Here is a 72,089-nt window from a genome sequence, read left to right on the forward strand (position 1 = left end):
AGATCCTCAAGATGCAAACCCTCCATCTCCTCCAATAGATCATTTTTTGTATTAAGTATCATAGAATCACAAAGTTCATTTTTTGCTCATTTGAGTATCCACATTACAAACTTATTACAAATACCAACTCCTTTCGAGCAAACTTATTACAAAATATACTAGCTCCTTTCGAGCACCAGACTAGAAACAACAATTGGAAGACCAAGGGTCACAACTTAGAAATCCACTTTAAACAACGTGACAAATACAACCAATGGAAGACCAAGAGTCACAACTTAGAATTCCACAAACGTGTCCCTCATGGGAGTTGAACTTGGGTCTCCACATTGAGAACTCAATGCTTTAACCAACTAAGCTCAACCCCTTGGACCCAATAGATCATTCACAAACAACATAGGAGGATTTGATAAATCAATTAACACAAAACACTACCAAAATAACTATATTCGTGAATAGATTGAAGACATCTAAGCATGTGCATCATGCATCCCTTGCCACAACCCCAGAACCAATGGCTAATAGTGCCAATGAAGTTTCCAAAAAAGTTACAAAATGGAGAAGCTATAGGGATCGATGTTGTTCTTTTTATGCTAGTGGGTTGTCCTATGACGAAGTGAAAAAAAATATAAGTAAAGCACAAATTTGTGCTCTTTTTAATGAACCCAAAACCAATGAGACCTTACCTCTTAATTCAAAGAGGTTTCCTATACACTGGTGTAACCATTAGGAGATTAAAAATGCTTTTCGGAATAGGTGGTGGATGGTCTTTGACCAACCACCTTGTAATAATTTTGAGGTTCCATTATATTTTTTGAGGAAACTACATTGCGAGTTTATCCTCCATTAGAGGCAAGACTATTTTGATATGAGAGACTTCCAAGGTAGAGGTGGAGGCTCTACTCGGGATAGAGCTAGAGCTCGACTTGTGAATGATATTTTATCATTGTGGTTCCCAAGTATACCACTGGTGTAACTTTCTCTTCTTGCTCCTTTGTTTGACCTTGGTAGTTTTGATCTTTATACAAATATGTGGGGACAACAGATATCATCTTCATGGTTTTTTCTCTGTATTCAAGGAATTTCATCATCTCCAACAAATTAACTGAAACTTTCATCTGTGATAATGCATTGGTGATGTCAAAAGATGAAGTGTTTGGCTCAGTCTTCTCGATGTGCTCATTCTTAAATAGTTTGACTAATTTAGTGCTGATTTCTTTTGTTCTTCCCATATTTCCATCTTGTAGTTTGGTTGTTGTTGTGGTTGATGATTTTTTTTTCATGTTGCTTTCTTTTATAAATAACCCTGCAAGTTTCCCCTAATTTGGATTCACAATTTTATTTCTTAGATTGTTATTCCTCCTTGCTTGAGCTACAACTGCAATGGTCAGTGTCTTTCGTTCTTTCTATGTAGGCTTTCTTAACCTTGGGACCTCCTCTTCATAATGATAGAACACTTGTTGCATGAAACACTGATTATTATACCTTCGATCATTTACATCATATTCATAATCCTCTTCAGATGAGTCATAATCATTTACTCTATTAAAAGACTAAAGTGATACTGTATTTATTGATTGACCAGTGTCATATTGATCATATTTTGTTTCTTCATTTTGCAAATTTTGAGCCACCACACATTGTAGTGGAGAATGTGGTAGATTACATGCGTTACAACAAGGATTGTCCTCTATCATGTGATTTCCTTTACTGAGTGGGTCAGGTAAATCCTTATTAGAGTTTTTTTTTGGAACCTCTGGTTTCCCATCCTTTCAATTTGTATTGTAAGGCATATCATGGAGTTTTGGTCTATCATGTCTATAAATTGTGGTCTATTAGGTTTACCTCCTTTCATATATAGATCTTTCAAGGCACTTAATACTTTATCAAACTTGTCTTCCTCCTTGTTCTGTTTAGGAGCTTTTGGGTTATACAACCTTGTGTCATCTCTCTTTCCAATTCTTCCAGCATCTTTTCTGTTATTTTCTATGGTGATTGCAATCTTGAGTGCCTCTTTAAGGTAGATGGGTTCTTTGATCTAATCTCATAATTAATCTTGCTATCAAATACATTTATATAATGGAGAATACTTACTTCATTTAGTGGCTTCATGTGTCATGGAATTTTGTTCAACACCTTATTGAACCTTTTGTTGAATTCAATTACTGATTCATCATGCCCCTTCTATATGGTCATAATTTCATGTAGAGTAAATTCAGGGCTATTTTGATCTCCATACTACTCCAATAAAACTTTTTTGAATTATGTCAGGCTATTGATTGAAGCATCCGGTAATGATATAAACCAATCCCTTCCATCCTCAATTAGTGACTACATGAAAAATATCATCTTGATATCCCCAGGTGGAAATCCAAAGTATTCTATCACGATATCAAATTCATTGCAATGCTCTTGTCCTGTTATAGCACCACTCCTTGTGAATTTTGGAATAGCAGTTCTTAAATAATTTGAGATAGGGTGTGGGTAACCTATGATTCCTGAGAAATCAAACTACTTGTACTGATTAGTGTTCACAAATCCACCCAAATAATTATATCCCAAGTTTGGCTAATATTGACCTCCATAATACTGGTCGTGGTTCATATTATTATGGGGATGGGTAAAAGGGGGTGCTTGATTATATTGTGGTTGAAAATGGGGATGCTGAGACAATTAATTATATGGAATATATTATTGTTCAGGGCAGGGATAGTTATACAAATTTGAGGAGGGTTTTGATTGTGGGCCAAATTACATAGCTTGTGATTTTGGTAGGGTCTTTGATATAAAGGGTTCTCATGTGCTCTGAAGTTCTGACCTCCACTATGTGTCCCCGGTACAAAATTTATTCCTTGAGGGGACCTTTGGGATTGAATTTCTCTTACACCCTCCATGTTATGTCTTCATAAATCATGGAGCAAGTCATCTTCATCGAGTTTTATGCCTAGCCTAGCACAAGAATTTAAGGCTTCTTGTGTCATTCCCTAATTTCTAATTTCAAGAGTTGTGTCCATAACATGTTTAATCAGTCCTTCAAATTGCCCTGGTAATCTATTCGGGTTTTTAGAACTTGTAGAATTCATTCTAGAATCTCTTGAGGATGAGCTAGAGGGTCCAGAAGAGAAACCAAGAGGAGTACTAAATCTTCCTTGTGAATGAACTTTATGCTTCTGTTTTCATGGTCTATCTACAATGGTCAAATCCATGTCTTCACCTCCCCTTCCCGTTGAAAATAGATCTTTTTGTGCATTGAAAGATGGATTTTGAATACATTCCTTCTCAGCATTATACCAATTGTATCATTCATCAAGGAATAGATTTTTAGGCCCCATTGGACTGTCTTGTGAGTTGTCTTTCTTCTGATCGGTTTTATTTCTTTTTTTGATTAAACTCCAATTGTATGACAAGATGTCATTGTCTCATAGACCTCCTACCGTACATTCAAATATATATTTTTTATATTAGAGTCGCCACCTCTCTTCAAGAGGAATATTTTGTTATTATTTTCTCTTGAGTTCTTTCCCACAATAAAGTTCCTTCTTTGTTTGTTGTCCCCACCAAATTCGCCAATCTATTGGTTCTCAAATCAATAGATTCAAAAATTCTATGAGTTCCATATCATTACTTCTACCACATTCTATGAGTATGGCTTACTCAACGATCAAATCCTCCAGTTGATTTGGCCAACTAATAGAGTGAACCTTTCAAGATTGTTGGCTCCCTCACTTCAAGCTCTACAAAACCTAGGCAGGTGTACCTACTCACCAATTGCTTTTCTTACTTGGTGTTTTTTATAGCAGATATGTATATTATACCTTCTCCCTATGTTGTTTGTCTCAAAGTGGCATATGTCTTTAGGATAAATTATGTCACTATTCTAATTATTTTAACTTATCCTACTTCTTGATTATCTTTTCTAACTGATTAACTTTGCTTTAATCAAACTCCTACTATCTTTACTTTGTGCTCCTAGTCTTTGTTCTCATCTCCTACTAACATGGAAATGGAACTAAAAAGGTATAAATAAATTATTTGATTAATATTGAATTGAAAATAGATCAGTGCCTTATTTCTTTAGGCAATAGAGTCATCCACCTGCAAACCCTATGTATAACTATGAAAGACAATTTTTAAACCTTCCTTTGGATGGATCCATCAACTAACCAACCTCCAATGTTATATAATTGTATGATGTTCTTCACAGTTAGTTTAATTGAATTTAACTTTCCTTATGAAAGACCAATTAAACAAGACACAACAGTTGAAATAATTCTTAGATGTATCATGATGTTCCAAATATGTAACAACATACAACTTCTCTACATGGTGACTTAGAGTAGTGATTATCAACCACATATAATTATAATAGAGAACCGATTTGAAAATGAAAGACTCCACAACACAATTTGCAAATAAGGAAACTGATTTCTTTTGTATTTCTTTGAAATAAAATCTTGTTCTTGAAATATTAAACTATTCGAAACTTAAAATTAAAAAAAAAAACTTGCTCTACTTCATGCCCCTTTGAATTTACATTTTGAACCCTATATATACAAAGAAGACACAACAGAGGTGTCTCTTCGATATGTTCATATCGCTTTTGGTTCATCGGAATTGTCTTAACTGTTGGCTTTGTAAAACACTGCTTCTTTGACTTTGGTGACTACTCCAATAGATGTCCATATGCCCTATTTGATATAGTTACACCGAAGTTGTGATATCGAGACAGTCTATTCCATCAGGATTACAAATAATTGTTGTTCCGCCTTTATTAATTATCCTGATAGGTAGTCAAGTCCTCATGTTCGACATCCAAAACATCTGGTTAAGCTCAGTTAATCACCACACAAATCATTTTGCCTATCGACATGCAAACATCTTCTTATTCATCGTCTGGTCAATTGGTCAATTATGGTTAACGCCTAGACATTATCCAGTCATCATCCACGTGGATCATTGATTCTATCTGCATACATTTGCAACATCAAAAGTCTTCTTATTCATCATCAGGTCAAACTTTGTTGACTGCCACTTGTCTTTTTGTATCTATCAGGTTGTTGAGATGTCGACTTGAACATCTCTAGTGGTCACAATGACCTTAAAATTCATCTCTGTGGAATAGAAGGTTCGATCTTTTCCTTTGTCTTTACTTATACCACACAAATTTTCTAGTCACCTTTTGGACCAGTGGGATAAGATTTTCCTTCGCGATCCTCAATCATCTTTCATCTCATGGGATTTTCATAGTGCTCTTGAACACTACGTGGGATAAGATTTTTTTGATTTTGCTTTGTTTCCTTATTCCACACCACCTAGGTGCACCTCTTTCACCATCGCAGGATAAGCCCTTTATATCTGGCTTTCATTAGCTTTTATTTCTTCTTATCCCGCACTATTTCTTTGGCATCTTGGAGACCTCAAGGGATAATAATTTCTCTACTTTACTGAGTTAATTCTTATCATGCGACCTTGGATCTGCATCCTTGAATCATTGTGGGATAAGTTTCTCTTCAATGTTCCTTATTTTTCCTTATCCCGCACTTCCCTTTTGTCACCACAAAGATGTTGCAGGATAAGGTTTTCTTTGTATTTTCGATCCCTTCTTATCCTACGGTTCTATTCTCATGCTTCAGATGTGTCATGGGATAAGCTTTCCCTTTGTGCAGTGCTCTCGTCTTATCCCGCATGACTAGGACTTGTTGTGAATACATTCACGGGATATGCTTTGCTCACACATTTTCTTTAGACCTTCTTATCCCGTGTAACTGTGATATCAAGGCCGACACTTAAGTGAATTATTTAGAGCATGTGGGGACCTTTATGGGTAAAGTGATCATGCGAGGGGGCCTCCTAAGGGATTTATGACCTAGACCTAGCCATCAAGGAATAAATAAAATCTTTGAGGCGATAAAGACCAAAAGTAACTGGCTCGATAAGAAGACCAAGCAAGTGGGTCTAGTAAACCTATGACAAAGAACCCTTCCAATTATGACTTAAGGTGATGAAATGGAAGACATAGGTCAACTGTAAAATATAACATGGGCCGAGAGAACAAAAGAGAGAACTACATCAAGACAAAAACCCTTACTAAACCCTAAACCCTAGGATTCCACACATAGGTAGGGCACAAAAAAACTAATTTTTGGAGTCCCAACACCAAGATTATGATTTATGAGTGCATTTTGGGGGCATTCGCTAGGTTTTCTTTCTTAGGGGGCCTTGAAATTTTGCCAAAATTTAGGGTTCCAATAGGTTGGATGATGGAAACACTTGTATGGTCATAAATGGGCCTCTTCAACATGACCCAAGGGTTGAAAAACTTAGTATTGAAGTTTTTAATGAAGTTGGAATCAATTTGGAATCATATGGTGTGCTAAGGGGTCATATGGTGTCATTAGGGGTCATGTGGAGTCTTGATGGGGCCACACATTTCTTAGAACACCATATGACCCCTAAGGACATCATATGGTCATAAGGGGTCATATGGTGTCATTAGGGATCATGTGGAGTCCTAAGGGGGCACACGTGTTAGAACACCATATAACCTCTTAGGACATCATATGATCCTAAGGGGTCATATGGTGTGCTATGGGGTCATATGGTGTCTTTAGGGGTCATCTGGGGTCCTAATGGGGCCACACGTGTGTTAGAACACCATATGACCCCTTACGACATCATATGGTCCTAAGGGAGAGAGATAGTGAGAGAGATAGAGAGAGGGAGGGAGGGAGGGAATACAATCTGCAAAGATATTGAGAGACCATATATATATTACTTACATATATGTACATATATACACACACACATTATATACATATACATACACATATTATAGACATATACATGTAGACATGTTATATACATATGTATACACATTATATAAATACATATTTATTTCTATATATTGATATGTTTTTATGTTAACATAACCCATATGTGTTTTTTGGGCTAGAGAACGTGATCGAGCTTTTATATTTAAAAAACTTATTTGCACTTTTATTTTCAAAAACCTGTTTATGTTTTATTGCATTTAGGCTTGTTCATAGCCTTGGATGACAAGGTTGAGGCTTGGGAGTTTGATTTCCCTCCATTTCACTCTTTCTTTACATGTTTTATTTTATCAATTTGGTTTGGCAGCTTCATCATCATCAGGTTTACACCTCATCAACTAGGTATTTGTAAAATTACCACAATAATTTCACACATCTTTTGATATTTCTAACCATATTATTTTTTTTATATTTGAACAACATTAAGATATTAAAGTTTGATTTTCTTTCGTAGTGTTTCCATAGTTCACAATCAATTTACATTTTCCATTGTGTGCATTTCAATTTAATACACACACAAACACACACACATATATATAAGCCTATGTATATGTAAACATATTGTACATTTTAATTTTTTGGCTGTATGATGTTTGCAATCTATAGAGTTATATATATATAAACATGTGCATACATATCTATCAATAGGTGCAGATATTACGTCAATAAAGAGCATGTATACAAACAAATGGTCCAATAGAAGAATACAAATGAATAGTAAATTATTTAGGAGATATTCATATGAAAGGCAAATAAGAATTTGTTGCTAAACTTGTAGGCAAGCACGGTCGTGCAAACAATAGAATTCAAACAAACATTGATATGTATAAGTTTCATGACAAATACAAAAGTTGAAAGAAAAAGATAGGCACAATGCTAAATAGAGACGAGAAGAGGAGAGGAATTTTAAATTGTGTTAGCTGTTGAAAATACAAAACAATGATTTACATCATATTCAAAATCAGAGAGGACACAAAACCTAATAAGCATGATGGGAACCACATTTTGTCAAATTTAGATTTTTTCAACCAATATTTCAATCCATATAAATCCATAGGAAAAGAAAAAAATAACTATGGAGTTGGCAATAAACAATAGTTAAACAATCTAAACAAATAAAAGCACCAAGTCATTTGTGTCAATGTCTTAAATCTCAAGGAAATGATGAAAACTATGAAAGCTAGAGAAGCACCATGTAGATCATGTCATTTGAGAAATCTTCATAAGAAACAACTCTGACTTAGCCTTGAAATCAACCTTCAAAGCTCTACTAATTGTCATTTTCAACCCATTTTCTGTGTTGTATGTTTCAGTTTTGACGATAAGGGTGAAGATATAACAATGCAAATGAACAACATTGATTATAGATAGGGCAGTTGTTGTAGTGTTAGTGTCATACTAAAGCATGTAAAGTTCTTTCTTAGGGTTTCCCAACATTTTTGTTCTGACTTCATCGAAAGCAACAACCCACATTCTACTAGAATGATCCCAAATCTTCACTTGCAACAAGTAGCAATAAGTGCACTTTGGTATTTGTACTTTACACCTAGGGAATAACCACTCGTTGCCATTTTCTTGAACATTTTTTTTCTTACATTATTTGCCATTCACTTTCAAAGGACATGCAGGGTAGCAAAACACATCAGGTTTGACAAACTTAATAGTCGCTCTAACCGTCGTTTCCACATTTTTTGTCATAACATTGAACCGGTCCAAAACAGAAGCTAGTGTCATTCTACTATGTGGTGGATTAAGTTGTCCAGGGGTTAAGGGAAATGGCATTCCATCAGGTGCTACTCCTCCTCTGGTCATAAGCACCTCTATTTTAGGAATGGAAGGATTGATATTCAATATCATTGCACCAGTGCTATTAATTAACAACCTTCCCATTAAAGTAATCCACACGACCATTTATGATAGAAACCACAACCAGATATCTTGAAGAATGTCTTCTTTCCAACTCTTCACCTATAGTTTGTCATGGATCACCCAATTAATTTACATGAATAGAAAAGTTTGAGATGTCATTAATATTTAAAGTTTTGCGCATAACTTGTGAACTATCTTTCCTTTGCACTATTGAAGTATTTCCAACATCAACTAAAATGCCAATTACGCTAACTAAAGTATAGTTATTATAATTTGTGATTTCATTTATTGGCACAAAGGTTGAAGCATTTTCATGAGGCGTGTTGGTGTCATCACAACGTTTTATTGCTAAAGATTGGTCCAACATTATTTCCAAGAGATTGTTTACTTTATTAAAATTTGTGTTGGCCTCTTTTACCAAGCCTTTAGAGACACGGTAGGATGCCCCGACCTCAACTCTATTGTGATGCAACTCTGTAACATCAATAAAGAGAGTAATTATGATATTAGTTCTTCCACTGTCAATCATATCAAATCTAAAAAATTTCCCATTACTGCTTTGTGTATTGAATTGACGTATTTTTTTTTTTTTTGTGACACGTCCTTTAATAGTTCACTTATTCTAGTAAGGTTAAGCCCCTTTATAGTGCTAATTGTTTTATATTTTACATATTGTCGGGGAGGCAAGTGTATTCCAAATTTGAGGAATCATTTAGATGGAGGCATGCTAGATCCCATCATTTGATCTTCCTGCTCTCTGAAAAGTTACTTAGGGCTTCCAAGTAATTGACATTGCAAAAGTCTATTATCAAGGCTGGAAATGATTATAGTCCCCTACCATTAGGGGGAAAAGAATGTTAAAAATATTGTTTTGTATGAGTGTAAATTTGCATAACCATCAAAGAAAGAAGCAAAGAGGATGTAGACTAAGCTACCTTGATCCCTGCACAACTCTACAAACAAAGCCTTAGTGATACTATTGAACCTACTTTGAGTGTATCTGAATTGAACAATTTTTTATAGTTGGGTGGTATTATACCCAATTGCATATACATACCATCAGAGAGAACAACTCTGTAATGCTCATCCTCATCTTGTTCATCATGAAATTTTGTGAATGAAAGAAGTTGAAGTACTGAGGATGAAACATGTGTAGTCAATTATGGTTGCATATGTACATCCTACATGGGTAGTAGAAAGGGCGAAACATTTTATTCCCATATAAAAATCTACAAAGTTCTGCAAGTATATATATGTGTTGTGCATTACTATATATACATATGGTAGTTTTTTTTTGAATTTGTATATCAACATAGCTATATGTACATATGTGTGAATGTCTATGCAAATGGACATGTTATACATCTGACAAAGACAGAGCATAGCAACTTTTTTTTTCTACACCCAAGAACATACATGACGCTATCCACATGGATGTGCATATGTCTCACATATAAAAACTTGTGTTGTTTTTTTCCAAGTTAACACATGCATGATTCTCTCTTACATTTACATGTTTATTTTTGGAAAATCAAATAGTAGTGGGTTTCATTGCAAACAGGGGGAAGCATTTTTTTTATTTTGTTTGCTATATTCACAAACATAAATGACCATCTGTATATCTATATGAACATTGCACACATAGGCAAATGTAGAAACACATATATGTATACCTGCAAATGTATACACACACATACAACTACACATATATGTATATACTTCCAAATGTCTATACATATATGTGTGTGTATGTGCAAAAATTCTCATACGAATATATCTATGCACATTGCACACATAAGCAAGTATACAAGCACATGTATGCATGCATGCAAATGTAAAAGCATGTGTGTGTGTGTGTGTGTGTGTGTGTGTGTGTGTGTGTGTGTGTGTGTGTGTGTGTGTGCATCCTCTTTGCTTCTTTCTTCAAAGGTTCTGCACTTTTACATTGATACAAAACAATATGTTCAACACATGCATGGATAGAATATATAAACATGAACACATGCACACATATATGTATATAGGATATAAAACCACACTAATAAATGTATGTTGAAAAACACATCTCCAAATATATTTATGCACATTGCAGACATAGGCACATATATAAATGTGTGCGCGCGCGCACGCACGCACACACACACACACACACACACACACACACACATGCACATGCACATGCACATGCACATGCACGCACACACACACACATGCAACGACTGAACTTCTGGCAATATACTTGATATGATTAAGTGTTGTCATTGATGTCAACACTGTATCTTGGTTAGTCTTGGTCATCATCTTGGCTTTGGCTGTGTTTTTAATCCGATATGATCAGATCTATAGAATCAGTTTTGGATGCTTCTTCGGTTGGTTATATGCTTGCTATATTTTGGTGTTTTCATGATTTCATCATCGCTTTTGGTATCTACCGGTACCGGCTTATTCCCGGCTTGCTTTTGGCTTTACCAGCTTTTAGTGTTCTCGATTAGCTTTACCAGTATGCATTATTTGGTGACTTCATCTATGGATTTTGGGTCTGACTTATGGAATCAGTTTCTATCATGTTGTTGGTACTTCTTGATCATATCCTGACTATTTGATGACTTTGCATTGGATGGTGTGTTGTTAAGGTGGTCCTATTTGGATCTGATTAATCTTTCACTGAGGGTTTCTACTAGCAAGTGAAGCATGTTGGATTTTGGTCTTGGCGGAATTCCCGATGGATTTAATTGTTTGGTTATTTGATTTAGGTCCATGCTATGCAATGCAAATCATAATATTGGTCTGGTGATATCGTGTGATGTAATTTTTGTAATTATGAGTTTATGGGTTTATGGTTTAGCCGACCTTGTTAATAAGGATGATGATCTATATTTATAGGTGACTTATTCATGGAATGGTATAGGATTGAATATGTGATGGTTGTGTTTGGTTAAGTCTGCATTATCAAAGGTTGGTTCATGAGCGAACAAGTCATATCATTTAGAAGAAGCTTTAAGGAAGGTCTTATTGTAGGGCAGACATTAGTACTTAACCAGAATTGTATCTAGCATTTGTAAATTCTACTTTCATAGTTCATTGTATTGTGGATTGTAGTTCAATGATTTTCTAAGTCAGTGAGACTTCCCTTTGTGATGAGAAGTGTGCTCTAGGTTGTTGGACTTCTTGCACGTGCAGACCCCATTGTAATAATTCACAATACTATTGTCGAGTATTAATTTGATTGTGGGTAGGGTTTCCCACCATGGTTTTTCCCTTTCTAGGTTTTCCACGTCAAAATATTTGTGTTATTTGTGTTGTGATTACATGTTATATTCTTCATTGAGTTGTGCTTTGGTTTAATGTTTATGATTGAATTGATTGCTTTTATTGTGAGTAAATTGATTCACCCCCCCTTGGTTTACTCTCGGTATCAGTGTTGTCTAACAATTGGTATCAAAGCTTGGTCCTCTCTGCGGAAGCTTAATTGCTTGAGGAGATCTAATGGCATTGACATCTAGTTCTACATTTAATCCTTACTGGAAGGAGAGTCCCAAATTTGATGGTACAAATTACAACATACGGAAGGAACAGATGAAGATTCATCTTAGATTTCTTGGAACATAAGTTTGGGAGATAGTGGAGAAATGGTATATACCTCATGATCCTAATTTTGGCGCACCGGCACCTACTGATGAACATGAGAGAGCTGAAAAAGATGTAAGAGAAAAAGAAGCTTTGTTGAGCATCCTATTTGATGAAAAACTATTGAATGTCATAGAATTGGAGAATGTTAAGTAGATCTGGTTGAAACTAGAAACTCTTTATGAAGGTGATCAGGCAGTAAAGATTGCTAAACTTGAAGGTTTCCATGTAAGATATGAAACTTTGAAGATGGAAGAGGATGAGAAGATAAGTTCTTTCATGGATAGAGTCAACGAGATTGTCATGGGTATCAAATGTTGTGGCGGATCAGTCAACGAAGATGAGATAGTGTCAAAAGTTCTAAGATTTCTTCCTTCAGCTTACCAGATGAAGGCTAATGCTATTAATGAACTCCAGACAATGTCAAGTACCCTTGTGACTAGAGATACATTACTTGGGAAATTGACTACTTTTGAACTTGAAGAACTTGGAGATCACAATGCTGCTAAAACTGAGACTACATTTAAAGAATCTGCATCCAATAAATAGAAGATAGATGGAAACATATGTATGGTAAGGATATGTAGGAAATTGAGAGATAAGAAAGAGAGATTGAAGAGATGGAAGCCTTGATTTCTAGAAGAATCCCTAAAGGACCAGCTGGAAGTAAGTATGAAGGAAAATTCCCCTTTAAATGTTTTTCATGAAATAAGATTGGTCATTTTGCTTCTACATGTCCGGAAAGAGCTTCTAGGAATCATGAAATATTTGTGAGGAATTATAAGCCTAACCCTAAATATCAAAGTAGACCTAGATTCAGAAGGAATAAAGATAAATCATGTTATTATGTTGGTAATGACGATTTTGGTATTTTTGATGATGATGATGGTGAACCTGTGAGTGGATCCAATAATGGATCTTCCTCCAACAAAGATTGGGTCTTTATTTCTATCAAGAATGATTCTCTAGAATTTGTCATTGAAGCTACACATATTGAGGAAAAGGATTTTGCTACTAAGATTGAAGAAAAAGATGAATGGGTTATAGACAGTGGATGCCCACATCACATGACTGGTGACAAGATAAAGTTTCTATCATTGCAAGACTTTGATGGGGGATTGGTCAAATTTGGAGATAACAAGGCATGTTGAATCAAAGGCAAAGGAACAATATCATTGGATGGTAAGACAAATACTAGTAATGTTTACTATGTTGAAGGCTTAAAGCATAATATTTTGAGTGTAGGCCAGATTGCAGATAAAGGATTTCATTTACAATTCAAAGATGGTAAATGCAAGATCATTAATAAATCTGGATTGGAGATTGCTTCCAGAACTCGGACTAAAGGTAATATCTTTCACTTGAACTCGAGTGAGAAGGCTTGCTTGATTGCTCAGATTGATGAAAGTTGGTTATGGCATAAGAAGATGTGTCATGCAAATTTTGATTGCATAGTGAAGATCAATTCAATACCGGTTGTCAGAGATTTGCCTAAAATTGTTAAAACTCATAATTCGGTATGTAGAGAATGTCAAATGGGTAAGCAAGTTAGAACTTCTTTCAGAAGTATACATGATAAATCTAATGAAGTTCTTGATCTTATTCATACTGATTTGTGTGGAGTGGCAAGGACTAAAAGTTTTCAAGGAGATAGATATTTTATGTTACTTATTGATGACTATTCTACAATGGTGTGGGTAGCATTTTGAAATAAAAATATGAAGCTTTTGAGAAATTCAAAATCCTTAAGGCTAAGGTTGAGACTAAGATATGATGTGAGGCCCTACCCCGATTCAGTTTGACATTTTCAGTTATTTGCCTATTGAGACTATTATGGTTGTTTTACTTTATGCATTATGGACTTAGAACTTATATGATCTCATGATTTGGATCACACTGACACTTGTTGATGTTTTATTTCATGCATGATAATTATGAAACTTTAGATATGATTTCTAGAATAGAATTATATTATGATGGTGAATGTCATTATTGGAAATTTGCAGGATTTTATTTTGATGAAAGAAAATGATGCTTATTTATGAATGGTTCAATTTTGGGAAATTATGTTGATTGTTTATGTGAAATTGAATGTGAAAACAAATGAGATATTGAATTATTGTTGCCTAATGTATGAGTGTTTGAATTGCAATGGAATCCATGTATTTGATTATGAATAATTGTGATTATTTGGAGTTACTAATGTGTTAATTGAGATGCGCAGGAAATTTATCCATGTGACCATGGAATTTATGGAGAACCAAGCCTAGACCGATGTGCGTTTGTTAAGCCAGGAGTTGTCTATTTGGAGAGACAACACCCCTCCCCTTGTAATGTATTTTATTTGTGATGTGTAAATAATGCTTGAGTGTAAAATTTGATTTATATGTAATTGTGTAATCCTTCAAGAGACCCATTTTCCATGTGTGATTTTTATATTGTAATCTTGTTGTGTCACTTGACACATGTGCTGATTAAGTGTCATTGATGTTGACTTATCTCTTGGAGGGAGTTTTGTTTCTACCAAAGCCATTCAAAAAACATGAGTGTGGTCCCAAATTTGTCTTGGGTAGAGAGTCATGGGAGTGGTCAACTCATGCTTGACCCGTAGGTAAACTTCAGTGGAGTTTCCAAAGGGTTTAATGGACTCCTAGGGTAAGTTTTTAGGCTTTTCCAAAGGTCCTAAGGGTATACCTATGGGTTAGGGGTGTTTTGCAACATGTGGCTTCTCCCATGTGACTATGAAGTCACTTCAAAAAGTGATAATACCAAGATGCACGAAAATTGAACTTAGAAAGTCCTCCCTAGGATAGAGAACCTTCCCTTTAGGAGTTAAACTCTCTTCCCCATCCTCTTCCACCTTTTTCCTTTCCAATTTTAGTAAAGTGCAAGAGTTTGGGAAGGGCAACCAATGGGAACTCACACCTCACCCAAGGGGTTGGGAAGTGTGTGAGAGGCCTTCTTAGGCAAGAATTTGCAAACTTAGTGAGTAATCACCCACTCTCCTCTCTTGGAGATTTTGCTTGTTTTGGAAAAAGTTAGTAGGAGTTGGCATTTTTAGTGGAATTTTGGGAGAAAAGATAGTGGAAATTGGGTAGCTCATCCCCAACTAAAGTTAGCAAACCTTTTGGCAGAATAAGGTTGGTTACTCCCTTCTTCCTCTTATTATGTTGTAAATGATAATTTGTGTTGTTTTGTCAAATGAAAGAGTTGTTTGTAAGATTGTGCTTATGAAGTTTTTGGTTGAAGTTATTATGTGTAGCTTTCCTTTCTATGTATTTGTTTGTGTTTCTTGTGGTTTTTTTTTGGGAGTGTCCAAGATCTCCTATCCTTGGGAGGGTAGGAAGATCTTGGGGTGGAAGGAGTTTGACAGCCATGGGTGAGAGGCTCTCCTTATGGAGAGTGTTCTCAAGGGAGTCCTTGGTGACCCTTGATGCATAGCCATGTGTATGCATTTGGGGGTCATAAGGGGAGCATATATGGCCTTGAGCCTTTTTGGGGGGCATAAGGTTGTGAAAGTATTTGGGTTGCATTTGTGTTGCCATGAGGTGGCTAATGTAGTATTGTTTTTTTTTGGCATGCATTCTCCCCATAGGTACTTGGTCCACTTCCACCCATGGAAGAGTCACCATGAAAGTGGTGAATGTGTAGCTTGGGAAGGGATATTTGATTGTAAATGTGTTTATTTTATGCTTGTTGTGGGGTTTGCATGTTTGTAACCCGTCTAGTGCTTGGTTCTCCAAGCTCGGGGGTGGCTTCTAGTAAGCCTAGGCTGGGAGGTGAGCTTCCCATGGTCAAGGTGTGTTGTTTTTTGCAGGTTGCATGGGAATGGGAAAAGAAGTGTTGAAAGACCATGTTGCTGTTTATGTTGCAGAAATTAGTTAAGAAGACATTTTATTCTCTTTTGGGAGTTGTAAATAGAAAGAAAGGAAAGGAGCTAGATTTTGTTATTCATAAGGAAAGAGGATTTTGTACTCCATGATTGCTTGTAAAAGAAAAGATAGGCCATGATGTATTTATTTTCCAAATAGAAAAGCAATGTATTGGAAAGGAAAAAAAAGTAAATGTGTATTTTTCCCAAATCTTTGTGTTCATCTTTACTAATAATAAGTTTCAAAAAAAAGGTATAATGCCCACACTCTAGTTAGTGTTACCTAGTAATGAAGGAATATAAATATTTTCTTATAGGTATTAAGTTTAAGTTAATGTTTACTTGCTGGACTGTATTATGACAGAAAGTTATTTTTGTGTACTAATAAGTTTTTGAAAAGAAATGAAAAAAATGTAGTGTTTTTTTTTGGTAATACATCATCAATTGTTATTGTTTAAATGCATATTAGGCAACATTGGTTGCAGCTGTAATAACACTAAAATCTGCTTGCCTTTTCATTTTGTAAATGTGGTTAGAAAATAAAGTTAGTTATATTTTCTTATTTTTAAAGGAATAGCAAAAAAAAAAGAGAGAGATAATATATCTATATATATACATTTGAATATATTTTACCCTCATGGATTACAGTCTGATATTCAGTTATATTCCAGCAAAGAAACAAAAAAAAAAGGGGGGGTTTTATTAAACCCATTTCCACATTTTAAATATATATAAAGATATATATATATATATATATATATATATATATATATATATATATATATATATATGTAGATATAAACATATATACATATATATATATATAAGATGAAAACTGAATCCATGTCTGATAAAAAAAGAGAAAACTCATTGCTCATAAACCTGTTACAGATAGAGATTCAATGATATACTCATGATATATATATATATATATATCCAAATAAAATCAGGTATATACATTGTAACTGCCAGGCCATATAAAACCACTGTTCCACAAATTTAAACAGAACACACACATATATATATATATATATATATATATATATATCGTTATAAATATTAAAGAAAAAAAAAAAGATAATACTAAACAATGATTAATCCGTTCTTTTTTTTTTTTTTTTAAAAAGGGAAAACAACTTCATTGCGGAGGGTTGTAGAGGTCACCACGGCAGCGCCAAGTGTGCCGGCCGTGGCCCTCACGGGGGTAGCGGCGCTGCGCAGGCCGCGACCCACACAGTGGGCCGCACCACTGTGCGGGCCGCGACCTGCACAGCGGGTTGTGCCCACTGTGCGGGCCGCAGCCCACGCAGTGGAGAGACCCACTGGTGGCGCCGCCCAGAAACCTCTCCCGCTTCCTTGCTTCGGCCGCTGCGTGCCCTCGGATCGCCTCCTCCTCTCCCGGTTCCCTTCGCACCGTTCCCCCCTGCACAAGCCCGCAAAACACACACCAATGAAAAAAGAAGAAAATAACAAAGCTCAGCAAGTTAGGGTTAGGGAAGTAGGAAGTGCGAAAAGAAATTTAGAGTTAAATTTTAAGTAAAACAAACATATGTGGGTATGACGTGTTTCGCCCTAACCCTAATTTCGGGTTAGGGCAACACTCATAAAGTTTAAAATATGAGAGGGGGGGGAAAATGGCGTTTAAAGGGATAAGTATTAGTATAAAGAAATAAGTGCATGTATGGGTAATTACGTAGATATATATATATATGTATATATATATATATATATTCAAATATATATATATGTATATATATATATATATATTCAAATATATATATATATATATATATATATATATACGTATATATATATATTTATATATTTAGGTATATATGAAATTAGTAGGATTAAAATTGGTAATTAATTGGTATTAAAGTTGATAGATGTGAAGATAAATTTTGAACACTTGTGATAATAAGAAGAAGGAACATTATAAAATGATTTAAGTACCTAGGTGAGTTAGTGTTAAAAAAATATATTAGGGGTGTAATTATTAAGATTTAGTAGGGCCAAATAGGGCCAAATTTAGTACATGAATGCAACGTAATTTTAACTCATGGAGGTCCGAATTTAAATAAGGTGTTTTAAGACACGATGAATATTAAATAAAAAAAATTCTAGAGGATAAGAAAGTAAGATAAAATTTGAGAAGCTTAAATTTGAAATTAATCGTTACACTTGAACTTTAAATTATTTATCAATGAAGCTTAGTGAATTTCCTTTTTGGAGAAAATCTAGCGCATGGAATAACCTAGTCATCCTTATTACTAAATTGGACTTAACTACCAGAATGATACTAACGTAGTTGAGGCCGAACCAAAGATGCATTATTTAGTTAAGTTAATCGCACTAAGTTGCATTATTTTAATTTAGTTAGTCAATAATTAGTTAAGTATTTTAAAAAAAAAAAATTTCGTTCGTGCCCAAAAGTTGGGCATGACATATGATTGAAGATAAAATGCTTAAGATCAGACCATGACGACGACTTTACATCTGGTTAGTTCAACTTTTGTGAAAGGAATGGTGTTAGAAGATATTTTTCTGCACCCATGACTCCACAACATAACAGATTGGTGGAAAGGAAGAACAAAACAATCTTGGATGTTTCAAGGACTATGATGACTGAAGCTAAATTACTTGATATCTATTGGAGAGAAGCTGTCAATACAACTGCATACGCTTTCAACAGAGTACACATCAAAAGCGATACCAGTAAGACTCCTTATGAATTATGGTTTGGTCATACTCATACTATCAGATATTTCAAAATCTTTGAAAGTAAATGTTACATTAGAAGAGATGATGCATTAGGAAAGTTTGATCCTAGAAGTGATGAAGGAATATTTTTGGGTTATTCTACTAATAGAAAAGTATATAGATCTTATAACAAAATATTGAATAGTATAATGGAAAGCATAAATATCAATGTGGATGAGCATGGCAGTAATCAGATCAGAGCTTATGATTATGAACCGAAAGATGAATTTATTAGACCTGAACCAGTAATGCAAGAACTAGTTCAGAACAGTGAAACTGTGATTCCGATAACATCATAAAATTCAACAGTGACAGAGGAACAACAAAATGAGTTAGAAAAACAAGAAAATTCAAAGACTCCCAGGTATGTAAAGCTAAATCATTGTGAAGATCAGATCATTGGAGATAAAAGGAAAGGTGTGATGACTAGGAGAAGGCTAGCTACATAAGAGGTATGTTTAATTTATCAAATTGAACCAGAATCTTTTATTGAGGCAAGTAAGGATGAAAATTAGATAAAAGAAATGGAAGGAGAATTAGATCAGATTGAAAACAATAAGACATGAGAACTTGTACCTAGACCTAAAGACAAGAACATTATTGGAACTAAATGGGTTTTTAGGAATAAATTGAATGAGGAAGGTAAAGTGGTAAGGAACAAGGCTAGATTGGTTTTCAAAGTCTATTCTTAGGAAGAAGGTGTTGATTATGGAGAGACTTATGATCCAGTTGCTAGAATTGAAGCAATAAGACTTTTTCTTGCTTATGCTACACACAAGAACTACAAAGTATATCAGATGGATGTTAAATGTGCCTTTCTAAATGGAGATCTTAAAGAAGAAGTTTACATTGAGCAACCTGATGGATTTTCTTTATCAGAAGACAAGGACATGGTTTGCAGGCTAAAGAAAGCTTTATATGGAGTGAAACAGGCCCCTAGAGCATGGTATGCTAGACTGGATAAGTACCTTTCAAAAATTGGCTTCAATAAGGGTAATGCTGACAGTAACTTTTATTATAAAATTGAGCATGATGACATATTAATTATTGAAGTCTTTGTGGATGATATCATTTTTGGAGTAGAAGAAGGTTTATGCATGAAATTTGTTGATGATATGAAGAATGAATTTGAAATGTCTATGATTGGTGAGATGAAATTTTTCTTAGGCTTACAGATTACTCAGACTAATAAAGGTATTTTCATTTGTCAAACTAAGTATGTGAAGGAGTTACTTAAGAAATTTGGACTGGATAATTCTAAACCTGTCGATACTCCTATGATAACCTTTTGCAAATTGTCAAAGGACAGTGAATCGCCTAAAGTGAATCCGAGTAGATATAAATCAATGATTGGAGGTTTGTTGTACCTAACTTAGTCTAGACCTAATATAATGAATGTTGTTTGTATTGCTTCTATATTTCAGTCAGATCCTAGAGAAACTCATGATATTGTTGTCAAGAGGATATTCAGATATTTGGCTAGTACAACAGACTTTGGGCTATGGTATCATAAGGATGACGACTTCACATTATGTGAATATACAAATTTTGATTGGGCAGGAGATGTGGATGACCGGAAGAGCGCTACTGGTGGTGCATTCTTTCTTGGGAAGAAGTTTGTTTCATGGCTTAGTAAGAAACAATCATGCACTTCATTGTCTACTGCTGAAGCGGAATATGTTGCAGCTGGTACCAATTGTACTCAGATTTTATTGATGAAATAGATGTTAAAGGATATAAAGGTGAGTTATGATGAGCCTATTATTATTCACTATGATAATATTGTTGCTATTGATATGTCAAAGAATCTGGTATTTCATTCCAAATGAAAACATATTTCTATAAGGTATAATTTCTTGAAGATTGAAGCAAAGGAAGTCAAATTGGTTTGTGTCTACTAAGGAATAGATTGTAGATATTATAACTAAACCATTACCTAAAGACACTTTTGAATATCTCATAGATTAGTTGGGGGTTACCAGCCATCCAAAAGAGACTTAGAGATGCAGGGATGCATTAATCTTGTGAGCTTATTAGACACACTTTTTTGATCCAGGTTGATGAATTTGGTGCTACTACTCAGGGGGGGTAGTCAGCTGTTTGGTTTAGTATTCTTGGTTTGGTGTCCATCCTTTGTCATTGATTTCAAAGGGGGAGAGGTATCCATGTGAAAAACTATCAGATATTTTAGGGAGAGGTATTCATGTTCTACATTTTGGAGATTGTTGGCATTCCTTAGCACTTGGATGTTTTTCACATTCAGTGTTTCCATCAATGCCAAAGGGGTATATTATTGGCAATATGCTTGATATGGTTAAGTGTTGTCATTGATGTCAACATTGTATCCTGGTTGGAGACTATCCTGGTTAGTCTTAGTGATCATCTTGGCTTTGGTTGTGTTTTTGATCCAGTATGATTAGATCCCTGGAATCAGTTTTGGATGCTTATTCTATTGGTTATATGCTTTCTATATTCTGGTGGTTTCATGATTTGGTCATCGCTTTTGGTATCTACCAATAACCGGTTTGTTTTCGGCTTGATTTTGGCTTTATCAGTTTCTGGCGTTCCCAACTAGTTTTACTAGTATGCATTACTTGGTGACTTCATCTATGGATTTTGGGTTTGACTTCTGGAATTGGTTTCTATCATGTTGTTGGTTCTTCTTGATCATATCTCGAGTGTTTGATGGCTTTGCATTGGATAACATGTTATTAAGGTGGTCCTATTTGGATTCGGTTAATCTTTCACTGAGGGTTTCTACTAGCAAGTGAAGTGTGTTGGATTTTGGTCATGGTGGAATTCTTGATGGATTTAGTTATTTGGTTATTTGATTTAGGTACATGCTATGCAATGTAAATCATAATATTGGTCTGGTGATATTGTGTGATGTAATTTTTGTAATTATGGGTTTAGGGTTTAGCTGATCTTGTTAATAAGGTTGATGATCTATATTTATAGGTGACTTATTCATGGAATGGTATAGGATTGGATATGCGATGGTTATGGTTGGTTAAGTCTGAATTATCAGAGTTGGTTCATGAGCGAACAAGTCATATCATTCAGAAGAATGTTTAAGGAAGTGTTTATTGTAGGGAAGACATCAATGCTTAACCTGAACTGTATCTGGCATTTGTAGATGCTACTTTCATAGTTCATTGTATTTCGGATTGTAGTTTGATGATTTTGTAAGTCAGTTAGACTTCCCTTTGTGATGAGTAGTGCACTATAGGTTGTTGGCCTTTTGGCATGTGCAAACCCCATTGTAATCATTCACAATACTACTGCAGAGTATTCATCTGATTGTGGGTAGGGTTTCCCACCGTGGTTTTTCCTTTTTTGGGTTTTCCACGTCAAAATATTGGTGCTATGTGTGTTGTGCTTACATGTTATATTCTTCATTGAGTTGTGCTCTGGTCTAAGGTTTATAATTGAATTGATTGTTGTTATTGTGAGTAAACTGATTCACCCCCCCCCCCCTCTCAATTTACTCTCGGTGTCAGTGTTGTCTAACGTGAACAACATTTGCATGGTGAAACCAATATACACGTAAAACACATAGGAATTTTTTTATCAATTTATCAAACACCAAAATTTGCCAAGTGCCATAATAATCGAGGATAAATAACCCACAGGCTAATAGAGACACATAATGAAAATGCATACAATGGAATCCTGAATTGACAAACAAATAACCAAAAAACACATGTAAAACAACAATGATTAAACCCTAAAAAACTTGAGAACCTAAAATTAAATTTCATTAACTGCTAGAGCAATGGAGAGACACAATAAAAACACAAACAATCATACCCAATAATATATTCTTAAAGCACAAACATAGATATGTAAAACATGAAGAACAAATTATCTCAATTTTTAAAAACCCAAAATATATTAAGCGCCACGGCAACCAAGGAAAAATAAGCCACAAGCGAACTAAGGCATGTAATGAAAAATGCACAAAATGGAACCCTAACTAGATCAACAGATAACCGAAAAAAATGCAAAATAATGACAATGAAACCCTAAAAATGCACAAAACTTTAAACACACTTTTATTAACTACCAAACCAATGGAGAGATGCAACCAAAACACAGACATTTGAGTTGGATGATAGATTCTTAAAACGCAAACACATGCAAATACATATATTAAACTCTAAATTTAGCTTAGCAATCAACAGACCAACATAGAGAATGCACAGTAATGGAGACAAAGAATGAAAAACTGCACAGAATAAAACCCTAAATCAATCAACTAAAGATGTAGAAAACTTCAAACATAATTTTATTGCTAGAGTAATGGAGATCAAAATGCATATTTAGATGTACTTGAAGTGTTCAATTGAAAGACAAGAGATACATTTACCTCGCTTCTCAACAATCCAATACTTCAACCAAATGTAGTGAAGAAGGCGACAACAAGCACATATGCAAAACCACTGCTTCAATCGACGCAATGAAGAAACCCACAAGAAGGGTAGATATAATGAAAACTCAAAACTAATTGTGAACTTCACTAGCAACCACAATAATAAAAATGAGGAGAATGAAAACCCAAAATTAATTATGAGCTCCAGTTGTTGATGGTTGAAGTGACAGACACACTGGCCAAGGACATGAAACACGCTTTAGAGTAGCCAAATCTTCAACCTCATTAAATGCAAGATCTTCGCATCATTGTTAGAGACATCTATAGAGGGCATGCTGGGTGGTGTATCACGTCACTGCCACGTGACACTCAAACACATCAATAGAGGATGTGGTTCAACCTATCTTGTCGTCTACCAGGAAACAAAGCTTAGTCAGAATTTTTTTGGAAAACTGATCATCATCGAAAGGTTGACACTTTGACAAGCAAAAGCCAACACAAGGAGCCCATTGGCTAATTAAATATAGTAGAATGTTTTTTATTTGTTATGTTTCAACTACAACCAAATTGGGCACAAGAGTTGGGAATGCTCCAAGTCTTCTTAAGGAGGGCATATGAAGTTTGAAAGGAGTAATCAAATTATTCATTCTGATCAAGAAAGTGTGGGGTCACCTATTCATCACAAGGAGGAACTAGAATTGGGAAATTCATTATTGTTGAAGAGGGTAATGTTGAAGCCCAAAAAGAAAACCAAGAACTTGTTCTAAGGAGAGCCTTATTCAAAACCAGATGTAAGTCCAAACGTAAATGTTGTAGACTGATTATTGACAGTAGTAGTATGTATAATATTGTTGCAGTTGAGATGGTAGATAAGTTAGACCTTAAAAGAATCAATCATCCATCATTGTATAAGGTATCATGGTTGCATAAAGGTCATCAATTGCTAGTAAGTGAACAAGCTTGTGTTGATTTTTAGATTGGTAGTTACAAAGATAATGTATTGTGTGATATCGTGCCTATGGATAGGTGCCATGTATTGCTTGGAAGACCATGGCAATTTGACAAGAAAGCGGTGCATAATGGAAGGGAGAACACGTATACTATAGAAAAGGATGGAGTCAAGCATACCTTTATGCCTCTCCAAGAGCAAGAAGTAGACAACAATGGTTGTAGCAAATGTAAGGTAATGTTGGTAAGTGGTAAAGAATTCATCTATGAAATGAAGAATGAATTAGGATTTGCTTTGGTTCTTAAACCTAGGCATGTGTTTACCACCATAAGACTTGATGATTTTCCTCTTAAAGTATAATGTATTTCGGATGAACATTTGGATTGTTGCATCTGATTTTCCTAGTGAGTTGCCACTTGTGAGAAGCATTAGCCACCCTATGGATTTGATTCCAAGAGCTAGCCTTGCAAATAAGGCTTCCTATAGGTTGACACTTATGGAAAATAAAGAGATAAGGAAGCAAGTGGAGGACCTTTACACAAGGGTTTGATAATCGAGAGCCTAAGTCCTTACGATGTTCCCGCAGTGCTAATATCAAATAATAGAAGATTTACTGCTTAAGTGGTTCTATGTATTTTTCTAAGATAGACTTGAAAAGTGGTCACCACCAAATAAGAATCAAACCAAGTGATGAATGGAAGACAACTTTTAATACTAGTAATGGTTTGTATGAATGGTTGGTTATGCCTTTTGGATTGTCTAATGCACCCAACACTTTTATGAGACTAACAAATGAAGTTTTGAAACCATTCCTTGGTCAATTTGTGATTGTATGCTTGGATGACATTTTGGTGTTTAGCAAGTCTAAAGAGGAGCATATAGAGCATATGAGCTACGTAATGAGGAGGCTACATGAAGAGAAGTTGCAGATCAATCTCAAGAAGTGTGTCTTGTTGCAGACCGAATTGATTTACTTGGGCTTTGTGGTGTCCAAGACTGAGCTAAAGATGGACACGGAAAAGTTCAAGCCACACTTGATTGGACCATGCCAATAAGTGTAATGGAGGTAAGGAGTATTCATGGGTTAGCAAGTTTTTGCAAAAAGTTATAAGGTATTTCAGTCATGTTGTTGCTCCTATCCTTGAGACTATTAAGGGCAAGGAAATAAGAGACATTTTGAATGGACTAGGAAGGTTGAAGACAGTTTTAAATTTCTTAAACAAAGGGTAAGTGAGCAGCCTATTCTTGATTTGCCTAATTTTGACAAATTGTTTCAAGTGGAGTGGGATGCAATTGGATTGGCTATTGGGGTAGTGCTAAGTCAAAAAGGTAAAATATTAGCATACTTTAGTGAGAAATTAAATGAGGCTAAAAGGAAATATTCTTCTTATGATTTGAAATTTTATGCGATGGTTCAATCCATAAAGAAATGGAGACATTATTTGCTTCCAAAATAATTTATTGTGTATATAGATAATCATGCTCTACAATTTATAAATAGCCAACACAAGTTGAATCAAAGACATGACAAGTGGGTTGAGTGTTTTCAAAGTTTTAACTTTGTTTTGATACATAAAAATGGGCAAATGAATAAAGTTGCTAATGCTTTAAGTAGAAAGAATTTTTCATTGTGTGAAATACAAACTAACGGTGTGGGTTTTGAAAGTTTGAAAGAGTTGTATGCAGAGGATGCAAATTTTAAGGAAGCCTTTGAAGTTTTTAGTGATCTTATTTGCAGGAATAGAGAACCATGGGTGGAGTATATGATTTAAGAGGGTTTGGTGTACAAGGCAAATAAGTCGTGCATTCCTAAAGGATCCATGCGAGACAATTTGTTGAAGGAGAAACATTGTGGTAGTCTTGTTGGTCACTTTGGATACGATAACACTTATTTGTAGTTGAGCACTCATTATTATTGGCCCAAGATACAAGCAGATGTGAGAAGATAGGTGGAGAGGTGTAACATTTGTCAACATGCCAAAGGGAGAAACCAAAATATTGAGCTATATCAGCCACTTCCAATTCCAACTCAGCCTTAGGACTCAATGAGTGTGCACTTTGTGTTGGGTTTGTCTTGCACCCAAAGAGGCAATGACTCTATTCTTGTTGTGGTAGATAGATTTTCTAAAATGGTGCATTTCATACCCTGCAAGAAAACTAGTCAAGCTACTACTATTGCAAATTTCTTCTTTGAAGAAGTAGTGAGATTGCATGGCATTCCCAAAAGTATCATTTTTGATAGGGATACTAAGTTTTGGGGCCATTTTTGGAGGACCTTATGGAAGAAATTAGGGACAAATATGTGTTTTAGTTCTACTTACCACCCCCAAACGGATGGTCAAATAAAGGTTGTTAATTCAAGTCTTGGTAACATGTTGAGATGTATTGTTGGCAAAACACTAGGTACTTGGGATCTAGCTTTTCCTCAAGCTGAGTTTGCATTTAATGATTCTCCCAATCGAAGTATTGGATTTAGTTCATTCTATGTTGTATATGGTATGCATCCAAGGGGGGTGTTTGAATTGAGAGATCTTGATAATTCATAAAGGCATAGTGCAACACGTGAAGATTTTGCTAAACTCATACATGATCACCATGAAGAGGTCAAGATGAACATTAAATCTATCAATCAGTATTATAAACAACATGCTAATAAGAAGTGGAGGGAACTTCATGTTTAGGTAGGAGACCTTGTCTTGGCTCATCTTAGAAAGGAGAGGTTTCCTACTACTGTTTACGATAAACTTCAGATGAAGAAAGTGGGTCCTTGTAAATTTCTTAGAAAATTCTCTACCAATGCATATGAAATAGCCTTGCCTTCATATTTGGGCATCTCTCCTATCTTCAATGTGGTGGATCTTTATCCATACAAGGGCAGTGGATAAGAAGATGTAGTTGAGACAAAGATACCAGTCAATTTGAAACATCAAGGAACTATTTCCACTCTATCAGTAATAAAATGCATTCTTGATACACAATTGTTGAAGGAAGAAGACTTGTGGCAAAAAATATTTCAAATTTCTGGTTAAGTGGTAGCATCAATCAGTAGAGGATTCTTCTTGGCTCACTGAACCGAAAATCACTATGTTGGGTCATACTGTAACAGATCTCATGAGCAAGAGCTCACGATTCTTTCTTTGCCTAGGAAGTCTGATGCAAGGGCATCCCCTTTTCTTTCATGGTTTTTGGTGTTTAGTTTTCTTTTATTTTTTTGTTTTGGTTGAGTTTATTTATGTTATGTTCCTATCACAGTTTCTTCATGTTCCTATTGTAGGTTTATTTGAGTTGGACCATGTTCATGTTCTTCTCTTAACTGTGACAAGATGTGTTCACTACTGAAGTCAATGACCCAAACAATGACTAACAATTGCACATGTTGGCAGTCGATTACCAAGGCCATGTTGGCAATCGTTAACCAACCGAGTGGGTTGGTCAGGTTAGAGAAGAATTGGTCAAAGAGTGGGGTAATGCAATGAGAATGGACTAATTGTATGTCATTGGTGTGAATGGATGATTAGACCAATAACGGAATAGGTCATATCAACATGTATAAGTTTTGTGACTGTAATGTTTGTGGGATCAAAAAGCTATGTAAGGACTGATGAATTAAACATGAATAAAGTTTAGAGGAGTTATGTTGATACCTTAGTTTGATGTTATATAAACGAACTCTATTTCTTGTCATAACTGGCACAAATTGTTGTTGTTTTGGCTCACTGATTAGTTCTTGAACTTCCTATCATTATTGCCTTGTCAATTATTTGTAAGTTCATGTGTGTGATTGATTAGTTTTGTGATAAACAAAGCATGCCATGAGAGAGGAAAATGGATAAGAAGGAAGAAGTGAGAAGAGGAGAATGAGGAGAGGAAGACGAAGAAGGATAGGGAGGGAGGATAGAGAGGAAAGAGGAGAAGCAAGAAGAAGAAGAAGAGGAAAGATGTTGAGAGGGAGGAAGAAGAAGGGCAAAGAGGTAGAAAGGAAGATACCCACAATCGTCACCTGGGGAGGTGTTAGTGCCTCAACCTATTCTTGGGGGTGGGGTTCCCCATTATGGCTCCATTGGTCTGTAGCTTCAAACAAAAGAGTTTACAAGTCTAAAACAATATTAAAAAATAATGAAATGGTAGATTTTTTAAAATATATTTATTTTTATTTAATATTTATGAATATGTCTAAAACTTATAATTTTGATGAGGGCATATCTTTTTTTATTTAAATAAAAAACCATTACAATCACAACTATGATGACATAATTTGTTTTTATATAGTGTGTATTATGAAAATATTATATTTATAATTAATATAAATATTTTGACATGTAACTAGTTGTAAAATTTAGCTAAAAGGTAAGAGTTTTCATTAAGATGGCCACCTTAACATATGTCATTACAACTTTACCCCTTTTTTTGCAATCTACAAACACCTAATTTGCTCAAGCTTCAAATAATATATTTCACTCTTCTTACATTATCATATAATAATTTTTCCAATACAAAGATGCTACAACAATAACAACTTGCAACAATAACAATATAAAACTAAAATAGCAATAACAAAGACAATATCTAGAAACCCACTTGCAAACTTTCACCACTAACAGTGCAAGAACACAACGAATCTTCAACATTCAACTCACAAACTTTAGAAATTCTTTTATAGGTGAAATATAACTTATTGCATGTAAATAAGTTGTTATAGCAGCAACAGACCCCAACATAAACAACATAAACAACAATAAATTTAGAAATTACCAATATGAAATATCCACCCAAAAACGGTAACTTCAACAAGAAACAAACTTCTACAATAGCAAACACACTCCAATAGTAGCAACCATAGCTCATGCAATACTAAAAGAGAAACAATTAGCAACTATTCATTCCTACACCTAAACCTAAAATGAGTATAAACAATGGTGGTCTTGGTAATGCTTCTTAGGTCATTGGCAATGAACCAATTATCAATGGCAGTTTAGGAGGCCCCATTTTGACGGGAGCTTATTAAACCTTGTTCTCCTAGTGTATCTAGCAAGGCGGCTACCTCTTATAGATCAAACCTAGATATGTGCCTTAAGCAGTGTGAGCAACATAGGGATAGTCATTATATTGTTGCACCAATGAAAGTGATGAATTTGACTAATCAGGTACCAAGATTGCCTTTGAACCTTATTCTAACAAATGCTTTTAGCCCCCTAATTGGTGATTTGGAGAAGACTAAAGTCAATCCTATCACCTCTAGTTGCTTAGGAATTAAAACTATCAATCCCTCTTAGTTACCCCAAAACCCTCAGAGGTAACCATTCTCCACCTTGGATGTGGAAACCAATGAAACATTGTTTAAAAAAATGCACAATAACTAGTCATAAATGAAATTAGTTAGAGTATTACCCTAAATAGTAACAATCCAATTAAAACCAATAAGGGGAATATAGTGGAGCTAAGGAGATTGAAATAATTCCTTTAGATAAAGATCTAAACAATAATGTTAACTGAAACCAACAAATCAAGAATAGTGCACCTTTTGTGGTAAAAAGTATTGTCTCTGAATTTGAAATGAAAAACATCAAATTATTAGTAGCCTGCAAAGTACCAATTGTAGGTTAGTTTCAAACACCTTTGAAGAAGAGGATAATAAGAATTTGTGCATCAATTTATTTCCCAAGCCTCATTGTTGTCAAATTGAGAGTAAGGGGTTCGAAGTAAGTTGTGAATATGCTTTACCTCCATCAAATCAGAGGACCTTCTCGATTATTAGGGAAGCCTGTAAGTTGTTGCATACTCCCACTATTTGTATGCAAAATGTTGAAAATTAAAAAAAAAAATCAAGTGGATTGATAGCACACCTCTTTATAATTTGAAAACTAAGATGGTTTTAAATCTATATCTAGTACTAATTCCATTATTGAATTTGTTAATAGATCGAATTTAAACTTAGAGGATAACAACGACAAAAAATCTTTAAAGTTTTACAGTCTAAAATCCTTGATTCCAAAAAGGCTTGCTTTAAGTGGTTATTCATAGTGCAAATATTATCATACAAAATAAATTCTTCTAAAGTTGAAATGTGTAACATATACAGGAAACTTGAATCAATAAAATATATTTTTCTTAATGCTTTTAAGCTAAAAAATTTGGAAAATGTTTTGAGATGGTTTAAATAATTGGGGGGATATAAAAGACATTAATTAGAATGAAATTCTTACTAATACTGTGAATAATTTGAGTAAATATAATTTGTTGTCATCGTGTTTTTCAATTGAGATATTGTGGAATATATGGAAAGCAAGGAATAATGAAAAGTTTAAAGGGTTTAAAAGGACACTAAGTTTGCAAAAAGACTCATATTCTTCAATGTTTTTGTGCAAGTAACCTTAACGATGGAGGTTTCCACAAGAAATTTTTTGAAGCTGCTCAAAAAGAATACCATGGAGGGGAAGAATAAAAAATCAAACATGGTCAAATGTGGCCATTCTACAAAACTAAGAACACCCCATTTCTATAAAGCTACCTGAAATTCCAAATGAAATATAATGACAAAGTGGCCAAAAAAACACTAAATAAGGACTTGAGTTTGCTAAGGAAGGCTCAATTTCATATTAAATAGGGTGATGACTTTGCAATTGTTGCATGACTGCTGGGATGGATGACTACATCAATAGCAACAATTGTTAATAAACTATGCAACAATTGTTTTAGTGATAAATATTTTGTTTAGTAATATATCTATTGTGTAAAAGTAGACAATCTTGAGTATATTGTACTCAATTTTGTATACTTGTAACTTGAATGTGACAATCCTATATATTTGCAACATGCATATCTGACTCCCCATGGTCTTATACAATCCTGCAAAACTCGTTAGATGTATATAATGTTAAACTATCTATAATACAAAAAACTCTCCACTCCAACACTAACTATGAATCAAACAATGCAATTCTTTCTACTCCAATACAATTTTTTATTGAAAATTTTTATAAAAACCAAAGGGTTTCCATCCCCTAATCTTGACTATCAATGGGTTTTCATCTACTCATTGTAGTGTTTAATGAGTTTTGGTCCATGGAAGATGTGTAGAACACAAGTGCTCTAGAGAAGATTTTTATATGATATTGAATAATCCAAATGAAAAAAATTCTTCCTTTATATGTTGGTTGCTCGAATTGGTCACCCAAAATCCCACACAAAGATTTGAGAGAAAAAACAATTTGAATTTAGAATTTGGTCTCGCTTTGTAACTGTCAACCAAATATCATAAAAAGATAATATCATAAAGATGCTCTAGAGAATGTCAATTAAATTTGAGAGATTCCCAATGCCTCTTTCAATTGGAGACAATAAATTTAATATTTAATTATCTTATGAAATTAAAAAATTCAAGACAGTTATGAATATTAAAATTATTATTTTCCCTTCAAAATTTATAATAAACCATGGAAAATTAAAAATGGGTTAATTCACCAATTCAACTTGCTATTTAATTAATCTCAAAAAAATTAAATTCGATAATATCAAATTTATAGCCCTCTTCATTAAAGTTATTTTAATTAACATTTCCTTTGGACTCAATCCCAACAATATTTTTTGTTAGAGTTTTGAAAACAATATATTAATTTATTTATTTTGGAATGTATTATTTTTGGATGAAGAACCTTTACTTAAAAAGGGGACATGACATGATTCAAAAGCCAAAGAAAAAGAAAAAAGGAAGAATGATTTTATATTGGAATTCACTTGTATGAAACTCCTACTTGGTTTCAATGTAACTGTTGTCACTGCTAACATGTAAGATATACATATGCAATTGACACGATCACATTCTTATACAACTAGCACTTGTACCAAAAGCAGGTGCAATAGTTACTCTGATAGTAAAATATACAATGAAACAATTAATTTATGAAATAGATTACAAAAAGATAATTCCTTTTACTCCTCTTCGACATCAGTAAGTAAACTTATAAAATCTAGAAAACTTTCATCCACTTCATTTCTCAAAGCAGTGTTTCCAACTTTGCAAATCTGTTGTTTCTATGGATATGACATGTCTCCTTAAAAAAAGCATATACTATTTTATGGCTTTCGATCCAACTACATCCAAGGGATCTTTTTAATTCCTCTATCTTTCATCAATCTTCTTATCATTTGGACCTCATCCCATCTACCCATTTTTGTATAGATGTTCAAAGAACATAAGTTGCAATATTTGCTTGGTCAAGGAGGTGCGATTATTTTTGGTTATTGGTTTTATCTTTATTATTCTATTTAGATAAATCAAAACAATAATTGTGATATCATACCTCAACATCACACAAATCTATATTTCATGATACTTTTGCCTCCCAAATATCTGTTTCTCTAATTGAACATGGTCCTATTGAATATATGTTCCAAGTGTTTTTGCATTTCATGATCATTTAGAAAACTTATATGAAAAATAATGACAAAAAAAAAATTAAAAATCCCTCACCTATATAGACAAGAAAAATGTCTCTGATTCAACGTTGTGTTGCAATTATTATTGCAATTGCCTCATTTAAATCATATTTCAAAATTGATGAATGGTATTTTGAATTTCTCTTTTTTATGTGCATTATATGCACATGCTATATGTCAAGATATGTTCCAGAATGCTTCGTTAATTCAAAGATTTTGAAAGCATCCTTCAATTATCCATTTGAGCATATCTTGCAATCATTGCCTACCATGAGATGGCATCTCTTCGAGGCATTCTGTCAAACAGTTTGCATGCCTTTTCTATGTTTCCAAATTTTGAATACATGTCTACCAGAGCATTTCCAACTCTAATGCTTGAATAAAATCACCCAACCATTATGCTTTGATGGATATCCACACCCTATGTCAATGCTCCCATTTTGGCACAAGTGTGAAGAATGCTGGCAAAGGTTGTGGAATTTGGTTTTACACCTGCCAATTGCATTTTCTTGTAAGTTTCTAAAGCCTTTTCAATAAATCCATTCTGTACGTATCCTGCAATCATTGCAGTCCATAAAACCACATTTCTTTGAGGAATTCTCTGAAACAATTCAGATGACTTGTTTATGCTTCACATTTTGCATACATGTCAACCAGGGCAGTGGCAACTACAAAATTCATCTATCCTCTACGCTTTGATGGATGTCCATACCCTGTTTCAAAGCTCCCATTTGACACAGGCAGGGAGGATACTGGCAAAGGCTGTAGAATTTGGCTTTACACCTTCCAATTGCATTTTCTTGAAAGTTTCTAAAGGCTTTTCAACATCCAGTTTGAGTATATCCTGCAATCATGGCATTCCATGAGATCACACTTCTTTGAAGCATTTTGTCAAACACTACACATGCTTTGTCTATGCCTCCACATTCGTACTTGCACATTTCGATACAGCGAGGGTAGTTTGAAGTGCTGAAGAGCAGAGCAGAGGCATATACATTCAATACCACTCAACTTTAAGCTATTTCTTTTCTGGAAAATTTTCAACTTAATCAATACACCTGCCAAAACAAACCAAAATTGGTTGTGTCGCTACCCATGACCTGCCAAGACAATCTAATGGAACAAAGGAGAATAAATTCGTAGGCACCGTCTGCAGCTTTTTCTCATAAATTCTAGACCAATCAAGCATGGTTTCTAGATTCATTCTATGGTAGATATTTCCTTTTTGATTCTACAATTATTTTTGCAGTAAGATATTTGACAAAGCTCTTCTGATCAACATTTAAAGTGAATTCCTACGAATTTCTTTCTAGGTGCTGTTAACAAAATACTTTTGTGTGTTCCTATTTGTTTTGCATTGATCTGTCCAAGCATACTAGTTTTTATTTATGAATTTGCATGTGCAAATTAAATGTATCTATAGTATACTACTTGATGATGGTAAAACACAAATAAAAAGCCACAGAAAGTAACCTGTAATTTGGCCATGTTTGCCAATATGTGACAAGCTATTTGATAACGGAAAATGAAAATAGCTGTCAGTGTTAGATGCATGTGACGCTGCTTTAGATGGCTCTATATAGAACATAGGTAAATTAATTAAAAAACCATCAACCGATTACATGATTGGTATGGTGTTACAAAATTTCGCAATGAAAATTGTAGCATGCTTAAAACCATAATTTGAGACTCTGAAAGTCTGAGCCAAGCCAGCAGCAGTGAGTGTCGCTGCCTTGACTAGGTCAACTTGAATGATTTTAATAGAAATCTGCAATGGCTTCTACATTTCCATGTTACTCGGTAAAATTTGTCTGAGACTCGATCACTCTTGAGAACACTTTGTTAAAACATTATTAAAAACCTTCAGGTTTAAGGCTAGAACCCCAATCTTCGTTTACGGCATTCACTTTTTCTAGTATCAACTTCTTTAAATCCTGGGCAATTTAATTGATCTATCAATGACCACATATTCATTAACTCTAAACCCTGAGCAATTTGTTTGGTCTATCAATGACCACAAATTCATTGACTCGTGAGCAATTTCTCCAACTTAATATCTCCTAGATGTAAGACAGCGAGTAGTTTATTAAAATTTAGGAGTTTGCCGCTTGCTCCATCATTTTAAAAGAATTTACGGATTTGATTCATATATTCTCGATGTTATCCTAAATTGGAATCCATAAAAATCCAATTTATTTTGAAATGCAAGTTTGCCTAGTTAGAGCCTGAAATGACCTGGAGCCCCAAATATATGCTTATTTTTATTAACTATGACTTCCATCTAATAATGTTTTGTGATGCTGTCCAACTGCTAAAGAACTTCCACTGTAAATGGAAGAACCTACTGTTCTAGTGTACTGATTTTAACAATTTCTTTGAAGGACATACATAACAATGTTAAGAAAAAATGATTCAGGTGTTCTAAATGATACTACATCAAATCCAAGATTACAGCTTCCGAAAATATTTTAAGGCTGGAAAACTTGTTTGCTGAAAATTATGTTTAACTGTTCACTCCTTCCTCTAGCATAACTCTCATTCCAAACATAATGATGCGATTTAATGAAATGCCTTTCAGATGCAACAAAATTTCTAGCTATTAAATAGTCACCAATTACATCGTACTGAATGACTGCAGTGAAAGCAATTAGCTCACTTTAAAAGACAGTAACAACTATGCATACCTTGCTTAAAGAACAATTAGACACAGAATGCATGGCAGAGGAATATGAACGTAGCTTCTGTTGTTGAATATCGTACCTTGATTAATATGTTTCTTGTGGTTTTTGAGTCCTCACTCTCACTGCTCATTTCCAAAAATACAAATTAACATTGGATTGAGCTCTGTGTGTGGTTGGAGGCATTAGAGATGGCATTTTCATAAATTGTCCACAGCGTTGTAGATTCAGGATGTCCTCTAATAATATTTCTAACAAACCTTGCCTCTGTCATCGTCAATACTGACGAAAGAGAAAGGCTCGGGCCATTCATGGATTTGATTTTCTGCCGAACTAGAAACCTTGGCCTTATAACCTTTTCCAAATTTATTTTCAACAACCAGGAGTGCTTAACTATATAATTTGCAGGGTGCTCCACGTCTTTAACTACAAAGTCCATCGTTTCACTAACTCTTACCTTGGAGTAACGAAGGACTTGAGGTACAACCCGACATAATTGCCAGATTTCTTCAGCCGAGAGCCCGCGGAGTTTGAGATTCTCTATCTTGGCCATTAGCGTTTCCATTCGGCTAGTAGCTACCGCACCTACAATATATTTGAACATCTTGCTTCCTTTGTCGACGCCAATCTCCCGAATGAGATCAGCTTGGGCAGGCGTTAGAGAAGAGCGTTGCAGAATGACCGGTCTATAACGTAAGAGTTGGAAGAGCTCCGTTCCCTGAAAACCCCATCTCTCCCAGAAAACAACCGAGGGCTTCAGGGTCTTCTCCAGGGTATAACCGAAAATGGATGGGGTCCTAAGCAGGAATTGGACGAGGAACTCCTGGGACCGAAATAGATTCTTAAGAAACTCCATCTTGGGAAGAAGGTCGTTCTCAAGGCTGACGCTCAAGATGTATGGATAGCTCGCCAAAAGCTTCGCCAAAGTTTCACCTTGAAAGCCGAAATCTTCCAGCAGTTTGATTTTGGGTTCCAATATTCTTTCTGCACTTATGCTGATTATTTGCGGCCGTTTCAACATTATCTTGGCAATTTGGACTTCAGAGCAGCCGCATCTGTTCAACATATCAACAAACTGCTCGACCTTGTCGAGGGTTTGAAGCCTCTGCAAGTAGGGGGCCCGTTTAAACATCTGAGTGATGTGGGCCGCAGACATGTTAAATCTGGTGGAGGCAAAGTGCGAAAAGAGGTTCTGAGAATGAGAATGGGTTGAATAGGCATTGCGAAAATGGAGTGGTAAAACAAACAGTTTGCGGCATAACATGGTGTTCATGGTGTTCCTGGAGTTGCTGCAACGAGAGGGTTGGAATCTGAAATAAACATAGTGTTGCCCTAATCTATAATTAATGATATGTTTCAATATTTGAAGGAGAAGATTAAGTATAATTCAATTTTTTGGGGGAGAGTTTATTTTAAGTCTATAGGAAGGTGTAATGGTTAATAGTTTGATATATTTTTAAAAATGTATTGAAGGTAGAAGAAAATCATAATAAATATAAATTATTTTTGTTAGGAGTAATTATCTATAATATAAATTATTCTAGCGAAGTTGAGGAGCACCCATTATAGATCGTTTTATATTTCCCTTAATAATGTCTATATTTTCCGCTGCGAGAATTCTGGGGCGGATATAAGGATACAGTCAAGAAGTGAACACAGATCTGAACTGGCAGCATAAAGTCTTGTAATCTGTTACAGAGCATCCATTATTACAACCCTAGATTTCACTCATACAAGGAAGTGCAGTCTAGATCTGCAGCAAACGGGAGTAATGGGACAGTCGCTGAATGATAACTTCCAGAGCCCTAGCAGATTGAAGAAGACTTTCCTGACAGCATCAGCAGAGGCTAAACAACAAGATTAAACGTTTGCTTCAAGAGAACTATGAAAACCCTTCCGCTTAGAAATTAGGTTTCCTTTCCCAGCCAAAAAAGGATCAAGTGCCATAGATCATCACTTTCATAAACAGAGGAATATCAGATTTGATCAGGGGCAATCTTTGGGGACTCAATTTCAATGGTATACACAGTTCGTGGAGTAAACATGCAATAATGCCAACAGACGGCTAATATAATTTTCTGTTGAAACCCTATACTGGGTGGGGAAATTGGAGCGAGTGATTATGCTTACAATACTGGCTCTAATTCGGTGTCAGGCTAAAGATTGAAGCAGGATAGAATGTTGTGATGTTATCTTATTGCAGAAGGAGATTTACATGCATATGTACCAGGCTAAGAGGATCCAAAATTTTATCACTGGAGCGTGCTTTGATTGTTCGCTAAGGTTCACATATCTGAGTTAATTTTTTGCATAAACAGAGTGTGGGAATCGGAAGGGCAACCTTGGCATTCAGATCGATTACAATACTTCTACGAATCTAGCTGAGTCAGTAGATCCCAACAGTCTAGCACCATCTTTTAGAGATACAGTCATCTTGACACTGTGAACAAACAGATTAGGATAGCAAATACTCCATCCATTGTAGATCTAAGTTGCAATCTTATTCTGAGTGTAGATCCAAATCTAGACACCTGGAACCCACCCCAACCTGGAGGTAGTCAACACCACCTGAAGGTCTGCAATATGGAAGCAAAGTATTGAGGGTACAGATTATGTTTAATGGCATCAGGAGGATCGTAATTCACTATTTGTTCATAGCAGTCCAGAGGGTTTGAAGACCATAGTTTCAGTCATTGAAAATAGAGGTTGCAGTCTATAAGATCAAGAGTTTATTGTTGTTAATACAGTGATCGGATATGGCTGATAGAGGACATTTGGGATCATGGGCGGATGTGGGCTAGGAAGACCTGCCTCATGTTCCGCAGTGGGTCTACACGAACGGCAGATGGAAGGACATGGCGATACAGGTAAACTGGAGCGGAAATAACAAGGTTTTTCGGCCAGCTTCAAAATACTTTCAAGGCTTCTTTGGGAACAGACGAAGTGTGGCATGGAGGCTAAATAACAATGGAAGGAGATTCACTCAAGGGCGTTTTAATAATGGTGCGAATCAAGGGAATTCTGAGAAGCAATTCAAAGGCTTTTCAAGGAAATGGTCTTTGGATCTGGGCAATCAGCGAACTTTTGCTAGGGTTGTTGGCTTGGCAAATAAGGAGACTGCGGCTAGGGTTTATGTTTCTTCACAGCAGGTAGGAAATTAGGTAAATGTGAACCTCAAGGAAGCTAGTCTCGAAAAGGTAAGTAAGATACCTTCTGATCCTATTCTACCAGGGGTTTCTTCATCACAGGTTTGGGCTCCTATCCCTTGTATTGATCTTTGGGTTCCTATGTCGATAAGAAAGCGAATTGTTTGCATACAAATGCTATTTCTGGGGAAATTTGGGGTGATCAAATTAGTTTGTTAAAACTTTATCATAAATTGCAGAAAAGATGGAGGGATATGCATTATTTTCAATTATTATCTGCGAATGCTTTTATTATTGTCTTTGGTTCTCCTTCTTTCAGAGATGAGGTATTAAGAACTTCGCATCATTGGTTTGGAAAACATTTAATTTCAATTGCAGCTTGGAAACCTTTTTTTGTTCCTTCTTGGTCTAGTTCGAAACTTATTCCTTTCTGGTTTGGTTTACCTAAAATTCCTTTTGAATTTATTGATCCAGATGTTCTTGAGAAAATTGGAAATACTATTGGAACTTTTTTAACATCTAAAATGGACTTTGTGGATGGGGAGGTTCTGGTAAAAATTTGTGTTCTTATTAACCCTAACAATGTTTGCCCCCGTACTTGTAATATCAAGTCTCATGATGGTATTTGGCACCAGTCAATTGAGAAATTAGATACGGAGCTTCTTAAGTCTCCTTTACTTTTGGATGCTCCATTACTTATGGATTTTAAGAAAAACCAGCAGGTTGTTGTCTCTGTCCTTAAATCCCTTAATAAAGATAGTTTGTCGGCGAGACCTTCGGTTGAAGGATGTGGAAATGTCTCTTCGCATAAATTGGTAGAAATAGGTCACTTTAATCTTGAAAATAATTCATTGTGTCGTAGTTCCGGGAAACCCAATGTTCACACTTCGGGTTCGGTCTCACTTTTGTCTTTACTGAAGACATTTTCTAATAACGGGGGTATAGTGGATGGTAATCCCCTGATGAATGGAGTAGTTCATCCTTTGATGATAGATTGCCCTAAGATGCCAAATAATCACACAAAGGGTAAGGGCGACAATTTGTTTTCATGCACTCAAAAGGAGGTTCTCGATTCTTTAAAGAATGTGAATTTAGATAAAAATGCAGTGGTTGATAGGGAAACTATTAAACAGGTACCTACCATAGGTTTTCCTAATCATGCTTCTTTAGTTCAGGAAATTAAGAATTTGGTGTCTAATAATTCCCCTCTGAATGTTGAAATTAATATGGCTAATGAATCTTCCTTAGGGAATAGTAATCCATCAGAGGTTGTCCCTGTTATAATGCCAGATGAGAATCTGGTTCAGCAAGTAAATGATATTTTTAACAATCATGCACATCAAATGGATGAGGGTATTACTGATAGAGTTGTTTGTTCGATTGAGAATGATTTGGGGGGTATAAACTCGACCCTTCTAATTTCTACATCTGCTAATCCTTTTGTGGTTTTGGCTACAACAGAGTTGGGTTTTGAAGATAATCCATTTATCCTGGCTTCTCCAAAGTCATGCAAGAGTTTACCAATTGTCCAAACAACTCTAGTTTTTTCACCATCGGTAGTTTCTCCTAGGAGAGGTAGGCCTCCAAATAAGCTTAAGACTCAAATGGAAATTGATGCTGGAATTCAAAAGACTTTGTCCCTTTCTCCTGCTGGTGGGCAAGGGAGGCATTCGGTCTCTCTTGGTAGGCCTAAGAAAACATGCCTAACTCTAGTAAGTGTAAAAAGAAAGAGGAGTAAAAGATTTGTGACTAGTCCTCCTGTGACAAGATCAGGGGCTATGAAACGTAATGTGCAAGGTTGCTTTTGGGAAAGCAAAAATTCTCCAATTGATGGGAAGAGGGGAGCTTCGGCCTCCCCTCGAGGGCAACGAGAATTATTTCTTGGAATGTTAGGGGCTTAAATGCCCCTAACAAGAGACGCTTAATTAAGTCCCAAATGGACTTAATTAAGTGTGATATTTTTATGTTGCAAGAAACAAAGTTGTCAAAGGAGTCTGCTAATTTGGTTTTTTTATCTTGGAGAAGGTGGAATTTTCTTTCTTCTCCAGCTTGTGGTGCTTCAGGAGGTTTGGCACTGCTTTGGAATAATTATAATATTGAGGTACATTTAGTGGCATCTGCTACAAATTGGATGTTGGCTTTAGTTATAAGCAAGATTTCGAAGGTTAAATTATGGCTTTTTAACATTTATGCTCCGTCAAGTATTCAAGGGAAGAGTAAGTTATGGGGTGAATTAAAGAGGATTTCTTCTCCCTTAAAACATGGTTCCTTTATTATCTTCGGGGGTGATTTTAATGCTATCACTGATTTAGATGAGAAAAGAGGAGGTGTTTTCCCTAATAAAAGGATTATGGATGACTTTGGAGATTTCATTTCTGATATGAGCCTTTTTTCTTATAAGTCTCAGAATGGAGTTTTCACATGGACAAACATGAGAAGGGATTTTTCTCAGATTGTTGAGAGATTAGATCGGTTTTTGTTATCTGAGAATTGGATTGATTCAAATTTTGAATTCTTTTCCTCTATTCTACCAGTCTTGGGTTCTAATCATTTTCCAATTTCCCTTTCAGTTATTGAGGATAAGACTTCTTTTAAGTCTCCATTTAAATTTGAGCCCATGTGGTTTAGGGATTCTTCCTTTTTGCCTCTGCTTATGAAATGGTGGAATTCTGCTCCTTTTTGTTCTAGGTCCCGTATGTTTCAGATTGCTAAGAAGTTAAGTTATTTGAAATTGAATATTAGGGAATGGAATATCTCGCATTTTAAGAACATTTTTCAGGAGAAACAAAGGATTCAAGATATGATTGAGTGTCTTAATACTCATGTGCTTCAACATGGTATGGTGCCACAAGTTTTTGATGAATTGAAGTCACTAAAATTACAGCTTGAGGAGGTGTTAGCTAGAGAGGAAATCTATTGGAGACAGAAATCTAGAGAGTTATGGCTTTCAGATGGTGACAGGAACACAAAATTATTTCATTCTTCAACTAAGATTAAAAGATGTAAGAATAGAATATCTTGTATTCAGTGTCAGAATGAGAATTTATTGACAGAGCCAGAGGACATTGCTTTAGAGGCAGTTAGGTTTTTTAAGTCATTATTATCTTCGGAAAATGGAAATCTCAGCAATGATATTATGTCTAATATTCCTCCTTTAGTATCTTTGGAAGACAATAAGATGTTGATGTCTCCCTTTTCCTTAGAAGAAGTTAAGAGTGTTGTCTTTGCCATGAATCCGGATAAAGCTCCGGACCAAATGGTTTTACTCCTTTATTTTTTCAGAAATGTTGGGATTTTGTGGGAAATGATGTTTTATTGGCTCTTGAGGAAGCTAGGAGAAATAGGTCTATTTAAAAGAACTTAATACTTCAATGATTGCAATTATTCCTAAAAAAGAGGATACTAAGACTTTTGCTGACTTCCACCCCATTGCTTTATGTAACACTTTGTATAAGATATTTACGAAGGCAATTTCCCTTAGGTTGGCAAAAATTCTACCTAGGATCATTTCATTGGAGCAAGGTGGTTTTGTTCCCGGAAGGGAGACGACAGAGGGTGCAATTATAGCACATGAGGTGTTGCATTCTATTTCCACCCAAAGACCCCGGCCATGATACTTAAACTAGACATGATGAAGGCTTATGATAGAGTAGAGTGGGGGGCTTTATGTGTTGTTCTTGAGAAGTTAGGTTTTTCCAAGGCCTGGGTCAAATGGATTCGTGCATGTATTTCTTCTGCAAGATTCTCGGTTTTAATTAATGGTTGTCCTTGTGGTTTTTTTCACTTCCTCTAGGGGTTTGAGACAGGGAGATCCCCTTTCTCCCTTTTTGTTTATTCTCCTAGCTGAAACCTTTAGTTGGGCTATTAGGGCTGCTAAAGTGGGGGGGCTTTGGAAAGGTATAAGGAGTCAGAATATTCCCCAAAGTATTTCTCATTGTCTCTTTGGAGATGATATTCTATTATTTGGACATGCTTCGTTAGTAGAGGCAAAAGTGATTAAAGGAATAATACAAAATTATGCATCATTTTCTGGTCAGAAAGTGAATGGTGATAAATCAAAGATTTTTTTCCTTAATACATCACAACTGGTTCAGCATAGGTTGCAATCTTTTTGGGGATTTGAGACTGGAAATCTTCCATATACTTACCTTGGGCTAAGATTGGTTTTTGGGATAAGATTATTTCGGTCATTTCTAAAAGAATTCTCTCATGGAATCATAGATGGTTAACTTTGGCGAGTAAAATTGTTCTCATCAAGTCTGTTTTGAATGTTGTTCCCATATATCTCATGTCTATTTTGAAGTCTCCAAAAGCAGCTATTGTTAGTTTACGAGATACTCTTAGAGATTTTCTTTGGAACAATAATAAAGATGGCAAGAAGAAACTCCCTTTAGTTGCATGGGATAAGGTATGTTTTCCTAAGGAACTTGGGGGAACAGGAATTCAGAGTTTGGAAAATCAAAATTTAGCCTTAGGTGCTAAGTTGGTTTGGAAATTATATGACAAGCCTAGCTCCTTATGGGCACAGATTATGTTTGCCAAATATTTAAATTGGATTGAGAGAGTACATTTTTAAAGTCTCAAATTTGCCTTCAGGTTCTGCTATTTGGAATTTCCTTTGTAAATGTAGATCAGTTAGTTTGCCTCATCTCTCATGGATTGTTAATAATGGTAGAAAGGTCAGATTCTGGGATGAAGTATGGAATGGACACACACCTTTGGTGAATATTAGGGATTGGTCTCCTCTGATCACTATTCTTTCCTCCCTTTGGGGTGTTTTTGTAGCAAATTATTATGAAATTGTGACTAGTGGACCCCTTAAGCTAGCTAGATGGAAGTCGATTGATTTCTTAGATGTTGATTAAAGCATGAAATTAGATTTTGAGAAGATTTTTGGGGATAGAATTGTATTTCTTTCTGATTCTGAGGATGAACTTATTTGGACAAAGAATATTTCTGGTAAGTACACTGTTAAAGATGGTTACAACTCTCTTATGGTTGCTAAAGATTTATCATCTTGGCCTTATAAGTTGTTTTGGCATTCGGCTTGTCTTCCTAAAGCTGGAGCCTTTGCTTGGTTGGCAGTTCAAGACAGAGTCCTTACAGGCATGAGACTAGACAGGCTTGGTATTACTGTTGTTTTCCCTTATGTCCTTTGTAACAAAAATTTAGAATCTTCTTTCACACCTGTTCCTAAATTGTGATTATGCTTATGAATGTTGGCAGTGGTTGTTTGAGAAGTTAAATACATCCTTTGTTATTGGTAAAGATTGTTAGAGTAAAGTAATTAATTAACTTTGCTCTCCTCTTAAGATTTCTCTTTATGCATACATTAGTCATTTAATAATTAATATTTAATTATTAAATGCTCACACCTTAGGGTTAGGTTTTCCTTTTGGTGTTGATCTCCTTTATAAGGATTGATCTCTTGTATTATTTTTTCTTGATTCATATTTTCTCTGATAATACATCTTTTCTCTTTGTCAGAGCCAAAACCCTTGTATTCGTTCTCTCTCTTTCTCTGTGACAGGTTTCTTGCATGCAGGTTTCTTTTGGGTTCTGTGGATTTGTATTTTTCAAATCCTACATGGTATCAGAGCTCCAGACCTGCTGCTTCCTGTTCGTCTTCTGAAGAATTTGGAGCTACGAGGGTTAGATCTGATTTTCCGGTTTTGGTTGCATCAGATCTGTGTGTCTTCTGTTTTTTTATTTTGGAATAGGGGTTATTTTTTTTCGGTGCACTTTGAGCCCAAACGGACCTCACCGTTGAGCTCGTAGCGCCCAAAAACCCCTATTTCCATATAAAATTCGTCCGATTTGGACACAGTTGCACCAGGAGGCAAATTTTTTTTGGCCCCAAGGCCGTACGGCCCTAGGGCACGAAAACCGAGGCGGAAAAATTAAAAAAAAAAACAAAAACCACGGTTTTTTCAAAAAAACCGGGCGCAGCCAGTGTAAGCAGCCCGGCGGCCACCCGGCGTCCACCGCCGCCGGCGGTATCTCGCCCACGCGCCGCCTGCCGCCTGCGCGCAGCCAGCCGGCCCGCTCTCAGCCCGCGCCCAGCCAGCGCGCCGCCCGCCGCCAGCTGCGCCGCCCCAGCGCCGCCCCCGCGCCGCCACCTCCTGCGCCTGCCCCTGGTCACCCAGAGGACCAGGGGCTTATTTTTTTTTAAGCCCTTGAGGGCTTAAAAGGTCTATTTGGGCTTTTTTGGAGCAGTTTTACTAAATCGGGTATAACTCGGGCATTTTAGCTCGGATTTTCGAATGAAAATAGGCGTTGGAAAGCTGGTTCCGAGCCCGATCTAAAAGATGGAGATCTTTTTTTCTGATTTTTCCGTTTTGTAGTGTTTTTTGCCAGTCGAAGTCAGAACAAGTTTTTTGCACTCCAGGAGCCATATCTTTTGCATACGGACTCCGTTTTTCGAAAGCGAATAGGCGTCGGAAAGGTGGTTCTGTGCTCTTTCCAGATCTATCATGTATTTTTCTAGAATCTGCACCAGGTACATTTTATTCAGTACTTTGTGTTTTCACACATCTGTCACTTACTTGGACGTTTCAGACTTGGAAATAATTTGTTTGCATGGGATGGCTTCATTTGATCCGCTTTATCAGTATTAAAGTCATTTAGTCTCAGATTTGTTAATTTGAAGAGTTATCATGGGTTTTTCTACTCACCCTTCAGTTGTATTTCTAGAACAGGGTAATTATGAGTCATGGGCAAAGGGCATACTTACACACTGTAGGTGGCTTAATATTTTGCCTTATTTGTATGATCTCATACCTGAACCAGCAACTTTAGAGGGAAAACTAGCTTGGGATATCATTAGAAATCACATAGTAGGAGTTATTTTGTCTAGTGTTGATTCTGACACTGTGTGGGCTATATCGGGCATTGATTGTCCTCACTCACTTTGGACACGTCTTTGGGAGATCTATGGAGACCCCAGTCTTTCTCCATTCCCAAAGGATCCTGCTTCAGCTTGTCTTGTACCCATTGGTTGGAGAGATAACACACCTTTTGATCATGCTACTTTGAAGGAACTTCAATATTTAGACACCCTTACATATTCCGATGAATCAGAGGATTGTCTCACAGTTCCTACTCTTCAGACTGAGATTATATATGTATCAACATCATCTCCTTTTGTTCCTGATCAGTTTGATATTGCCTCTTCTTTGGCTCCTATTGATTCAGCTAAGCAGGACATCATACATCTTTCAGACATGGCTACTTGGGATTCTTATCTTGCAGGCATTTCGTCTTTGTTTGTAGAGTCCTATATTGCAGACTTGGAGGATTACTTTGAGGATTTTCAGCTCCTCTTTGTTGACAGCCATATTCCAGTTGTTAGCCCACCATCATCTGTGCATTCAGAGGTTGCAGTTTTTGAGTCTTCAGTTCAGTTTGGATTTGACATCTTTTGTTTCAGTTCAGACAGAGGGATTCTTCAGCATCCTATTATGGCACACATCTTGAGACAGATTGATTCTTCTCTCTTCACAGGGTTTCTTCATCTTCGTCCTTTGGATCCATTTCTTCCCAAGGGGAGGAATATTATATGCCGCTTCAGGATCTCTTTTTGGATTCTACCTCAGGCATCCATATGTGCGACAGGAGTTTCTTCATTGTGGGGGGGGCTTCTAGTCTCTTTCTTTTTCTCCTATGGAGACCATTGTATATGTACTTATATGATAGAAGTTGTCCTTGGGGGGTCTCAGTGAGGCCTTCCTTCCTTCATGTTTTCTTTTCAGCATGATTCTTTATCTCTTTTTGGAGAGGAGTTTTTTCCCACTGGGTTTTCTCCTTTACTCCGCTTTATAGAGATTTTCTTGTATTTGGGTACCTCATCAGGCCTCGTTGCCGGGACCCTCTTTTGCATTGTAGTTCCTTTGCTTTCTTCTGCATTGTTTGTAGCTGCATTGTAGCTCATCTTAAGGGGGGGTGTTAGAGTAAAGTAATTAATTAACTTTGCTCTCCTCTTAAGATTTCTCTTTATGCATACATTAGTCATTTAATAATTAATATTTAATTATTAAATGCTCACACCTTAGGGTTAGGTTTTCCTTTTGGTGTTGATCTCCTTTATAAGGATTGATCTCTTGTATTATTTTTTCTTGATTCATATTTTCTCTGATAATACATCTTTTCTCTTTGTCAGAGCCAAAACCCTTGTATTCGTTCTCTCTCTTTCTCTGTGACAGGTTTCTTGCATGCAGGTTTCTTTTGGGTTCTGTGGATTTGTATTTTTCAAATCCTACAAAGATCTCATTTCCCATTTCAGATCTTGGCCCTTTATGTTTGCCTCATCTTTTTATGCATGCCTTTGGATCACATCTCCATCTATTGTGATTTGGAATGTTTGGCTAGAGAGAAACAATAGGATATTTAAAAAAACAAGGTCTCCTGTGTCTGAGGTTCTATTAAAAATTGAGTCTTCAATCTCTGAGGTTGCTTTTTCATTTATTTATAAGAATTTGGAAAATCTTACTTCTTTTTCGCACTGGGATAGTAGAGTTACTAGAGTTTGGAAGCTGCTATCAGTTTTACCCTCTCATGGTTCAATTTTAAAAAAGAATGATGCAATAGGTAAGAGATGCTCTGCTAGATGGAAACCTCCTTCGCAGGAGCACTTTAAACTGAATTTTGATGGGGCCTCTCGTGGTAACCCTAGGTCCGCTGGGGTAGGCATGGTAATTTATGATCACAATGCAAATTTTATTCGAGCTAAGTGTCATGCTATTGGTTTTAAAACTAACAATTATGTCGAATTTCATGCTTTGTCTTTTGGATTGGATATGGCAATCTCTTTGGGAATTAAGGACTTAATAATTGAAGGAGATTCTATGGTGATTATTCAATGTGTTATGAAAAAGAAATCAAATTGTTGGTATCCCATTGTTACAGAGAAGTTAATAAGATTGCGGATTATTTGGCAAATTTAGCCATTGATAGCAATGCTAATCAGCGAGAGGTGGGTTTTGAGGAAATTCCTTCTAGGGTATGGGAAGGTTTGCAGCAATAGTTATATGATTTTCTTGAGTAATGTTGATGTAAAATTTTATGATGATAATTATTCCCACTTTCCCCTTTCATTTCAAGTATTCATGTTCGTTGTCTAGAGGAGAGTTCGAGCTCACGGTATTTGATACAATAGTGTTTTCCCAAAGGTTTTTTGATACTTTCTTTTTTGGTAGGAAGGTTTTTGGCTCATGGGATTTGGCACAAGGCTTTGGAAAATTTTGTCTTCTTCCATTGGTAGCAACTGTGGAGTCTACATTTGAAAATTATCTGATGGGTTTTTTTGGCAAATTGTCATATGGGCTCTATGCAAAACTGATATTATATGTGTTGTGACCGCATTTTGTATGTGGTTTTGGGTGGGGTGCATAAACTGATCTGTCAGATACTATAGGTTTATTTTATGAGCTGTGAGCTGTGACCAGAGGTTTTCTTCCCAGGGTTATTTCCTCTGGTATGCTCTTTGAATCCTGTGTAAAAAATAAAAAATATTAATAAAAAAGTTTAGTGGAATAATCCACTTTTATTATAAAAAAAAAAAATTATTTATAATATGAGTGAATAGATTAATAGAGTACATTCTTTGTTAGTTGTTGTGACATTTTTAATATAATTGTTGGGATTCAAAAAACACATAAAATTTTGTATTATTGACTTTAAGGATATGTACCAAAATAATATATTTGTCATGGCATTGAGTTGTTTCAAACAAAGGCAGTTTTTGGCTTTCTTTGGAAGAATCCAAATTCATTTGGGAGAGTCTTTTTTCCCTTTTAATTATTTTTTGACATAAAGTAAAGTAAATCATTTTAAAATAATAAAAGTTTTGTGAGGGAATAAGAGAATCATCTAGATACCTAGTTTGCAACTTCATCTCCAAATCCTATCTTTCTTATTCTCACTTCAGGGATGCAAAAAATTATGTTAGGCATACTTGTGAGGAGTGTTGGTGATAAAACTTCATTTCCATGTGTCAAATGAATCACAATATATTGAAAAGGATTGACAAAAAAATTGAATTTAATAACAATAATAATTTATACTATGTCATAATAAACATAAATCAATAGTTGAGATTCTCCTTATAAATCAAACAATATAAATATATTTGTAATAATATTGTTATTGTTATTATAATTATAATTATAATATTATATAAATAAATGAAATATAGACCAACAATATTTCAGGCCTAGTCTCTTTCTAAGATTCAGGCCAACAAAATGTTCCCACAATTGAGAGAAGCAACCAAGGTTCAGGCCTAATCCCCCTAAAGCTCAGGTTTTCACTAGGTTTATTTTGTTGTTTTCTTTGTATTTCTAATGTCAATCTTGCAAAATTTCTAAAATGTACTTTATGCGCAGGATACTACACATCAGATTGGAGGTGCAACACATGAAATTGCAGCAAAAGTGGATCAGTTTGCCAGAAAAATGATTAGTGCTAATCGTTCTACACTCTTTGAAGAATCTGAACTCTACTATATTGGCCCTGTAGATGGGCACAATATCCAAGATTTGGTATTCATTCTTGAGAATGTTAAGGCAATGCCTGCTCTACTCCCTGTGTTGATTCATGTTGTCACATAAAAGGGAATGGGCTATCCACCTCCAGAAAAAGTAGCTAATAGACTCAATACTTTGCAGAAGGATTGATTGCAGAAGCAGAGAAAGATGAGAAAGTTGTAGCTATCCATGCTGCAATGGGTTGAGGCAGTGACCTGATCATTGTAGAACAAGATTGTGAACATTCCCAACTATAATATCTGGCAAAAATCTCCCTAAATCTTGTGATAACTACATTTCATTGCATTCCATAAGACAACATCTCTTTGAGGCATTCTGTCAAACAGTTCACGCACCTTAATCATTCTTTGATGGATGTCCATACGCTGTTCCAGAGCTCCCATTTTATCACAGGTAGGGAGGGTGCTGCCAAAGGCTGTTGAATTTGGCTTTACATCTGCCAATTGCATTTGCTTGATAGTTTCTCGAGTTTTTTCAACATCCTTCTTGTGCATATCCTACAATCATTGCAAGCACGAGACCACATTTTTCTCTGGGAATACTGCCATGCTTACGCTTTGATTGATGTCCATACCCTGTTTTCAAAGCTTCCGTTTTGGCACAGGCAGGGAAAATTTTGGCAAAGTTTGTAGAATTTTGGCTTTACGCCAACCAATTGCATTTTCTTGAAAGTTTCTAAAACCTTTTTAAAAACTCCATTATGTACATATCGTGCAAACAGGGCATTCTAGGATACCACATTTCTTTCAGGCATTTTGTTAAACAGTTCGCATGTCTTGTCGATGCTTCCACATTTTGCATACACGTCTGCAAAACATTTTCAATTATGATATTTGACCAAAAAAACCCCTCCATTATACTTTGGTTGATGTCTATACCGTGTTCCAAAACTCCCACTTTGATATAGGTAGGGTGTATGATGGCGAAAGTTGTGGAATTTGGCTTTACCCTGCCAATTGCATTTCCTTGCAAGTCTCCGAATGCCTTTCCAACAAATGCATTTTGTGCATATTCTCTGATCATTGCAGTCAATGAGAACAAATTTCTTCGATGCTTTCTGTCAAACAAGTAGCATACCTAAAAAATAAATAAATAACAGATTAATGGTAGATGAACACACTGAGAAACATCTTGTTTGAACTTAACTATTTCTTTGATCATCTGTCAGAAGTAAGAAGTAAGTAAGGATTATAGTGTTTATTTGAAAAATATTATAATTATGTCGAGAGGCATCTACAATGACATCAAAATGTACGTAAACAAAAATTCAATTTTGAAATAATTTGATATGCAAATAACTGGTAATTATGCCGCCGAGAGGCATCTACAATGACATCAAAATGTCTGTAAACAAAAATTCAAATTTGAAACAATTTGACATACAAATGACAGGTAAATGCATGAAATATGTCATCAATGACATCAAAATGTCCATAAACAAAAAATTCAATTTTGAAACAATTTGACATCCAAATGATGGGTATGCATGAAATATGTCATCTTTGGTTTTTGTGGAGGTGTTATTTTATTACTCCAAATAAAATAGAACCCTCGCCACTTGTCTCCAACTATATGAAACCGTTACATTCAAATGATAGTGGAAGAGCGTCATACTTAAGCAACTCTATTATTATCCATATTATACATGAAATGCATTGTGGATCTTGCTATTGGGAGGAAATTCTAATTTTTAAGCCACCTCTCCTATCTTCCTCAATGCCTTGTATGGCCCATAAAACCCTGGCTTAAGTTTTCCAGTTCCACTAACCTTGATGGATGATTGCTTATATGGTTGTAATCTCAAAAAGACCATATCCCCAATCTCAAATGTGTGTTCAATCCTTTTCCTATAAGCATATATCTTCTATTGATATTGGGCTTGATGTAAGTTGTCCTTGAGTGAATTCATGATGTCCACATTCTACTGTATGAAGTCCTTGGCTTCTAGTGCACGACTCTCTGTCCAAATCAAATCTCCAAAGGATGTGGCCTCATATCTGTATAGTGCTCGGAAAGGACTCATTCTTATAGACATATGGTGGGTAGTGTTGTAACAATACTCCCCCAAGTGTAGCCACTTAACCAACCCATTTTGCTGCCCTATGACATAATTCCTCAAATACCCCTCCAACCATTTGTTTACAATCTTGGTCTGCCCATCCGTTTGAGGATGATAACCAGTGCTCGGGGTTAATTTTGTCCTTGCTAATTTGAATAATTAATGCCAAAAAATGCTAAGGAAACAGTTGTCCCGACCACTAACAATATTATGGGGGAGACCATGTACCCTGAAGACTTCCTTAAAGAATATCTCAGCTACCTGTGAAGGTCTAAAATCTATTGAGATGGCCATGAAGTGTGCGTACTTGGTGAGGCAATCAACCACCATATAAATGCAATCCTTGCCTTGTACCTTTGGTAGTCCCACTATGAAGTCCATAGAGATGCTCTCCCATTTCTGATCTGGTATGGGCAAAGGTTGGAGTAGACCCGTTGGGAAAGTGTGCTCTTCCTTATTCCTCTGGCACACAAGACACTCATTGGTGTATTTTAACACATCTCCCTTAAGTCCTTTCCAGGTGAATCTTTCCCTAATTTGCTTTTAGGTTTTGAAATATCCTTGATGCCCAGATAATGGATTGTCTTGGTAGGTTTTCAAAATTTTCTGTTTTAGTCGAGACCCTAGGGTGATGTAAATTCTCCCCTTGTAGAGGATCAGGCCCTCAATGATTTGGTATTTGTCATCCTAAGTTTCCCCTTTGATCGGATCAGTTGAGAACTGGTCCTTGACATATTCAGTAATCAAAGATGTTTTCCATTATATGGATATTGCTGACATGGAACCAAGATGTGGTCTCTGTGATAATGCATCAACTACTACATTGTTCTTACCCTTCATGTACTCAATGTCAAAATCATACACCTGCAATTTCCTCACCCACTTTTGTTGCTTGTCATTCAAATTCTTTTGACTCAAGAAGAATCTAAGGTTGTTGTGATTGATTTTCACAATGAACCTTTTGCAAATTAAGTATTGCTTGAATTTTGCTAGGGCATGCATTATAGCTAACATTTCCTTGCCACACATGTAATATGTCCTTCCTATATCCTTGAGTAACCTGCTTTCAAAAGCTATGGGATACCTATTCTGCATCAATACTACTCTGATGCCTTATCTTGAAGCATCACAATATAATTCAAAGGGCAAGTTGAAATCAGGAATTGCCAATACAAGGCAAGAACTCATCACTTCCTTTAATTTTTTAAAAGTTGCTTGCAACTTTGCATTTCAAGAGAAAGATCCCTTTTTAGTTATATCAATGAGTGGTGAGGTTAGTTTTGAGAATCCTTTCACAAACCTCCTGTAATAATTGCATAGTCCCAAGAATCCTCTGAGGTGAGTTGGGGTTTTGGGTTTTGGCCAACTTTTGATAGCCTCAATCTATTCCTCATCAACCTTTACTCCTTGAGCATTGATTTCGTGGCCTAAGTACAAAATTTCCTCCATGCCAAATTCAAACCTGGATTGCTTAGCAAATAAGGAATGTTGCTCTAGTATGCTTAGCACCTCATCTATATGCTTCAAATGTTCTTCCCAGGTTCGGTTGTAGATCAATATATCATTGAAGAAAACCAACGATAATTTTCTCAACTGCCCTCTAAAAATGTGGCTCATACAAGATTAGAAAGTAGCTGGGGCATTAGTTAACTTGAAAAGTAGGATGAAAAATTCAAAATGTCCATAGTGGCACCAAAAAGTTGTTTTTGGTATGTCTCCTCCCTTAGCCTGATATGGTGATAACTTGATCTTAGATCAATTTTTGAGAAGTAGACTGTTCGGTGGAGTTCATCTTCTTGAGGAATGGGATATCTATTTTGCATTGTTTTTTTGTTTCATGCTATGTAGTCAATACACATCCTCATGGTGCCATCTTTCTTTTTTGAGAGTACAAATGATGATGCAAAGGGGCTAGAGTTGGGTTGAATGTGCCCCATACAATTCTTTGTGGTTTCTCAATTTCTTCCTTATACTTATGAGGATTGTTGGCATTATGTTGTCATGTCAACCGGTATAGGATGGCAACCGGCATGGGAGATGGATGTGCACTACTATCATTGATGCATATCGGAATTGATGTATTTGATGTCACCTAGCTTAGCAAGTCATCGGAGTTGAAATCAGGAATTGCCAATACAGGGCAAGAACTCATCACTTCCTTTAATTTTTTAAAAGTTGTTTGCAACTTTGCATTCCAAGAGAAAGATCCATTTTTAGTTAGATCAATGAGTGGTGAGGTTAGTTTTGAGAATCCTTTCACAAACCTCCTATAATAATTGCATAGTCCCAAGAATCCTCTGAGGTGAGTTAGGGTTTTGGGTTTTGGCCAACTTTTGATAGCCTCAATCTATTCCTCATCAACCTTTACTCCTTGAGCACTGATTTTGTGGCCTAAGTACAAAATTTCCTCCATGCCAAATTCACACTTGGATTGCTTAGCAAATAAGGAATGTTGCTCTAGTATGCTTAGCACCTCATCTATATGCTTCAAATGTTCTTCCTAGGTTTGGTTGTAGATCAATATATCATTGAAGAAAACCAACGATAATTTTCTCAATTGCCCTCTAAAAATGTGGTTCATACAAGATTGGAATGTAGTTGGGGCATTAGTTAACTTGAAAAGTAGGATGAAAATTTCAAAATGTCCATAGTGGCACCAAAAAGTTGTTTTTGGTATGTCTCCTCCCTTAGCCTGATTTGGTGATAACTTGATCTTAGATCAATTTTTGAGAAGTAGACTGTTCGGTGGAGTTCATCTTCTTGAGGAATGGGATATCTATTTTGCATTGTTTTTTTGTTTCATGCTATGTAGTCAATACACATCCTCATGGTGCCATCTTTCTTTTTTGAGAGTACAAATGATTATGCAAAGGGGCTAGAGTTGGGTTGAATGTGCCCCATACAATTCTTTGTGGTTTTCTCAATTTCTTCCTTATACTTATGAGGATTGTTGGCATTATGTTGTCATGTCAACCGGTATAAGATGGCAACCGGTATGGGAGATGTATGTGCACTACTATCATTGATACATATCAGAAGTGATGTATTTGATGTCACCTAGCTTAGCAAGTCATTGGTACACAAGTTAGTGTTGTCCTGTGTTGAGGACATGGAGTAGAAATTGGTATGGTATAAAACCAGTAAGTGACATGTTGGCAGTGCATTGTTGCCAACTGACAAGAGAGCAAGATGCTAGGATGTTGATTGTGATGAAGAGACATAATGTTACAAAAATCACATCAACACTGGAGGGGAAGTATGTGCAAAAGTGCCAACCGGTATGTTGTTGGATGTTAATCAATAGGAATCCCGCTGGATAAATATGTAGTCACCAAATGAAGAGATGATTGACAGTGAGTGTGCCCAACTAGATCATATGTGCCTATTTGAGGATATACCTACTCAAACAAGGAAGCCATATTGGTGCAATGCAAGATACAGATGACAAGGATCCACTCCCATCGGTAAGTGGAGGTTATCTCCTAGTATGCATAGAATGCATCATAGTCATCCGAGATAAGACAAAAGAATAGAAGGCAAGTGATTGAAGGCTCACACCAGATCAACCGGTGAAACACTAAGTTGCCTTAGGTGCATAAGATCATAGATATGCACCGGATCTACAACGACAGACATGATGAGTTGTCGATACAGAGAAGGAAGGGTATGTTTGTCACTTTCACAAACCAATTGATAGGAGAACCAATCAAATGATGAACAAGGAAAGGTTGAGCAATTGTAGATAGATGGAGATTGTTGAAGATTGATGACATAGTGAAGATTGATGACATGGTGTCATCAAGGTGGTTACTGGTAAGTATGTCCACCAGTAATGCTGACAAGGTGTAGAAGTGAAAGGCTCCCATCTGTAGAAGATGTGCATGAGGTAGGTTGGCAAGTGTGCTAACTAGTTTAGGTGTTCCACCGAAAGAGAAGCAAAGTGCAAGGTTGAAGACATACAATTTAGGGTATAATCGACAGGGTTTGTGAACAGGTAGATGAACCCAACTGCATGGTTGGTCGGTGATCTTGTCTAGACCGACACAAAAGACTTAGCAGAGGTGGATGTCAACTATGATGACACGTAGGAGATAGGTGCCATGCATACGGTGGTAGGTGAAGAGTTGTCGGTGAGGTAGGTGGTGACTGGTCGATATTAATGTTGATAGTGTGTTTCACGGGTCGAGAGCAGAAGGGTGCAACTCGAGACTGATCAGAGGATAAAGATCTTATTTGATGACCTCATGATCAAGGCCAAGAGTCCAGGTGCTAATCAGGGTAGGTGAAGCTATTTGCATGATCACTTCATAGGTGTTTGACAAGTGCAGACTAAAGATGGTGTCATGTTTGCCAAATAGGGCGAACATGTTCTGAATGCAACAAGATTGATGGAGATCTGATTGGATTTGGTATGCCTCGGGGTCAATGAAGAAGTCCTTGCACGCTAGAAGTTTGAATGTCATTTTGGTGGGATGACATAGTATAAATACGTAGATCAAAGACCAGATTTGTTGATGCTGCATGAGAGAGTTATGCTAGTGAAGAGAGCTAATCAGTCAAGTTCTCAATGTCAATCAGAGAAGAGACTGAGTGTGTGAGAGAGAACCAGTCTGAAGAGTTTAACTAGTGAGAGTGAGACAACCGGTGGCTTGCCATTAAGTTTGACAAAGGAGTACACTGATGGTGATTGAACCAGTAGAGAAGAGCCACATAAGATTGCAGAGAAGATTGCACTGAAGAACCGGTAAGCTGAGAACCGACAATAATCAGATAGTAGACATTTGACTGAGTGAAGAAGACCGTGGTGGCCAACAACAGTGTGATAGAGAAAAAAGAGAACCGATAGAGAGCAGTGTATCAACAAAGAAGAAGAAGTGTTTGAACTGGTAAGGTTGCAATAGAGAGTGAGTTGCAGCAGGAGATAAGGTTGCAGTAGTGAGAGGGTGAGCAGAGTACCGACAAAGAATTGGAGAGAGGAGAACCAATGGAGAGACTTGGATAAGAGTTACAAAGTTCTTTTGTAACAAGGAGATTACTTTTGTATTTATGATATGATCTTGTAATCACTGAGTTGGAGCTTAGTGCAGGGGTTGGTGCTCCTTGGGTTGGTGCCCTAAAGCAAGAGTGGTACTCCTTGTGTTGGTGTCCTAAATCAAGAGTGGTAATCCTTGTGTTGGTGCCCTAAATATTGTAGCCGAGGTTTTCATTGTGAGGCTAGATTGGAGCAGTAGCCTCCAACAACATTTCTCGCTGAGGTTTTTCCCATCTTGGGTTTTCCTCGTACATCTAGTGTTATGAGATGTCCCTTTTATGTGTGATTGCTTTTGTGTTATCCTCTCATCTAACCGGTATGCCTATTTTATGTTAGATCAGTTAATTGATATATACACATAGGATAGAAAAGGAAAAAGAGTTGGAAACCACTGATTCGCCCCCCCTCTCAGTGACATCTAGTGTTCAACAATTGGTATCAGAACATAGGTTCATGGTTGATAAGCTTTCTCTAGCTTGGGTAGATTATGGTATTTGAACACAATGGTTTGTTTAGTGTCAATCCCTACTCCTATATTTGATGGTTCAAATTTTTTTGTTTGGAGCTGTAGGATGGAATTCTACCTATCCTCTTTAGGGTTTGATGTGTGGATGTCGGTTGTTAATGGTTGCCCTAGTAAAGTCAATCCTCCCACTAATTCAGATGCAGAAAGAAGAAACCGGTGTAATGATATAACAATAAAGGCTATACTCTATGGGTTATCAGATAATGTTTCCTCACAGGTGGACATATGCAAATCGGTAAAGAGCTTGTGGGATAGATTGAAAAATCTCTATGGAAATGAGCCTACTACTACAGAACTGGTTTGTGAAGACAAGATGATAAATGCAACTCATGTGTCTACAAATGATGAAGGCGGATCTAATAGAAGTCACAACAATGATGAAGAAGGAACCCACCTCTTCATGGCTCAAGATTCAGATGATGAGAGGCACACATCTATGAGTGATCATGTAGATCATTCCTACTAGCAAGATGTGTTTGGCAGTGATTGTGAAGATGAAGCAGAAGTTGATATTGAAGGAGAACTTGTAAGTGCACTCGAAGAACTTAGTAGAGTGAGGAATGAAGACAAGTTATTCAAGAATGATATAGTTGTGGAACAAAACCGGTTAATCAAATTCCTTGAAGAATTTGAGAAACATATCTCAGAGTTAAAGACTTAGCAAGAAGACACCAAGGGGTGTCCGTGTAATGATCTAGCATCTGAGCTAGAAGCCAAGAATAAATAGTATCAACAACTAGAAGGAGAAATGGAGAATCTCCGAAATGACCTTGAGAAATGTCAGGATGAGCTCAAGGTGAGAATCTGGTTTGATGGCAATAGTGATGCCTTAGATAAAATGTTGAAGAAACAAAAGCACTCCAAGGACATCAGAGGATTAGGAAGTGGTGCAGGAGAATGCTCCACCAGCAAGTGTGTCCCCCACAAAGACATTTTGTTTGTCTCCTCAAATGGAGATAACAAGGGACAAACCTTCACTGTCCAGAATTGTCCTCAGAAGAAGGTTGATCTAACCACAAATGGTGAAGACATGAAACTAAGAATGAAGATCGATGCTGCAAGGAGGAACAATGCGGATCCCAAAGGAAAAGGGAAGATGGGAGAAGGCAACTTCATTGGAAGCAAGAACAAAAGAAGACAACATAGAAGGCCTCCTACTAGTGGAAGAAAAGGAAGTGTTACCACCCACAAGATAAAGCAAGTGTGGGAAAAGATGAGATCAGATGGAAGAGTTGTAGAGCATGGACAATCCAAAATCCATCCCCGGAGAAGTAGATTTGGAGATACTAAACCGGTAAGATCTCCTCATGCATGGCAAAACAAATTTTTAAGTTGCGTGCCCTCTTTCTCTTGTTATTGTTTTACATGCAAAGAATATGGCCTTAGGGAAGATGAATGCATAATTAATTTTAGGAATAGACATGTTGCTCTTCCTAGAAACAATATTGTTGTCTGTCGGAGGTGTAATAACTTTGGCCATAAAAGTCATGATTGTAGAAGGATTTATGTGCAGTCTGTTGGTATTTTGGATATGTTGATATGGTTTTGTCATTGATGTCAACACTTGTCAACATCTATCAACACTTGGAGATCTTGATTATGTTCACCGACAAGTCAGTGAATTATGCACAGTCACCGGTATTTGGTTCACCGACAGGTTATATTGTTCACCGGCACTTGGAATGACTTGGAGACTACTTGGTTATGTCGAAGACATTGTTTGGACACTTTTTTATGGTGATTTGTTCATTGGTCTATTCGGGTTTGCATATTTGTTGTTACCAACAAATAGGTCCAAGTTATGCACCAACAAGCATATCTATTCCAAATCAACACAACACGTCATGACGATGATTTGTTATTATTGTAAATGCATTGAGCCGACATAATGCATTGGATATTGATTCATTTGTAATTGATTTTATTGTAATATCTTTAGTTAGCTGACCTACTCAATTGGTCTTAGGTTATGGTATAAATGTAAGATCTCATTTGTGAGATTGATATATGATTGGAAAAAGGATTGTAATAAGGTATATGCGAATATAAGCAGAACTATACAAACATACATCATTCAAGATTGAAGGAAGGTTTGAAGAAGGCAAATCAGAGTTAAATCGCTACTGAATCCAACATATGAAGATGTTATTTTGAGCAGTAAATTATCATTGGATTTAACCATCAAATTGTAGTCAGTGTGACTCCCATTTTGTGATTGAATAGTGAGCTCTAGGCAGTTGGCCTTTCTACATGTGCAGACTCCATTTTGTACACACTATTTGCAGTAGTATCATCTGATTGTGGGTAAGGCTTCCCACCGTGGTTTTTGCCCTTACAAGGTTTCCACGTACAAATATTGGTGTTATGTGTTGTGGATGTTATTGTCTTTCTGTTTCATGCATTAATCTTTACCGGTACTGCAATTAACTAATAAATTTGTCTACCAGCATAAAGTTTGGTTTACCGGTATTAAGCATTAAGTTTTGGTTAAGTTAATTTTGGTTTGAATTTATTAGACAATTGATTCACCCCACCCCCTCTCAGTTGTCTCTGAGACCTAACAATTGGTATTAGAGCCTAGTCCTCTTTTTGCAGAAGTTTAACAACTTGAGGAGATCCAATGTCTTCTAACTATTTCAGGAAGGATAGTCCTAAACTTGATGGAACTAACTATGTCATATGGAAGATCAGGATGGAGACACATTTGAATTGCATTGGAAAGGATATATGGGATGTTACAAAGAATGGTTATACTGCTCCTACTCAAGGTCAACCTAATCCACCAACCTTGGCTAAAGATGAGGAAAATGATTGCAAAGCAAGAGAAGCACTTTTGAGCGCATTGTCAGATCAGCAAATCATGGGATTATCAGACAAATCTACTACTAAAGCTATTTGGAACAAATTGGAGACATTGAATGAAGAAGATTCCACAATCAAAATTGAAAAACTTGAATGCTTTCGGGTCAGGTATGAAAATCTAAAAATGGAAGAAGATGAAAGGATTTATGCTTTTATGGAAAAAGTAAATGAAATTGTTTTGGGTATACAATGTTGTGGAGGAACCTTAAGTGAAGATGAAATTGTTTCTAAAGTTTTAAGAGCATTTCCACTGGCATATAAAATGAAAGTTATTGCTATAAATGAATTGAGAACAATGCCTAATACATCAATATCTAGAGACACTTTGGTTGGAAAACTTTCAGCTTTTGAACTTGAGGAATTTGGTCTTGTTGCTACAATAAAGATAGATCTAGCTTTCAAAGCATCAACATCATTTGCATCATCATCATCATTTGATAAATCTGATTGGAAAGCCTTTTATGCAAGAGAACTTGATGAAAGCAGGAGAGAAAATGAAGAATTGGAAGAACTTGAAGCACTATTTGCAAGGAAAATGCCTAAAGGTCCAGTTGGAAGTAAGTATGAAGGTAAAGCACCCTTTAAATGTTTTAACTACAATAAAGTTGGTCACATGGCATCTAGGTGTCCCGATAGATAGGCAAGATTGGAAGACGGAGCTAAAAGGACATATAAGCCTAACCCTGAATATCAGAGATACAAATTTAAGAAAAATAAAGACAAATCTTGTTACTATGCTGATGAAGGAGTTACTGATGATTCTGATGAAGATCCGACAAACAATGGATGGGCTTTTGTTGCTATAACAGAATATCAACCGACACCTACTATTCAACTGGTAGAGTAGGCCTTGGCAGCTAAAATGAAGATAAGAATGAATGGATCATTGATTCAGGATGTTCACATCATATGACTGGTGATAGAAGTAAATTCTTAACCTTTCAGGAATACAATGGAGGTCTAGTGAGATTTGGAGATGATAAAGCTTGTATGATCAAAGGAAAAGGGACTATATCTTTTGATGGTAAGCACAATACTGATAATATTTACTATGTTGAAGGTTTGAAGCATAATCTTTTGAGTGTTGGTCAATTAGTTGAAAAAAGATTTCATTTACAATTCAAGAATCGTAAATGCACAATCATGAATAGAACTGGCTTAGAAATTGCAACTAGTAATCAGACTAGAGGTAATATCTTTCATTTGAATAACTATGAGAAGGCATGCTTGATTGCTCATATTGATGAAAGTTGGTTATGGCATAGGAGACTTTGTCATGCAAATTTTGATTGCATTGTGAAAATCAGTACAACTAAGGCAGTAAGAGATTTACCTAAGATTGTTAAACCTCACAATCCAGTATGTAAGGAATGTCAATTTGGAAAGCAAGTTAGAGCATCTTTTAAGAGTACTCTAGAAAAATCCAATAATGTTCTTGACTTAATTCATACTGACTTATGTGGTCTTTCAAGAACTAGAAGTTTACAAGGAGATAGGTATTTTATGTTAATCATTGATGACTATTCTAGAATGTGTTGGGTTACTTTTCTCAGGGAGAAATCAAAAGCTTTTGGAAAATTAAAAATAAAAAGGTGATGGTAGAGAATGAAATCAGTAAGAAAATCAAATGTTTGAGTTCACATCTAAGGAGTTTAATACATTATGTGAAGTGAATGGAATCAAAAGATAGTTATCAGCACCCCAAACACCCCAGCAGAATGAAGTTGTAGAAAGAAAGAACAAAACTATTTTGGATGCAGCTAGAAGCATGATATTAGAAGCAAACCTACCTCATATATATTGGAGAAAAGCAGTGAATACATCAGTCTACACATTCAACATATTTCACATCAAAGGTGAAACCGGTAAGACCCCTCATGAACTATGGTTTGGTATTACTCCCACTCTTAAATATTTCAGAATATTTGAAAGTAAATGCTATATTAGAAGAGATGATTATATTGGAAAATTTGATCCTAGAAGTGATGAAGGAATATTTCTTGGTTATTCATCTAAGAGCAAGACATATAGATGTTTTAACAAGAGATTGCAGAAAATTGTTGAGAGTGCAAATGTGAAGATTGATGAACAGTTTAGAGGAAATTCAAGGCACATGGACTCTAAACCGGCAATAGAGATAATAACAAATGAACCTATAATGAGTACACCATTACAAAATGTTGATCTAGTCACACTGGCATCATCTGAGGATTCCAAAATGACCGAGGAACATCAACAAGTAAAAACACCCCAGTATGTAAGATTAAACCACTCTGAAGATCATATAATTAGAAACAAGTATCAAGGTGTTATGACTAGAGGAAGATTGGCAAATGAAGAGGTATGTCTTATTTCTTAAATTGAAACAACATCAGTTAATGAGGCATGTGAGGATAAAAATTGGATTAAAACTATGGAAGATGAATTGGAACAAATTGAAAAGAATAACACATGGACATTAGTTCCCTGACCTAAAGACAAAAATGTAATTGGAACTAAATGGGCATTCATAAATAAAATTAATGAAGATGGTAAGGTAATCAAAAATAGAGCAAGATTAGTGTGTAAGGGATATTCACTGAAAGAAGGAGTTGACTATAATGAAACGTTTGCACCAGTAGCTAGAAGTGAGGCAGTTAGATTATTCTTGGCTTTTGCAGCCCACAAGAACTATAAAGTATATCAAATGGATGTTAAATGTGTATTTCTGAATGGAGATCTTGAAGAAGAAGTTTACATTGAACAACCTGATGGATTTTCATTGACAGATGCCAAAGATATGGTTTGTAGGTTAAGGAAAGCTTTGTATGGACTAAAGCAAGCTCCTAGAGCTTGGTATGCTAGATTGGACAAATATCTTTTGAATATTGGATACACTAAAGGTAATGCAGGCAACAATCTATATTACAAAGTAACTAATGATGACATCTTGGTTATAGAATTTTTTGTTGATGATATAATCTTTGGAGGAGAAGATGGATTATGTAAAGACTTTTCTAATAAAATGCAACAAGAATTTGAAATGTCTATGATTGGGGAGATAAAATTCTTTTTTAGGATTGTAGATTTCACAGACTGATATAGGTATATTCTTATGTCAATCTAAGTACTTGAAAGAATTACTAAAGAAATTTGGCATGGAGAACTCTAAACCGGTAAGCACACCTATGACTACAACTAATAAACTATCATTGAAGGATGAATAAGCACCTGTTAATCCAACTAGGTACAAGTCTATAATAGGAGGTTTACTGTATTTGACATAAACAAGACTTGATATTATGAATGCAATATGTATTGTTTCAAGATTTCAGAGATCCTAAAGAAAATCATGAATCATCAATAAAAATGATTTTCTGGTACCTACAAGGCACTACAAATCTTGGCTTATGGTATCCTAGAGATGAAAACTTTGATGTATGTGCATACACATATGAAAATTGGGCAGGAGATGTAGATGATAGAAAAAGTGCCACCGGTGGAGCATTTTTTCTTGGTAGTAGACTAATTTCTTGGTTGAGCAAGACACAAAGTTGCACATGTTTATCAACAACATAATCAGAATATGTTGCAGCAACAACTAATTGCACACAGTTATTATGGATTAAATAAATGTTGAAGGACATAAAGGTAAAATGTAAGGAACCTATAATTATTTACTGTGATAATTTGGAAGCAATTGATATATCTAAGAATCCGGTATTCCACTCAAAGACTAAACATGTTTCTATCAAATTCAATTTTCTAAAAGAGAATGTTGAAGCAAAAGAAGTGAAATTGGTTTATGTGAATACTAAAGAGCAGATTGCAGATATTTTTACTAAGCCTTTGCCTAAGGAGAATTTTTGATGTAGAGCATCATGGACCCTCCCACAATCACATTGCAACTTTTCATTCTTGTTTCTTCAAAAACTCAACTCTTCTTGTTTCACCTTCCTTCACTAGGCTTCGCCAAGATGCTCAAATAGAACTATCAACCTCACCAACTTGTTCCAACAATTCCTAGGGTGTATACATACCCTATTCCAATTTACCCAATAGGCTTCCGTTCACTCACCCTATCAACTGGTTCTCTCACAAACCCTTACCCGGGTCCCTAAATAGGCCAATTCGCTAGTAGCCCTGTTCAGTGGGTAATCTAATCTTTACTCAAAATAATCCCAAAACACTTGAAAAATAAATTACATATCTGGATACCCTTTTGGAAGTTACACAACATATGTGAAAATTAACTATTTTTATTTTGGATGAAATACTCAGACCAACACCCTGCTACACACCAACTAGGCCCAATTAGCCCTCTTTTTCAAAGCAAGTACCAACAAATGGTACGACCACAACTCCAAACCCAAAAAAAGTCTCGAAAAATGTTCCAAAACCATATATTTTCTAGGTTTCAAGGCAATAAACATTGATTTGATAGGTTAGATACTAACCCCCCCCTTTTAGGCCTAGAAAACTAGAACCTCCTTGTTCAAACCCCAAAACTCACTTCCAGATCTTGAAACTTGTTATTTACCATGTATTTACCATCCTCTAACACTGTTTCACATAAAAACACTACCTCCTTAAGGTAGATCTTCTGCTGCTATACTCATGCCTCCATTTTCATGCTTTTCCTTACTCAATCTCTTAGCCGAGGGTATCAACACTTCATCTCCACATTATTCCCTGCACATGTAAGATTAGAGACACATATAATAAAATATTACTGACCCGTTCCATAAGAAATAACAACCACATAAAGTGGAATGGGTCACATTTGGATTGTGACTCTCAAAACTTCCCAAAACAATCACCTACAACAGATTTTAGGACAACAAATAGAATTGTATCAGGTTTGAATGTAACACCTTCAATAATAGTATCAAATGATATTAAAAACACTCCTATACATTTCCAAATCCATTTCCAATAAAAAATGAAACAAAGAAGAAGAGTTTTAGATCAATAAAGTGCAGATTTTAGACCAAAATTGCAAGGAAAACCTTGTATTTTTATTGCCAAACTCCAAACTCTTACAATGCCCAGCAAATCTGACCCTCTTCCTCTTCATTTTGGATCATTACAAACGTATTTAAACCTCTTCCCTTCATGGAAACTGAAAACGCACTCTTAACCACCCATACAACCACTTTTGGGTGTTTACAACTTTAATTTATTGTCAAATTGATACTTTTAGTTGTCAATTGACAAGTTTTTAACTTTTTTTTGCATCTTGAAACTTTATAATCAATTTTATTACATTAATATGGTCACACAAGACCTTATGAAACTTAAAATTCTTATTAAAAACCCATTCTACCCATTGAACCCCATTACATTACTCATTTTGACATTATTTGCCCAACATGGCAATTTTGACAACTTATTACAAAATGAATCATTACATGAGTTTGATGACTCCAAATGGAATTATTATCCATGTTTAAAATATCAAATGGTCATTTTAACCTCATAGACTTAATTATCTCATAAATCTTCATTATGGCCTCATGGTGGCCAATCTTGTCTTGGGTGCTCCTGCACCATACTCCCCACCTCAAAAATTTCCAAGTCTCTTGGAAATGGTGTACTTGCAAAATAAACAAACATAAAACCTCCACCATCTATCCATTTTAGTGTTCTCATCTTCACCTTGGGTTTGTATTTGTCATTCTCTTGACTTCCCATCCATGCTTTGTCTCTTGTACCCCTCATTGCTGCTTTTTCTACTTGAATCTTCTCCTCTCTGCTTTGATTAGGCTTCTCCCATCTTCTCTCTATCTAACTTGCATCTTTACACATGCCAAAACATCTGATACTCTAACTCTTCCCTTTCATCTTCACTCTTGGTTTTCTATTCATTATAAATATCAACAAAATCAAGAAGCAATAATATGCCCCTTCCACCATCTGACTTCTACCAAAATCCATCATCTTCACCATGTTTGGAATCTCTGTCACAACAGCATACATTTGCAAAGCAATTAGACTTACCACCCAAAGACAACTCATAATCTTATCATCAACATATTTCACCTCCATGCTAGGAGAACTCACACTTTTACTAGCCTTCTCTTGGCCCATCATCATCTTATCAAGCAACTCAACTTCCTTTACCAACTCATTCCTCATCTAATGCCATTCCTCTTGGCATACCAACTCTCTATCCAACTTCAAGGCTACATCATTAGCCATACAATTCACTCTCATAGGGGTACTTTGCTGCACTATACCCTTTACTCCATCCAAAGGACATTCCATTGTCCCAATCAAAATCACTTTTTCATACTCAAGCCCTTCAAGACTTGAACCCTTGTTGTCATCACCAACATCTTTGTCATCTACCTCTATCTCAACTCTTGGAACCTCTTTGCCATTAGGTTCATCTTCCTCTTCACAAGCTACCTGCTGCTCTTTTCTCTCTTCTTCCTACAACTTAGACTCTACCTTGTCTTCTTCAAGCCTAGAAGTGTCTTCTATCTCTGTCTTTTCTTCATCCTTATGTTCCTCATGCTACCTTGTCATTCTGCAATGATGTCATCACAAACTTTTTCCCATCCTTGTTAATAACATATGAATTTTCTCTACCATCATGTAGGGCTTTAACAGAAAATTGCCATTCTCTACCCAAGATCATATGACAATCACTCAAAGGCATAATATCACATATAATAGTATCATAATATGAACCAATGCTAAAAGAAACATATGCTTTCTCTTTAACATCAACCCATTGATCATTGCTTACCCCATATGCTCTGTAAGGTGACTCAAGAGGTTTCCTTGGCAAGTTCAACTTCTCAACCATCTCTACTGAGACTATATTTTCAAAAGAACCACTACTAACAACAACTTTGCATACCTTACCCCTGCATTTGCATTGTGTCCGAAATATAGAGTGCCCTTGAGCACACCTTGCCCACATTTCTTCATCTTCTTCCATGATGGTTTCCTCTCTTATCTCTCAGTATTCAATCTAAAATCTGCAATGACCTACTGCCTTTCTCTGATACCACTATGATGCAGAGCATCATGGACACTCCCACAATCACATTTCAACTTTTCATTCTTGTTTCTTCAAAAACTCAACTCTTCTTGTTTCACCTTCCTTCACTAGGCTTCACCAAGATGCTCAAATAGAACTATCAACCTCACCAACTTGTTCCAACAATTCCTAGAGTGTATAAATACCCTATTCCACTTTACCCAATAGGCTTCACTCACACTATCAACTGGTTCTCTCACAAACCCTTACCCGGGTCCCTAAATAGGCCAATTCACTAGTAGCCCTGTTCAGCGGGTAATCTAACCTTTACTCAAAATAATCCCAAAACACTTGAAACATAAATTACATATCTGGATACCCTTTTGGAAGTTACACAACATATATGAAAATGAACTATTGGTATTTTGGACGAAATACTCAGACCAACACCCTGCTACATACCAACTAGGCCCAATTAGCCCTTTTTTTCAAAGCAAGTACCAACAAATGGTATGACCACAACTCCAAACCCAAAAAAAGTCTTGAAAAATGTTCCAAAACCATATATTTTCTAGGTTTCAAGGAAATAAACATTGATTTGATAGGTTACATACTAAACCCCCCTTTTTAGGCCTAGAAAACTAGAACCTCCTTGTTCAAACCCCAAAACTCACTTCCAGATCTTGAAACTTTTTATTCACCATGTATTTACCATATTATAACACTATTTCACATAAAAACACTACCTTCTTAAGGTATATCTTCTGCTTCTATACTCATGCCTCCATTTTCATGCTTTTCCTTACTCAATCTCTTAGCTGAGGGTATCAACACTTCATCTCCACATTATTCCCTGCACATGTAAGATTAGAGACACATATAATACAATATTCCTGACCCATTACACAAGAAACAACAACCACATAAAGTGGAATGGGTCACATTTGGATTGTGACTCTCAAAACTTCCCAAAACAATCACCTACAGCAGATTTTAGGACAACAAATATCCAATAAAAAATGAAACAAAGAAGAAGAGTTTTAGACCAATAAAGTGCAGATTTTAGACCAAAATTGCAAGGAAAACCTTGTAATTTTATTGCCAAACTCCAAAACTCTTACAATGCCCATCAAATCCGACCCTCTTCCTCTTCATTTTGGATCATTACAAACATATTTAAACCTCTTCCCTTCATGGAAACTGAAAACCAACTCTTAACCACCCATACAACCACTTTTGGGTGTTCACAACTTTAATTTATTGTCAAATTGACACTTTTAGTTGTCAATTGACAAGTTTTTAACTTTTTTTTGCATCTTGAAACTTTCTAATCAATTTTATTACATTAATATGGTCACAAAAGACCTTATGAAACTTAAAATTCTCATTAAAAACCTATTCTACCCATTGAACCCCATTACATTACTCATTTTGACATTATTTGCCCAACATGACAATTTTGACAACTTATTACAAAATGACTCATTACATGAGTTTGATGACTCGAAATGGCATTATTATCCATGTTTAAAATATCAAATGGTCATTTTAACCTCATAGACTTAATTATCTCATAAATCTTCATTATGGCCTCATGGTGGCCAATCTTGTCTTGGGTGCTCCTGCACCACTTTTCAATATCTCAAAGAGCAGATTGGGGTTCTACCCCCACCGGTAGAGACTTAGACAGTTGATGTTTGTCATCAATTGATAGAATTAACAGAGAAATATCTTATTCCGGCTTTGATGAGGAGAGCTACTTCTCAGGGCGAGTAGTTGGTATTTTGTATTTGAATCTAGTTTTTCTATTGCTTTGGTATTCGATGTCAAAGGGGGAGAGATATATATGGAAAAACACATTGTCCCTTGGGGGAGAGACTGTTACTTTGGGGAGAGATTGTTGGAGAGATTATTACTCTCTATATCTATATTTTGGTTTCTGGTTATTGATCTCTTTGGGAGATTGTTGGTTTTTGATTTTTGACATTTTTGTTTTGGCACTTTGATGGTTTTTCCATCTTGTGTTGCCATCAATGCCAAAGGGGGAGATTGTTGGTATTTTGGATATTTTGATATGGTTTTGTCATTGATGTCAACACTTGTCAACACTTGTCAACATCTATCAACACTTGGAGATCTTGATTATGTTCACCGACAAGTTAGTGACTTATGCACAATCACCGATATTTGGTTCACCAACAGGTTATATTGTTCACCGACACTTGGAATGACTTGAATAATACTTGGCTATGTCAAAGACATTGTTTGGACACTTTGTTATGGTGATTTGTTCATTGGTCTATTCGGGTTTGCATATTTGTTGTTACCAATAAATAGGTCCAGGTTATGCACCGACAAACATATCTATTCCAGATCAGCATGACACGTCATGAAGATGATTTGTTATTATTGTAAATGCATTGAGCTAACATAATGCATCAGATATTGATTCATTTGTAATTGATTTTATTGTAATATCTTTAGTAAGCTGACCTACTCAATTGGTCTTAGGTTATGGTATAAATGTAAGATCTCATTTGTGAGATTGATATAGGATTGGAAAAAAGATTGTAATAAGGTATATGCGAATATAAGAAGAGCTATACACACAGACATCATTCAAGATTGAAGGAAGGTTTGAAGAAGGCAAATCAGAGCTAAACCGGTACTGAATCCAGCATATGAAGATGCTATTTTGAGCAGTACATTATCATTGGATTTAACCATCCAATTGTAGTCAACGTGACTCCCATTTTGTGATTGAGCAGTGAGCTCTAGGCAGTTGGCCTTTTTGCATGTGCAGACTCCATTTTGTACACACTATCTGTAGTAGTATCATCTGATTGTGGGCAAGGCTTCCCATCGGGGTTTTTCCCCTTACAGGGTTTCCACGTACAAATATTGGTGTTGTGTGTTGTGGATGTTATTGTCTTTCTATTTCATGCATTAATCTTTACTGGTACTGCAATTAACTGATAAATCTATCTACCGACATAAATTTTGGTTTACCGGTATTAAGCATTAAGTTTTGGTTAAGTTAATTTTGGTTTGAATTTATTAGACACTTGATTCACCCCCCCCTCTCAGTTGTCTCCGGGACCTAACACAGTCATATGGCAACCGGTATAGCAACAATGCTCAGTATGAAAATGGGTTTAGAGCATATGGAAGTCAAAGACCTCCATGGAATCAAAGGAGAAATGTCCCTGCAAGATCAAAAGGTCCACCGGTTCTGGTAGCCGGTTACAATAGAAGGACCAGAGGAAGATGGTCAAATTTGTTTGACAATAGGTCCTCCAATTATGCATATGCCATGAACACAGTTTGCTTCTACAACAATGCTTTTAGTCATGATGCATAATCTAGTAGAACAAGGACCAATCAACAAAAAAAGGTAAGACCTGCTCCCAAGACTGAAAATGGGAAGAAGAATGAAGTCAAGAAGGTATGGAGGAAGAAGCATGAAGATGCAACCATGGATTGACACTGTGCATTCAATGCACACGTGATATTTCCTAAGGCTTAAAGGAGATGTAGGACCTTAGGGGGACTAACATATTGATCAGATCATTCACCCCCTTCCTTGATAAGGACAAAGGAGAAGACAAGTTGTTGCCAGTAAGAAAGAAGAAAATGAGATGACATGTATGCATAGTGGCTGTCGTGGCTACACACCTAAATATGAGAGATGAATCACTACTACATGTGTCAATTAATGGCAAATTTGCAATTGGGATCAGAAGAAAATTGACACAAGAAGACAAACATTAGAGGAAGGGTGCTCTGGTAGAGATGATGGACAAGTGAAGATAACCGGTATGTGTAGTATGTTACCGGTATGTATCCTAATTGATATTTGCAGGTTATGTAAGATAATGAGGTCTAGGATCATTGCATTAGCTCTGGTAGCATGGATTGGGGAGTTTATGTCTTAGGTGGTACTGAAGAAGACTTGAATAACATGTTGGCCCAGTTGTTGATCATGTATGCATGCATCCTTTGTGGGCTAACCGGTTTGATATGTGGCATGATAGTGATATTGTATAGCATTGTGCACACCTAGGATCATGTCATATGTTGTGGTAAAAATTGTGGAGCTAATATATCATTAGATTGATCACATATGCATAGCTCAAGTGGTATAAGGGGCAGGTTGGCTTCGGTTTAGAACCTAATAGACAAATGAAGACCTGAGATGTATGACTTAGGGTGGTTTGACAACCATGTTTTCTGACTTGTATCAAATTTGTTGAATATAGAGGGTGTGCAAATGTCTATGGTTGTACTAGTATGAATGAGACCTTGGGATGTTCTCATCGGTCTAGGGTTGTGAGGTATTTCAATGTCTATCCAACTTGTACTTAATTGAAATCACAACTAGACCATCGAGAGAGTTGTCTGCAAGAAGGAAAGTTACCTGCATAGGAGAACATACAATTGGTATCGAAGAAGATACAATTGGTATCAATGTCATCTTCAACACTTGATATTAGAAAATTGGGGTCAGGATAAATTCTACATATCAAGTGGGTGATGATGCAGTCTGACTGACAGGTATGTTGTATTCACTAACACATGTGCCTTCAATTGGTTTCAACCTTGTATATGCATGTGTTTCCGGTTTGCATATACACTTGGTTGCTGAGAAATTGGTGTCAGTTGTTGGTTGAGCCCTCCATCTCAAGTGTTGTGGATTGAGAGGATGAAATGTATGAAGGTTAAAGGAGGAGAAGCATCCGATAGAGAAAAAGGCGGTTAGAAAAGTGTCAGTGCCTGGTAGACACAAGGAGGAAACAAACCCTGTCAGTGCCCTTTGATATTACTGTCAAAGGGGGAGAGAGATTATGTAGTATGTCACATACTACATGTGTGAGAATTCATGGAACACACAAAGAGGGAGAAAGAGAATTTGTAGCATGCAGGATACTACATGTGTTGACATCAATGCCAAAGGGGGAGATTGTTGGCATTGTGTTGTCATTGGTGTCAACCAGTATAGGATGACAACCGATATGGGAGATGTATGTGTAGTACTATCATTGATACATACTAGAAGCAATGTATTTCATGTCACCTAGCTTAGCAAGTCATCGGTACACAAGTTAGTGTTGGCTTCTGTTAAAGACATGGACAAGAAACTAATATGGTATAAAACCAATAAGTGACATGTTGGAAGTGCATTGTTGCCAACTAACAAGAGAGAAAGATGATGGGATGTTGATTGTGATGAAGAGACAAAATGTTACAAAAATCACATCAACACTGGAGGGGAAGTATGTGCAGAAGTGCCAACCAGTATGCTGTTGGATGTCAATCTACAGGACTCCCACCGGATAAAGATACAGTCACTGAATGAAGACATGACTGATAGTGAGTGTGCCCAACTAGATCATATGTGCATGTTTGAGGATATGCCTACTCAAACAAGGAAGCCATATTGGTGAAATGCAAGATGCAAATGACAAGGATCCACTCCCACCAGAAGTGGAGGTTATCTCCTATTATGCATAGAATACATCATCGTCATCCGAGATAAGACATGAGAATAGAAGGCAAGTGAT

The 72,089-nt window shown here is 36.1% G+C and overlaps 1 protein-coding gene across 1 annotated transcript; it reads right to left on the bottom strand.

The window, feature by feature from the left end:
* Positions 1-32,765: 32,765 nt before the first annotated feature.
* Positions 32,766-36,721, bottom strand: LOC131034897 (transcription termination factor MTERF9, chloroplastic-like). The gene has a single exon (XM_057966508.2). The coding sequence runs from the start codon at positions 36,660-36,662 to the stop codon at positions 35,538-35,540; it is 1,125 nt and encodes a 374-aa protein (XP_057822491.2). The 5' UTR covers positions 36,663-36,721; the 3' UTR covers positions 32,766-35,537.
* Positions 36,722-72,089: the final 35,368 nt, after the last annotated feature.

The sequence above is a fragment of the Cryptomeria japonica genome, chromosome 10 (assembly GCF_030272615.1).
Source record: "Cryptomeria japonica chromosome 10, Sugi_1.0, whole genome shotgun sequence".
In the NCBI taxonomy this organism is placed as follows: Eukaryota; Viridiplantae; Streptophyta; class Pinopsida; order Cupressales; family Cupressaceae; genus Cryptomeria; species Cryptomeria japonica.

Excerpts from the sequence above, each read along its gene's own strand:
- LOC131034897 (XM_057966508.2), bottom strand. The coding sequence starts at position 36,662 with ATGAACACCATGTTATGCCGCAAACTGTTTGTTTTACCACTCCATTTT.